A 71,812-nucleotide genomic window follows, 5' to 3' on the forward strand; every position below is an offset into this window, starting at 1 on the left:
ATTGAAGACAATGTTTATCATAGCTTTAACTCTTTAAGAAAATCTAAGCTGTAATCTGAGCTGTGGTTTCCTATTTCTGTTAACCTGTATATGTAATGTGTTGTAAAATTGTGCCTTTGGAAATATTAAAGATATTTTTGAATCTTTTTAGTACTTAGAGAAAAGGTGATGGGAAACCCAGGTTTATTCTATATACTACATGACTTTTGTAACATTGAATTACAATCAAGAATATCGTGATTAGATAATTATCCAGTCACAGATAATTTGAAGTGTCAACACGAATTTGATTTTTTTTTCTTCCTGGGATATTTTAAATTCATATGAACAACATTAAACACAACCCATATAAAATAATTTGCAAGGCTTGCCAAAAGAGATATTTGCAAATTTGAATGTTTTCATTTTGTTTTAAATCTATAGAACCTTTAAATCATTGGTATAGAATCCTCATCAATTGGATTAGTTTGTTCTGAGAGTGTAGATGCAAACATAATACATATACAACGCTCACTATTCATAATATTTTTAATAAATAAAAAGTATTTACAGAATAATGGCATATACGTAAAATTATCGTACTACATCTGTATTTCAAGGCACATAGCGGAATGGCTTATTTTTCACAATATAAAGCTATAATCATATATTACATTAACTAATACTACTTCCTATTTGGTACATTAAACCTTTTAACTGTTGGAACATACTCATCGAATGATGAAGAGCTGGTTCCGACGATTTTCAGTCGTTTTCTGTTGCATTTCACTATAAAAATACCATTTTAGATTAAAATGGGTCACTTTGCACTGGCGGGTTTGGTGTTGGGGCTGCAACCCTTGCCTCTATAAAGGCGACCGCACACCTTACGACTGGTCTAAGTCCCGATTTCAGAAAAAAATGTAGTAGAATTTCATGCTACCATTGAGACTTGGAATATCTTACTGTGTAATGTTCTAAATCATCTTACGAATACCTATGTTCAAATATGTGACTATGCTATCATCCTTTTTAGAATAAAAGCAAATGTAATATCTAGTCGTAATGACGTCATAGCAGTCGTACGATTGGCTACGATTTGAAACTAATTTGACCTTTACTCCGAAATAAAGGCTTGCAATCTTTCAAAATGGTTATATTAGTATATTAGTATTATTTCAATTAATTTTAACCTCAAATAAAATTATATGTTCCATTCACATTTTCAGAAAATGAGCAAAATACGATTTGTTCCAAAATCGGATCACGAACAGTCGAAAGGTGTGCGGTGGCCTTAAGTCAAACAAGTGAAATATTTTATCCTTCATTTCCATTAAATTGTAAATTTTACTTTTTAACAATGTAATGAATTGCAAAATTATTCAATCACAAATTTGTCATATTTTAGCTTAGTCACTTCGCTCGCAAATTTTCGAAAATAATATACCGTATCCAAGACTCACATTTTCCAAATGTTGCATTTACCACTTTAAATGGTTCGATCCAACACTTCAATTGTTGGATTCAGCTTAATGCAATGTCAGATATAACACTTTGAAAAGATTGCTACTCCTCCAATCTTTCTATTGCTGATCTAACATTTCACTTTTTAGTGTGAAGCGTTTCATCAACATTTGTTGTCTATCAATGATTTCGACTGACCGAGAGGCACTGCTACTGCTATATCTGTCGGATAAAACAACACACGAGTCTTTTTGTGATACACCCCCTAATGCTCGTTGCATAAAAAGTTATAATCAAACGCAACTTAATATTCAACCAATCAGAATCCGTCATGTTACGACCTAAACTGACTATATATTTTTTTTGTTGCGTTTAAACTAAACCCATTCATCTTCCGTTGTTTTTAGTGTATACCAAGCATGCTTGATTCCTACTAACTCTTAAAAAAAAACACGGTTTGTCAACATGCAATGACTAATGGCAAGACTATAACAGAACTAAGATTTAATTTTCTTCACCACAAAACCGTATACTGAAATCTAACTAAGACCACTGATAGAAAGTTGCGAATGATCAGACTGTCTTTATTGTGATTAAGCATGTTAAAGGGATGGTCTGGGCTGAAAATATTTATATCTTAATACATAAAGTAGAATTCACTGAGCAACATGCTGAAAATTTCATCAAAATCGGATAACAAATAATAAAGTTACTGAAGTTTAAAATTTAGCAATATTTTGTGAAAACAGTCGTCATGAATATTCATTAGGTGGGCTGATGATGTCACTTCTCCACTTTCCGTTTTCTTATGTTATTACATAAAAATCATGTATCTTTATAAATTATTTCATATTTGTGTGAATAATATGTCTCCCTTATAATGAAATAAGTTGCAGCAATAAATATCTAATGCACTAAATCAGTTGTCAATCCAATTTTTCTAGTTCTTGGAGGAAAAAAATTGAATAAACCTAATTTCATATAATAAAATACAAAGAACAAGTGGAGATGTGACATCATCAGCACAACTAATGAATATTCACGACGACTGTTTTCACAAAATATTGCTAAACTTCAAAATTCAATAACTTTGTTATTTATTATCCGATTTTGATGAAATTTTCGGCATTATGCTCAGTGAATTCTACTCTATTTATTAAGCTAGAAATACTTTCGGCCCGGACCATCCCTTTAAGAGGAAGAGATCGGGGATTCTTAAATCAAAGGACTCCAACGTGTTGAAAAATTCACTGCAACCATAAAAGGGTATCTAACTTCTTCTTTTCTTCCACTTCTGCATCTTCTCCTCCTTTTTCTTTTAAGTTTTCTGCTTCTTTTGATTCTGGGTTTTTTTTTTTTTGGGGGGGGGGGGGGGGGTGGGGGAGGAGTCCTCAAGGGGGATTCATTTCTACCCCAGTAGAGCGTTTCATCAACATTTGTTACCTGGCAACTTTTCCTGACTTTGATTGGCTGAGAAACTATGTTCATATGGAAAATGTCGGAAACTACCATACTCTGTCTGAGAGAAACACCAAGACGGGTAATTCTATGTCCCAAACCATCATTGAATACCTCATTAATTTGAAAAAAAAAAGAATGAATCATCATCAAGATCAGGGGCCCGTTGTAGGAAGAGTTGAGCTCAATTGCAACTCAAAAAATCTTGCGCAACTTAATTTTCAGTCAATGAAGCACCCTTATTCAGGACTTGAGCTTGATATTTTGACTTGCGTTTAAACGAAACTCTTTTTCTGCAATGTGCCCCTGGGGTTCAGAAACACTCTTTGGAAGTTTGGAGGAAAAAAAATAGTACTGCAATTTATTCGAAGCATCCGCTGGAAAAATGATTGAGTTGAGGTGTGCACAGGGTTTAACTACTTCTACACTTCAATGTCAAGTCTTCATTACCTAAGAGTATACAACTAAATTCTCAATAACTAAAGGTTGTTTTCCACCAATAGGGTTGACAGCTATGTAATACATCTGACTCTCTGGCTCGTAAGGAACCTTAAAATGTAATGACACCGATAGAGCTTCTAAATCGGAATCCTCCTCTTCACATTTTAATAATTTCACTTCACAAAATATTGGATAATCTTCTCCCCTATCGACGATCTTAAACTCGTAGCAGTCGTTTCGTGGTAAATGTCCACTTGTTCGTAAATCATACAACGAGGCGTGTTGCATGTTGATTTCGGATAACTCTATGAAACCGTCTGGTCTGACGACTAGCTGAACGCCTTGGACTTTATCCGGTGCTGGCGGGTTGACGCCGGATGACCGGATAATGACCCGAGCCGCTTCTCCTTTAACCACTTTTTGTGAGTCTCTGCTTAAGAATTGGAATTTTCCTTCAACAACGACAGTTTTTCCTTTAGCTTGTAATTCTGCTTGGTATGGTATCTTAGAAACTATCCAACTCGCTTCTCCTTCTAAAACTGCTTGCTCAGCTCCAAGAAATACCAATGAAACATCATCCATTAAAACCGGTTGCCACAAATTCCGATTCCAGAGCATGGTTTCCGGATCAATTGGTGCCGGTTGTTGACCGTTTACACTTTTTATACTCTCCATGAAATTTTCTGGTAAATTATAGTGTACCCGTTTCGGATCCATGTTCTTTCTGAAGTGAACCAGATCCGGCAGAGGCATGATGTCGTAAACATCGGTCCAAACAGTAAGCGAGAACCGCGAAGTCAGACTGAGAAGAAACCGAAGTTGCCGTATAGATTTGCGTGCATAAATCGCCCGGACAGCAAATGAAACCGGCTGTTTGGCTCCCGCGCATGTCTTTGCCATTTCTATCACGTTATACCAAGAATACCGGATCTGAGGTGCATCCGGACTCCAGGTAGTCGCCCATCCGAGCAAGAGCGTTGAACTGGGAAAGTTACTCTGTACCAAACCAATAAACTGATTCGGATCAACCGGCACCTCGGCTAAATTCGGACCCGGTAATACATCTGCATGCAACCAAACCGGCGCATGAAGCTGGCTCTTCATGCCATTCAACTGAGGTAGGGCTATCCGAGCGGTTTCTATATCCGGAAAATTCAATTGGATGCCTTTATTCGAATATCTGGATAAGAAATAAAGATAGCGTTGCAGAGGTACGCTATCCTCGTTGAGTTTTGTAGGAATTGGAGCAATAAGGACCGATCCGTTGTTTTTCTTTTTGGTGTCACTCCATTTAACTCGAACATCTGCTTCAACCATCATTAACATGTAATCTACAAAGAAAAGAAATTGCGAAGTAGTAAGACACAGAGAAAGAGACGGACAGTAACAAGTTAATTTGTAAATACATTCATAAATATGATTTTGGCATCCACATCGCCTTTCCATAGTGGGTCTAATATGATCCCCCATATGGAATTAAAAAAATAGTCTTGCTCTCAAAGTGCTTATAGTATAAAAAGAGGGCATCCAGCATATATAACTTTTTTATCATAATAAATATCATAATACTTCATCATAATAAATATCTTCTTCGCCAACGTCACTATGTTAATCAACATCTTAGGGCCCAATCTTACCCTCATTCCAGTGGTAATTATCATCATCATTATCATCATACATTAGGATGAAGCAAGGGAAACTGTTATTGTTAACATCAAATGTTATTGTAGTAGTAGTAGTAGGAGTAGGAGTAGTAGGTAGTAGTAGTAGTAGTAGTAGTAGTAGTAGTAGTAGTAGTAGTAGTAGTAGTAGTAGTAGGTAGTAGAAGTAGTAGTAGTAGTAGTAGTAGTAGTAGTAGTAGTAGTAGTAGTAGTAGTAGTAGTAGTAGTAGTAGTAGTAGTAGTAGTAGTAGTAGTAGTAGCAGTAGCATAGTAGTAGTAGTAGTATAGTAGTAGTAGTAGTAGTAGTAGAAGTGGTAGTAGTAGTAGTAGAAGTAGTAGTAGTAGTAGTAGTAGTAGTAGTAGTAGTAGTAGTAGTAGTAGTGGTGGTGGTGGTGGTGGTGGTGGTGGTGGTGGTATCAAACATTTTCAAGTACCTTGCATGGCTAGAAATAATAGACTTCTGCTGTTAACAGCACTCGACCATGTAATCTCCATACCATCGACATACATGGTCAGGAAATAGCCTAGGAGTGTGTCCCCCGTATGGAGTTTCGGCGTATCCTCCATCGTCTCAACAGATGGCGGCAGTCTGGATTTATCTAAAAGAGAAATTGAATTTAAGAAACAATTATGAGTGAAGAAACTGTCCGCTCCAGACCCCAAGATAATGGGATTTTAAAGTGGATTAGATTAAAATTGGGAAGTTGCCTTGGGTGAAGCATGTAAGGCTATACATCGAAAGGAACGAAAATACATATTCTGGCCAGTGTTCTGTAGTCTACTTTGATAACTTAAAATGATTAAAGCCTTATCTCACTACATCGTCTCTACAACGACAGTCACGGGGACACAGGACTTGCAATAGTCTGCGACTAGTTTGTGACTTCAGATTTGGCCAGTTGCGGAGACGTCTCCGCGATGTCGCTGAGAATTCTCAATCAGTTTGCTGAAACGTCGCACAAACGTCTTTGTGGTAAAAAAAAATAGGGAAAGCCAAAAATATCATCATCTTGTTGTCATTGCAATTTTCTTAAAATGTGTCTTTGCTCTATCCCCATGATTTAATAGTGAAGAAAACTGTTTTAGTTAATTATTCCAAAACATTTATAAATTAATATAGCACCAAAATGTGCTGATAAGTTGAACCTCTAATTTAGTTGAGTGTTACACTTGGCTATCCGTAATTAAACCATACCTTTATACCAAGTACCAGAATTTTTAACTCCTTTATCATGGTAATACTTCCACTTCTAAATGGCAGCAATGGTCAATTTCAATTGGAGCTTCAGAGTAAACATATTGACATGATTGGGTTAATTGTGGTCAACCCTGCCCTTTAAATACCGCAGGTCAAGTTTACCCTCATACCGAGGCTAATATCCTACACAATTACATACTCTAATGAGAAGCTCATTAAAATTATTTTATAGTCAGTGCGACTCGTTTGTCAATCAAAGGGGGAAGTCAAGTAAAATTGCGTTTTAATAAAAGTAGCATAGATAATTGAGAAACAGCATACGGATAATAATAGCAATACACAGTTCTTGTATAGCGCATATGAATAATGTCTCTATGCGCTGCAGCTTCCAAAGGACTTGGATATTATTACCCCAGCTGTAGTTTGGCAGCCGTAAGACTACAGCGCACACGCATTTCAAGGAATAAATTCCTGCCAGGTACCCATTCACCTCACCTGGGTTGAGTGCAGCACAATGTGGATAAATTTCTTGCCGAAGGAAATAACGCCATGGCGGGATTCGAACCCACGACCTTCTGTTTCAAAGTCAGAAGACTAATCCACTGGATGACGGCTACATTGTGTAACGTAAGATAACAAACAATGACTTATGAACTTTGAAGGTTTGCTTTTACGACGCCATTAACGACATTTTATTCATTTATTTATTCACTTAATTATTTATTTATTTATTTATCTAGTTATTTATTTATATATTTATTCATTCATTCATCATTTACTATTTATTTATTCATTCATTCATCCATTCATTCAATTAATTATTTATTTATTTATTCATTTATTTATCCATTTAGTCATATTCATTAATTTATATTTTTATTCATTTATTTATTTATCATTTATTTATCTATTTATTCATTTTTATTTTTTTAATTTGTTTGTTTTATTTTATACTGCAGGCCGGGTTGGCCTATTCAGTTTAAAAACTTCTTTACAAAGGCTTCCTGCAGTTAAACAAAAAAATCAACATAAAAAGGGCATGCATTTAAACGGTGTTAGTAATATCAACCCTTTCTAAGAAAAAAAAAATCTTGATCAATTAATGTCGCTGCATGAGATATATCTCCAAGTATAATGGCAAAAAATATATATTAATACATCACAAACCATTGACTGAGAAACCTAATGTTGATGGACGTTATAATGAATTTTATTTATTTCAAAACCATATTGTCTTGCCAAAGAGCGCAGTATACCAAGACGAGAATCGAACCCCGAAGCTTGTGATCTTTAGAGCTTACCTCGAAATTCTTTGTCGAACTCATCCTCCGGGGGATTGAAGAACATATCTGCAAAAAAAAAATCATACGGAAATAACGAAATCCAGCTCAAAAGGGTAACGCATTAGATTTTACATCATCATACATTCCATTAGAGCCAATGTCACTGCAAGACTTGTGAATAATGGTGCCAAAAGAAACCAAGACAAGTGTTTGGCGTCATCAACAGTGGTTAACATCTAATTAGACTTTATTCTGATTTTATTTCATTTCTTTCTTCCACATCTCTCTAGAAAAGCTAGGATGAGTGTATTTCACTCCCCAAAAGGAGTGACTATGTTAAGGATTAATCAATTTTGAGTGGATTTAGAGTGGACATGATGAAAAGGACGAACAATTCACACAAAATAATGTCACTTGTTAAAAAGTGAAATTAATCAACAACAACAAGAGAGAGAGAGAGAGATGAAGGGAGTCTCTCTTAATAATTAGCGATATTTTAATTCAGTTCCTCAAATAAGTGAATCATTTACTTGATTTTTCTTCGAGTATTGCAAATAATCAAACTTCAGTATACGCCTCCTAAAACCCCAAATCACTAAAAATTCGATATTTTTGGGGCATTAAATGAGTATCTAACACACTATAGGCCTCAAGTTTTGCTTGATCATATACATGTGAAGAGTGTATATCTTTTAAAGTTGACTCGTGTATGAGGCATAATTGGTTCGTTTGGTCGGGGCGGTACTGCGGCTGATGCTTGCCAAATACAATTAAGCAAAGACTCCCCCCCCAAAAAAAAAAAAAAAAAAAGACGAAAAATTTGATGAACCTGTGATATGGAACTATATTAATGTCTTATTTTTTCACCGGAAAACGGTCCCACCTTTTGAAACGCCCCCTCTGACAAATCAGGGGCGGATTTTCATTCTTCATTATTTTGGGGTATTCATTTTATGACATTTAGGAGGAGGTGGAAGTTTGCTATTTTTTCGGGAGGTGAAGTACCCTTCTTATGTGAGTGATGGCCTTTTTGTTGGGGGGGGGGGGCTTGTCCAAAATATCCGACAAAATTCGCTCCCCGCAAACTTCCATCCCTACATCCGCACCCGGGAACAATTTTAGTTATCAATCAGTTTTCTTTTTTAATAGTTTGTTTGTTTTATAAGATAATTCAAACATCAAACTAATATGTTTATAATGTTGACTTAACCTTTTAGTTTTGAGTGCCTGCGCAAACTCGCATTGGGTATTATGATGTATTACTATTAGTTCAGGTACAACATTCACAGCGCCATATGTGGGTATATGATGCATCATAATAAAGTATAATGATCATAATTGATATTCACTCAACCTAAGAACGTAGGCAAGCATTACATGATTCAGTGAAAAAACATGACTCTGTCATCTGTCATCAAGATTGGACCAAAGTTGGCCTGATATCTAACGACAATTATACTTCAGATTAAGGTACACTCTAAGTTTTATGGATTTGATCTAAATCCAGATTGACTGTGGAATTGGCAATTTTTGGGATTAAATAGAGTGAAAATACATATCTGTATATCTACTTTCAATTTCACTTATTGTAGGACCTGTTCACATCTATCTAATGAGGGTACAAAACAATATTTAAATACAATATATTCTGCTTTTCTGATTCAAATAATTTTGTTAGCATGGCTGGAATGGTACAGTTCCATCACTGGCATACAGATGGGAAGATGGGGCATGGGGACCAAGGATCTCTCAATTTTTACGACCAAGAAAAAGAAAGAGAGGAAAGGAAAGGAAAAGGAGTAAATATATAAAATTTTCATATGAATATTAAGTTAAAATCTATCATGAAATTAGAATTTTGTATGAAAAAGTTAAAGTAATTTTGCCCCATATTGTCTGGCCTCTCCAAATTTTGGCTCATGCTCTACTGTCTATATAATAAGAACGGTTAATTAATACTATACCCCTATGTTGGCTCTTGCCCTGCTAAAACACACGAAACGATGTTATAAAACACAAATAGAAAACAGAAAAAAAAATCAATGAAGAAATAATGCAACTACAACATGGATTCGAATCGACTGGAATGAAAAGAGGAGGAATAATCAATCAAAGCCATGGACGGAAATCCCAGGGGGACAGGGGGACGTGAGCCCCCTACTCAAAATAGTAGGGGGCACGATATCAAATGTCCCCCCCTTCTATATGTGGTCTTTTATGATGGTAAGAAATACATCATTCAAAATCGAAATAAAAACATGTATTCTAGGACGAGATGACCTTACTTTGGGGTGATAACCTTTTTTTTTGCTTGTAAAATTTTCCAGTCTCTTGTACCCCTACCTTATGGGAGAGATATCCGCCCCTGATCAAAGCATTAAAAAAAAATCATCGCGAAAAAATATCGGAAAATGATAAATTGACAGTGTCTTGACTACAGTGAATAAGCATGATGTGTAAAATTAGATGGATGGTGATCTTACAGTTAGTAGGAAATGTTCTCATATGTATATATATATACAGTGCGTATCAAAAAAAGTTGACACTTTGAAAAAGTCCTGGGAATTAAAAAAATACACAACACGTGGGTAATTTTTTCACATATAATCTTTGGTTTGCGTCTCATCTATCCAATGAAAGTAAAAGTTTTGTCAGAATGTTACACTTGAGTGAGCACTGTCCATTTCTGTAAAGCTCGCAGAAATCTGTTTGCGCAGAAATATTCGTTTTCATGCTGTGTCAAGTCGAAAGGACGAAATCAAACTGACACTACGAAAGATTTATCATACATTTCCCTTGCACTATTAGTCAATTGGAATAAAACGGATACATTCAAGCATTTTGTGACAATTTTGCCACCCAAATTGAAATTTCAACACTCAATAAGCACAACCTTTACCCTATTTGTGCCAGCTGGATCTGAGGACATAACTGAATCTGAACAAAAGTTTATATCAGCCATCTCCAGCATATTTTCACTAAGTTTATATCATTGAAAGTTGGTTTACATTTATTTTTTCATGTAATACTTGTTTCTCCACACTTTTCCCAAGCTTAGCAATGATTAACAAAATGAAAATCAAGCTTAAGCCATTCCATGTACAGCTTAGTGTAAAGCTAATATCGTCACTAAGGCCTCGGTGTGTGGGGGAGTGGGGTGGGGCAAAATGCACTCTTCGAAGTGTTTTGGGCAAGGAAACAAGTCAAACAATGTAGAAGATATCTTCAAATCAATTTTACTAGCTAAATTCAATGTGTTCTTCATGATTAAGGTGTACTTTTATTCGCATAACTATTTCAAATTTCTGCGCAAATCATTTTTCACTAACTTTTCAAAAGTAAGTGGTGCTCACTCAAGCGGAAATATTTTTCGATAGTTATATCGTCATTTGCTTTAATGGATCTGTACCAATGTTAAAATGTGGAACAATCTTCAGGATATTACAAATGTATAATTTTAAAGGATTTTTTCAAAGTGTAAACTTTTTTTTGATACGCACTGTATATCTTGCACTACAATAAGGTATGGACTTTCCTCGGAGGGGGACATGAACCCCATGCCCCCCCCCCCATGATCCGTGTTGTTTGTCGAGCATATAACCCCTTTTCATCTTAAATAAGCAACAATCAAAATGTTAATGTTTAAGTGTGTTAAGAACAATGAAAACAGAGCTGTTAGATTTATGTGAGATGAGACCAGCTCAAGTTATAATAAAGACATTGGTTAAATTTATGCAGAGGTCCTGTTTAAAAATAATCATAGACGCAATGTTCTATATTCGTATTGCTCCATTATGGTTTAAAGAAAACGCCCAGGAAGAAAAAGAAAATATGCAGAAAACTTCAAGATGTCTGTAACTGAAAAATCATTGAAGTCATTTGCTCGGAGTCCATATTATAATACATAATAATTCAAACTGTGATGTTTCTAGTCACTTGTATTTGACATTTTTTTAAGCACACAATATTGATTTTGAGTTGTATTTTTTCATGTTTACATAACCTTGGACCATTCTGCTCAGATTTTAGATCAAATAAATGTTAACCAATATCCTTAATATTTTCTTTAATTTTAAAATCCATACCTGCAATTCGCCCTGCGTCTCTCTCTGATCAGATTAGAATACAAGAAATTAACACGATTAAATAAATAGTATGATCATTATGATATTGCACATCATGTCCAATAAATTAACATATCAATCACACTTCAATTTTGATTCTCGTAATCACCTATCGATCTCGTATACACAGCAACCCTCTGCGCTCTAAAAAATATTGGGTAAAAATGATCTATGAGGGTAATTATGTGTACAAACAACATTGGACATCTCTTTTGGGCATTTTTATTTATCCAGTGTGATGAAAATTTCGGCCATTGTAAAGTAATTGCTGCTTATTTTTTTCAACCTTACTGGACAATTTGCTCTCGCATTGGGTAAAATATTGCCCCATATTGGTTGGACACATAATTACCCTCGCGCTGGATAAAATTTTACCAAATATTGTTTACAGTCTGCATAGTGTTGTAAGGTGTAGGGTCCTACATAGAGGATCGCCCAAGTCATTTTACTCCGGTGTCATTTTTTTTGGGGGGAGGTGTTTGTTTAACACCGGCAAGACAGATGGGTGTTATCATTATTGGTTGTTCCTTTAACACTGTTTGGTTTTATGTTAAATCTCTAGGGATTATACTTCAGGGTATTATTTGATAGGGACACCAACTGTCAACTAACACCAAAGAGTTAATATCGGAGTGAAACGACCCGTTTGGTCCTACACCGATCAACACCAAAGTACACTGTACAAAATATAGGGTAATATCTTAACCAGCATGCGGTAATTATGTGTCCAACCAAATTGGTGCAATATTTTATTCAATGTGGGAAGAATATTGTCCAGTAAGGTTAAAATAAACAAAAATAAGCAGCAATTACTTTAGAATGGGCAATCATACTGGATAAATAAAAATGCCCAAAAGAAATGCCCAATGTTGGTTGGACATACAATTACCCTCATGGAGCATTTTTACCCAATATTTTTAGAGTGTATTCGCTGTATACAGTTAAGAGCATGCAGCGCCATTTATATCTTTCGTGGTAATCACTATCTTTTCATTTATTTAATAATTTATGTCATCATGATATTCCAATTTCTATTTATTTCATCATTTCAATAATTCAAAAACACATAATTATATACCCACTGTAGAAGAGAAGTAAAGGGCTAGACTCGGGCGTCATTAAATCAGTATACGACACGTGCGGTATTATAATAGCTTTATTCTTTAACATGTCAGTAGAATTTTAATTATCGATAACTTGATAGCTGAAACTCAGCAGATGTTACCACTCATATTTGCTCGTTCTATCATCACCATGGAAATGGGATAAGACATGCGAGTATATTTGTTTTAGAGATAAATAATTAATCGTATTTTTAAACGACTCAGTCTAATCCGTTTTCGTTTGCCCATTACGAATGTAAATTAATAATAAATAAGCAATTTGTATTATTTGCGTGCTTGAAATACAGTATGTCCGCGGTTTGAGAAGAAAAAAATGTGATTTACTTTTTTGTCCCATCCCCTCCCCTCTCTCCCCTTCCCTCTCTCTCTCACACACACACTTACAAAGACTCACAAACCCCACCCTCGCACACCCACACACACTCCCCCTATCTCTCCCTCGGCTCCCTTACCCCCCCCCCCCGTCTCTCTAAAGCTCTCGGGCTCTCTCGCGCACACACACAGATTCACTAACCCCACCCTTGCACACGTACACACACTCCCCCTATCTCTCCCTCGGCTCCCTTAACCCCCCCCCCCCCCGTCTATCTAAAGCTCTCGGGCTCTCTCGCACACACAGACAGACTCACCAACCCCACCCTCGCACACGTACACACACGCCCCCCTTCTCTACCTCACCCCCACCCTTCTCTCTCCTCTCCTCTCTCTCCCCCTCTCTTCCCAAGTTCTCCCGTCTCCCTTCTCCAGCCGCACACGTCCCATTCCCTCGCCCTCTATGAGTGGCAATGACCTTTTAAAATGCCAGATGTTCTAAGGTGAAAGGTCAACTGCGTTTCGTGTTTTCGTTTCCTACCAACTGAAAAGAAAAGCAGCCTCCATCTCCACGATGATACAATATTGATGCTTTTTGTTTCATATTTGATTTCTCACTTTCACAAACTGTTGTACTGTTTACATGACCTGGAAAAATCATGACGGTAGAAATAAGAATCACGCCATGGATATCCAATATTTGATAGCTAGGAGAAACAGCACTCATTTATTTTAGTGATTTCATCAAAATCAGATGTAACATACGCCTATAAGTGAGTTGAAATCGATAGCAATAAATGATATTCAACCTCGACGCAGCAGTTATCCTACATAGACTGTGACAGTCTCGACTTCTCCCCTTTTCTTTTATTTAAATTGTCTTTTTTGAAATAACATTCTTGTTCATGACCATATTTATGCGAAGTGGATTATATTACTTACTATTGAATTATTCATATCATTCATGATCACCAACACCACAATCATCATTCATCAACAGCATTCACTCTAAAAATAAGGATTACCCAACATTGGGTAAAATGGGAACATGCATGTTGGTTGGGTAAAAAGATACGCAAGATTTTGTAAATTTTACGCAATGATGCGTTGAAATAGCCCAATATGGGGTAAAAAACGGCAAACATGCATGTTCCCTTGTTACCCAATTTTGGGTAAAATCTTACTCAGTGTTTTTAGAGTGTTGTCATCATCAACATCATCATTACCACCACCACCACCACAAACATCACTATCACCACCACTACCAACTATCATCGCCATCTGTATCTTCATCCACCAAAAAAAAACATTATTTCATTTCATTTCGTTTATTTCCATTTTCAACAATTACAGTTTCTTTTGTACATGTTGACATATATAAATAACAAAACATATTTCTGCTAAAAGCGGAGCTTGTAGAGTGCAGCCTCCTAATAAATATTCTTGCAGTTGTTTAGCATATAAAAATTAAAATAACAACTTGAGCATGAACCAGTTAAATTAAAAGGAAATAGGGGAAATTAAAATAGAAAAGGAAATAAGAAAAAGAGAGATTAAAGGTCTCCAGAATCCAGCCCCAGACGGACCTCGCCGATCAACAGGGAAATGAAAGAGATGTAAAAGTGTACGTGACATGATAAACATGTTTGATTTTTAAAAAAAATACAAGAGGTTGAGTGATGATTATTAACATATAGTCTTTACGAAGTTGTACTTTTGATCTTTCTGCATGCATTGAACATATTAATAATGTACATTAATATTATATCCCATGAGGTAATTCGTTTGTCTGTTCATGCGATTTAATTATCATATTATGAAATCATGTACCAAATGTATTATCGTAGCTCGGTTAGTCCATCAATGCAAAAGAAAAAAAATAAATGAAACTTTAGTTTGGTGTTAAAATAGGCCTAATGTATCTTTATGCATCTCTGTGAGCAGAGTGAAAACTTAATACTTTGAGTTTGAAGTGGAAGTGAAATATAGGCTTATAAGATGTGCACACTTATATTTATGGAAAGTATCTGCTTATTATGCAGTCCTTAAATTCAGTAACTCCATCGATAGAAGACCAGAAACAAACACAAAACTGTAAATCGGGTATACCAGCCGTAATTTACTTTATGAATATACACTATTCAATATGCCATTCACATGGACTTTATCTTGAGACAATACAAACATCAACAACAATGTAATTATATTGCAGTTCTGTTCAACTGTTATGAAATCATATCACCATCGCAATCATGTCCGCTTTGAAATATTTGCTTATATATGTGCCTATATTATGTCGAATTAAAAATATGCCCATTATCCTCAACACCAATATCGGATATACCTCAACTGCTCATTTTAAAATTTCGAAAGAGATACTTTGTTTTGAAGATGATTTCAAGAATAAGATATAGGCCTAACATTGTAATGTAAAACCAGGAAACTAAACTAGTTCCTCTGTAAACTGTATTCCGCATAAGGTCGCCTGACTATCATTCAGTCAATAAAAGTCTATTTGATCTCGAGATATAACTTACAGCACATAGTAAACAGCCACTTGTAACTATAGTATACATCAGTTGTATATGTATAATCCGTGTATATTGTGTTTGGTGATCATTATGCTATTATGTACGTATAAAGACAGTACTCCGGCAGTAGCCGTCGGGGTAATATAGTATGCATTCTAAATCTAAATTATTATCATTGAAAAATAAATCCACATTCTTTTAGCATAAATTTGTAATCATTATAATAATTACAATTATCCCTGTAAAATATAGCTTTAAGGTGGATCATACGCCATATATAGGCCTATTAAAAAGGTTCAAGCTAATGAGCAGCACGTACATGGAAAAGCATAGATAGGTCTATTCTGCGGCTGGTCTAATTAATAATCAAAGTAACAAAATTTTATTTCTCATCTTGAAGGTTAAGATAAGTTGCTTAAAAGTTGGGTCATGTCATGGTCGTATAAGAACGTATTATATTTGTTTGTTTTCATCATTATCCTTAGAATTAGGCCTATTATGATATCATCATCATCATACATGGTCATCCTGCTCCTCATCACCATCATCACCACCATCACCATCATTATCATCATCATCACCACCATCACCATCATCATCATCATCATCATCACTATCATCATGCATTATCATCATCACTATCATCATCATCATCACCATCATCATCACCACCATCATCATCATCATCCACATCATCATCATCACTATCATCATGCATTATCATCATCACTATCATCATCATCATAATCATCATCAACCTCACCATCATCATCACTATCATCATCACCATCATCATCATCAACTGCTTCATCATCATCACTACCATCATCACCATCACCACCACCATCATGACCATTACTACCATCAATATACAGATGTACCCTCACAGATCATAGAGAAAAATAAAGTTTAACTCCCAACTCCCTGATTCCAGGCGCTCCCTACAATACATGCAAAGAAAAATATATCAACATGATCAATACACTTACGGAAGCCTGGCATGTCTGCATAATTCCGTCTTGTTGAGTTGATAGCTTTTTTCCTGATATTCAAAACGAAATATATCGTGGTCAGGGTCAGGGCTGAAACCATGACCAGCCTCCAATGAGTATTTAGAACCCTCTTAACCCGCAGCATCTTCCGGCGTAGGAACCTCATCTGTGACTGCCGGCCAGGACGCGGGCAACTACCGCTGCTCCTACTCCATACAAGAACAGGCATGGTATTGGGCGAATTTGGCATTGGTCGATCTTCGCAGAATTTCTTCGATTCGATACAAGGGATGCTATAAAAGGGAGGCGGATTAGTATATACCACAGAAAGGATGAACACACACTTGTTGATTGTGAGGGAGTTCTTTTGAAGAGCCAGATCGATTTGGTATTGATTATTATTTCACAAAGTTAACGTCCCGACAAGCAAGTAGCTGTAGCAGGTAGCAGCCGCTGTTACTGCACGTCTATACCAGGGGGATAAAAATAACATGTATCGGAGATTTTGTTTAGCTGAGCATGGCTGCCAACTCTTAAACTGACTTGAATTTTGAATTGAATCATTAATTTTATTCGCATCCACAAGTGTGGAAATTTGTTCTTCACTGGATATTCAAACTTGCAATGCACAAAAGATTGAAATTTGAGCCTGGGTGACTGAAACTAGAACAGAAGGGGCGAATGTGCCAATGTGAGAACAAAAAATCGCAGGTTGATATTATATGATAGCTTCAAATGCTCCCCCCCCCCTTTATCTTGTATGGGAAAAAATCACAATTGTTGGTGAGTGCTTACGGTAATTCTTTTCCATACGCAATTCTTAATTTCGTGTTTGTTTGTTTGTTTTGGAAGGGAGAGGGGCACGTACGTCTACCTCTCTGTGCCCACCTTCTTACACACACACATATACACGCACACACATTTCATGATATCTACAAATGTATCTTTATTGAATTTTACACATTCTGTTGTTATAAGACAGACATAAAAAGAATCAAGTTGTTTGGTTGTTGTTTTTTCCGAGGGACTTGGTTTTGTATAACGGATAGACGCCCTCTCTCGGGCAGACACTACCAGCATCGATTATGAGCCTGTGATATTAATAATTGCCATCTGCTGGTGTTTATATAATTTCATATTTACCTTGTACCGATATACCAACAAAAGTTTGTGGTTAAAATATTTGATAGACAAGAGAAAGGGTGAGAGAAAGAGGGGAGGGGGACGAGGGGGTGAGAATGATTAGAAGAGAAGGTGGATGTCTCCAAAATCTTGCCCTGGTGCGGCACGACGAAACTACTCATCAACAGTACAAGGTCTCAAAAAAACTTATATTAATATAACAGATGTTAGTGACCACCTATCCCACTTTCTCATGATTCAAAGGTTTGTAATCACCAATAATTCAATGTCATCTGGAATTGCCATGCAGCTAGTTTTGAAATTTTTTGTCAATCAAGAGAGTTGTCAAATTTGTAATAAAAAGACGAAGAAAATAGAATGAATAAGATAAAATTCAAACAATAAAAAGGTGAGTGAGTTCATTTTGTTTATTTATTTATCATTGACATCATTGACTGTCTCATTTGCATTCAAAGGGGAAGTTCACCCTGACATATAGTTTATTGCAGAAAATAGCAGATCAAATAATAAACAAATATTTCCAATGGTTTGAGAAAACAGAAAAATCCATCAAAGAATGACAAAGTTGTAAGAGTTATTCGATTTGTGGCATCATATTCGAGCAGCTTAAATCCGACATACCGTACGGTTGAAATGAATGAAATGAAATTTGCTCAGAAAGTTGAAAATTATTTTGTACCTTTAGTATAACAATAGACAAATGATTTCACATCCGGTCCTTTAAGACAAACTTTTCTTCAGGGTGAACTTCCGCTTTAATCATAAGTGAAATGTCGAGATGTCTTTAATTTCTTATTTGAAACTAACTTACTTTTTTCTCTGCATTATGCTTATTTTCGTTTTCTCTATATTGATTCCTGCAACAATTTGATATGGGATGGACCTGACCTTTACTATGGTTTGGAAAAAATAAACTCCGTTCTGAAGACAATCCCTCTCCCCCCCCCCTTCCATCTCCCTCACTCTTCATTTTCTCAACCCTGTGTTTTTTTTCAAGTTTTCATTTTGTGGTTACGTATACTAGTTTTTGACAGTCGCGCCTTTTACACACTTAAAATAAACCCCTCAAAAAAAGTTCCGCAACTCAAGTTTGAGTGCTAATAAATTTGCCATCATCATATGTAAAAGTTGTATCATTGGAAAGTATGATTATTCCTCTTTACGATCATGTGTCATTTGTAATGATAGTGTTATCATGAAATACACAGACGTGATAAATATGCAGCAATGTAAGAAATGAAATGTTGCAAAAATTCGTTGCCATGTCATGTTTGAGTTCTGCAACTCAAACTGCAAGTTTGAGTGCTAATAAGTTTCTTATTGTGCTATCATCATGTGTAAAAGTGATATCTTTAGAAAGCATGATTATTCTTCTTTACAATCATGTGTCATTTGTAATGCCAGTGTTATCATGAAATACACAGACATGATAATACGCAGCAATGTTAGACATGAAATGTTGCATACTGCGTCGTTTGCAATAGCGAATTTCCAATTGTTTCGAGGATGGACCGAGTGCATTCACTGTCACCTGCATGGTGGAAATTCTATAGAGATGGAGAATCTTGTTGGAAATCAATGCATTTTGCAACATTTCACTTCTGACTTTTCTCGATGTTCAGGGTGATTGCATATTCCATGATTACATAATCACAGCAAATGACATGTCATTGTAAAGACGAATAATTCAGCTTTCCAATGATACCAGTTTCATCTTTTATACTTCATTAACCAAAAAGATATCATCCCCAAAACCGAGTTGCAAAACTTTTTTTGAGGGGTTTATTTGGCAAAATACTGTCAACTATGTTGGGTATATTCTGGGCAATTATTATCCAATTGAGGAAATTTATTACCGAATTATTAGTGTTTATTTCCCAATTTGGGCAGATTTCAACCAATAGTTGTGAGGACAGTGTGTTGCCCAGGGTTGATTAAGAGTTGGACATTTTTTGCCCAACTTTTTTCATGAGTGCAAGCTTTTTTACCAACCTGCATAGGCGGCGGAAGCGGGGGGGGACGGGGGGGACGTGTCCCCCCCTAAATTTTAGGTGGGGGGGACGGTCCCCCCCTAAATTTTGTTTTGATAACCTTTTTTTTTTTTTTTTTTTTTTTTTTTTTTTTTTTTTTTTTTTTTTGCTTGTCAATTTTTTTTCCTGCGTCCCCCCCTAAATTCACGTGGACCCACTTGACACGTGTGTTGTCCCCCCCTAAAATTTAGGTTGATGACCTTTTTTTTTTTTTTTTTTTTTTTTTGCTTCTCAAAAATTTTTGGGGCGCTTGTCCTATTTTTTACATGTGTCCATCCCAAAATTTCAGGTGGACACCCCCTAAATTTATTGGCTTCCGCCGCCAATGCCAACCTGTCCATATAAATACCAGGCAACCTCCAGACGGCTACACTCTTTGTTGTCAGCTCCAAAAGCTCACCCGACCATATGCATCTAGCTTGTGTAGTTAAGCTCTTACGACCATATGCATCTGAATCCTGTAGTTAAGCTCTCTCGACCATAGGTATGGGTTTCTCTGTAGTTAAACTCCTACGACCATACCCTTGGAGTCTGTTAATTTCCTCCGTCGTCTGCTTATGACCAGCTACTACGTCTGTTCAGTACAGCAACCACGTCTGCTCCGTACTGCAACCACGTCTGAATTCCGTACTGCAACCACGTCTGTTCAGTACGCGACCACGTCTGAGTCCGTACTGCAACCACTGACATCTGTTCAGTACTGCAACCACGTCTGTTCAGTACCACGACCACGTCTGAGTCCGTACTGCAACCACTGACATCTGTTCAGTACTGCAACCAAGCACGTCTGATTCCGTACTGCAGCCACGTCTGTTCAGTACCGCAACCGGGAACATCTGTTCAGTACCTGAAACTACGTCTGGTTCTTCGATCATATGTATGGGTCCTTCTGCAGTCAGGCTCCCACGACCATACCCATTGGCTCTGCTCTACTTGTAGTTTTCCCCGTTGTCTGCTCCGGACCTCCGACCGTCTGCTTCCAGACCAGTAACCATCCGCTTCAGACCAACTCGTCTGCTCCGGACCATCAGCCGTCTGCTCCAGACTCCGAACCGTCCGCCTCCAGACCAACCAGACTACCAAAAGAGCAAGCCCTGGTATATTCTCTTGCTGGCATGCAAAAGACCCAACATACAAGGAAATCTAAACACAGTCGTCGCCAAGGATTCCAGGTTTCCCCGTGGAAAGACATGCGAACGATCATTTAAATCATTTCGATCGCATCCACCATGTCCACCAACTTTATTTATTGGATAGCGAATCCGAATCGATCTGCATACTTTACGTGCAATGCACCCCGTGGGCGCCGTATTTCAACGGATCATCGGCAAAGACTCACAAATATTCCAAATTACTGTACTTATGCATTAATTATACACTATCTGTTATAGTTAACCTCTGTTACAATCTTAGAACAGCTATAACTTTGGTCTCCAAAACCGGATATGCATGAATGGCATATCAAATTAAAGCATTTATTTAGATCAAACTAGTGATAACCATAATAATCAGTAAAACATCTCCAGGAAAATGTTATTCTACAAAAACGGTTCAAAACATGCATTACTTTCATGTTCCTATCTTCGTCATTATTAAAGTAGAAACATGCATGTAATATCGCCAGCTACGACAAAATCATTATAAATCAACCAAATATAATTTTCTAACACGAAATAAAACCCATTTCGTGACACAACTCCCTTATTTTTCAAAGCTCGGCCCCCGAGCGTCATTTAACAACACCAGACACTGTAGCACGTTAACAAAACGTATCCATCTGTATATCAAACTATGCATTGTGTCTTTTCTCCACAAACAAAAATGCATAAAGGAGTCAACTAATGTTCAGGTTCAATAAAACACAACAGCGTAAGTCCAAACAAAACTCTTCAAAGAATTTGGCATGAAGAATAATGTCCAACACGAGAGATACTGTTCAAGACGACTCCTTCTTCTTGAGTTCATCTGTCATTACTTCTAGCAGTTCTCCTTCCTTAGTGATGTAAAGCTCCGTGGTACGAACAAAGCTAGGTGACATCTGGCGGAATCTGAAATGTGTAGGTTGACTTGTTCAGGGTCACCTTCTCTTCTGATCTGCCGGTTCTCATTGCCTGAATTCTCTGGCGGGGGTTGACAGCCTGCTTCTCAGCATTCCTACCGATGCATTCTATCCAGTCACTGGTAGACGGCATCTCCGACACCACTTTCCTAGAAGCGTATCTTAAATCAAGCGGTGAAGGCGACCTTTCATCATAGTCCAGCTCCTCCTCTGGTTCAAGGGTAGAATTCCGACCATGCCGTGCAGACACTTCTGATCGGTCAGGTCAGGAGACTATGGACAATCTGGAACGGATGATTTAGGCATGTCCCTTTGTGGTATCCTGGACCTCTGTCTTGGTGATCGGGAACGGAAATGACGAGCCGAACTAGCATGTTCTGACCGACGTGGTGAGCGAGACTCAGAGTGACGTGGTGACCTCATAAGAGATCGACTCAGTCGAGGTCCCTTATCTTCCCGGTCCGGCGGCACAGGTTCTATTCGAACAAGACGGCATGTAGAATCTTCCTTCAGTTCTAAGGCATCCCAATATTCCAGTAGATGTCTAGAAGCCATGGAACACTTGCATGCTTCATCTTGATTAGACCTGTTGCCAAGTTTCCTGGCCGTGTAGATAGGACGTATGTCCTTGTCTTCTTCTTGCCAGTCAGCTATCTCCTGTGAGCTACGGTCAATGATGGTTTCAACCAGTTGCATCTGCTCCTGAATGTCGTCAATTTTAGGCAGCGGGTAGGCATCTTTAATCGTCTCTGCATTGGGTTGACGGTAGTCAACACACGATCTTTGGCTGCCATCTTTCTTTTTGACCAGTACGATGTTGGATGCCCATGGGTTGGTCACAGGCTCAATCAGGCCTTGAGCTAGTAGATTCTTTACTTGCTCGTCTATTTCTTTCCTCTGAGTCAGGTGATGTCTCCTCTGGGCTTGACGTATTGGTTTTGCAGTACCAGTATCTATGCCATGTTGGAAAAAACTGGTCTGTTTAAGATCCGAAGGTCCTGTAGAGAAAACATCTGTATTCTCAACCAGCAGTTCTTTTATCAATTCATGGCATTGGGCTGGCACTTCGTCAGTACTGCGAACAAAGAGGTCCTTCAAATGTTCTGGTATTTCTTTGTTAGTATTCGTCTCAGTTTGCTCGGCAAGGTTGCACATTTCCATGCTCACTTCTTCCAGCCCTGACAATGAAGCAATAACAGTGCCTGCCTTTATGATCCTTTGTTCCTTGGTTGGGTTGAAAACCCGAACATGAATTACATCTTCGTCTGCCTTCACAACAGATCTGGCGACGATGAGTCCTTTCTTGATTAGTTCTGTTGGTATTGCAGGTGGTTCTACTAATCCATCACCTAGTGACACTTCCCAGCCTGTAACTCTACCTGCTAATACCATCTCGTGTCCTGGAGGAATTGAATAATCTTCTCCCGCTACTATCCTCCTGCAGAATGATTCCCCGTTACTATCTAGGCATGGAATTATGCCATAGTTGGTCCTCAATTCCATCTTTTGGCAGTCTAACACAGCGTTGATTTTGACTAGGAAATCTAGCCCTAGAATGCCCTCATTCTTTCGACTAGCCACTGTAGCCATTGTAGTTACGACTATATCTCCAATCTGCACTTCCAACATTGACTTTCCTCTGATTCTCAATTGAGATCCATCTGCTTGTAGTACAACACTTGTCACTGGTAATAATTCTGGTCTTCTGATTTCCTCTATCTGGTCAAACACTTTCTCTCCAATGAGAGTGTTGGTAGCTCCAGTGTCGACCCGTTATTTTAATTCTTGTCCATTTACTTTGCCTTGAAGGTAAAGCCCTTTTCTCTTGGTATCTAGAGTCGCTCCGACTCTGGTTTGCTCCTCTTTTTCTTGTTCCTCTGTTCCTCTTTTCTCTTGTTCATCTAGAGTCGCTCTGACTCTGATTTGTTTATCTGTTTCTTGTTCTCTTGTTCCTTTCTTGTCTTGTCCATCTAGAGTCGTTCCGACTCTGATTTGTTCCTTTTTCTCTTTTATTTCGCTCATTTCCCTTTCGGGTGCTTGTAAAGCTTTTCTTCCTTTTATTTTCTTTGGATATGGGCAGTAGTTCTTCCAATGCCCCAATCCATTGCAGTTGAAACATCTTTGTTCCTCTTGTTGATCAATCTTTGATTTATTTGGTTCCTCTCTTTATCCTTTTGGCTCTACGCCCTTTGTTCTTGATTCCTGATATTCGGTCTTGATATTCGGTCTTGATATTTGTTTCCTTTGTCATATCTCTTTCATCTAAGGCGTCTACGACAGCCTTTACTATCTTGTCGATAGTAAGATTTCTTGGTTGCTTTTCCTCCACTGCTGCAACCTCGCACTCCTGCTCTTCCAGAGCTCGGCTGTACCTTGTAATCCGCTTTACTTCATTCCTCTGACCCTCCATTCTCAGAAAGGCCTCTGTGTTTAAAGCAGTTTCCACAGCATCATCCAATGTGCGAGGTTGAGCACGGAACAATCCCTCTCTTATTTCTGGTGTTACTATGGTATCTAAGAAATGCCCTCGGGCAAGCCGATCTTGCCCCTTTTCATCAAATTCGGGATATGCCAATCCACACAGCTCCCGTATTCTTTGTCCTAACTCCTGGAGACTTTCCTTTGGTTGGCGACGACGTTGCCTCACCTTCGCTAGGTATACCTCAGCTTTGCCTCCTAGGCCAAACCTGTTTCTGAGAGTGTATACCAACTCGTCGTATGTCAACACCACTCCAGGTTGTTGGGTCAACAACTTCACAGCAGGGCCCCTCAGACTTACAGCAAGAAACTGAACTGATTCCCTTTTTGTCCATCCGTTTACTCCAGCACAGGCCTCAAAGTGATGCAAATAATCTTCGACAGGTGTGCGTCCACCAAATCTGTCCGGTACCAGATGTGGTCGTCTGCCAATCATAGCATCAAAACTCCTACGACCATACCCATGGACTCTGTTAATTTCCTCCGTCGTCTGCTTATGACCAGCTACTACGTCTGTTCAGTACAGCAACCACGTCTGCTCCGTACTGCAACCACGTCTGAATTCCGTACTGCAACCACGTCTGTTCAGTACGCGACCACGTCTGATACCGTATACTGCGGCAACGTCTTTTCAGCACTGCAACCACGTCTGTTCAGTACCACGACCACGTCTGAGTCCGTACTGCAACCACTGACATCTGTTCAGTACTGCAACCACGTCTGTTCAGTCCCTGAAGGAAAAACCAGTAAGACCAGTAATTTGTTTTTACTGGTTTCCAGTATAATTTTACTGGTTTCCAGTATATTTTTACTGGGCCAGTTAATTTTTAACTGGACCAGTAAAAATCAACTGGAGACCAGTTCCAACAATTGCATTCCAGTTGAAGCAATTACTAATACCAGTTAAATTGTTTTTCATTAAACTGGTGTTACTGGTCCAATAAATGGTTTCCAGTAGATTTTTACTGGTTTCCAGTATATGTTTACTGGACCAGTTGATTTTCAACTGGACCAGTAAAAATGAACTGGAGACCAGTTCAAACAATTGCATTCTGTTTACTGGTCAAATAAATAATGACTTATCAAGTCATATCATTTAATCAAATTATGAAAAATGAATCTTGCAATTCAGAGAAAGTTATTATCGTTATCATGTTATCATCATTGCTAATATAAATATCACAATTATTGTTATTATGATCATCGTTGTAATAATTCTTATTACTGTTATTATTGTTATTGATATTGTAATTATTATTATTAATATCATAATTACCAATTATCATTAAAATAATTATTTCCTCTAATTATGATTAAGATAAAAGCAAGATGTATTCCTCTGATATAGTCAACTGGTCTAAAGTAATTCAATGTTTGAAATTAAACTGGTCAAGACCAGTAATACCAGTAATTCTGATGATGCTGATCACGTGGTTTACCTCATTTGCATATTTCCTGTTTTTTAAGAAAAATCAGGATTTATTATGGAATATCCTTGCAATAGCACTCATCGTTGTTTAAAAACCTTCAAAATAAGTGTGTGAACTAATTAACAATGAAAATGTGTAATTTCATACATCACATTCAAAATAACAAGAGAAAGATTAATTTACTAACCATCTTCCATCACATTTCACCGTGGCCATGGTATATAACAAACCAAATGCATGTAATGAACTGATCCAGTAAGACCAGTACAAGGACCAGTTCGACCAGTACGAGGACCAGTTCGACCAGTTAGAGGACCAGTTCGGCCAGTTAGAGGACCAGTTCGACCAGTACGAGGACCAGTTCGGCCAGTTAGAGGACCAGTGAGACCAGTGTGAAGACCAGTAACAACCACCAGAATCAAGACCAGTATAACATTCCAGTAGATCAAGACCAGTTTAATTTTTAACTGGACCAGTAAAATTTTAACTGGACCAGTATGACCAGTTAGACCAGTAAACCGTACTGTTCCAATTTCCAGAGTTACCAGTTAAAATTATACTGGTCTAACTGGTCCAGTGAAACTGGTTTTTCCTTCTGGGGTACCACGACCACGTCTGAGTCCGTACTGCAACCACTGACATCTGTTCAGTATTGCAACCACGTCTGTTCAGTACCACGACCACGTCTGAGTCCGTACTGCAACCACTGACATCTGTTCAGTATTGCAACCACGTCTGTTCAGTACCACGACCACGTCTGAGTCCGTACTGCAACCACTGACATCTGTTAAGTACTGCAACCAAGCACGTCTGATTCCGTACTGCAGCCACGTCTGTTCAGTACCGCAACCGGGAACATCTGTTCAGTACCGGAAATTACGTCTGGTTCTTCGATCATATGTATGGGTCCTTCTGCAGTCAGGCTCACACGACCATACCCATTGGCTCTGCTCTACTTGTAGTTTTCCCCGTTGTCTGCTCCGGACCTCCGACTGTCTGCTTCCAGACCAGCAACCATTCGCTTCAGACCAACCCGTCTGCTCCGGACTACCACCCGTCTGCTCCAGACTCCGAACCGTCCGCCTCCAGACCAACCAGACTACCAAAAGAGCAAGCCCTGGTATAGTCTCTTGCTGGCGTGCAAAAGACCCAACATGCAAGGAAATCTAACCACAGTCGTCGCCTAGGATTCTAGGTTTCCCCGTGGAAACATGCGAACGATCATTTAAATCATTTCGATCGCATCCACCAACTTTGTTTATTGGATAGCGAATCCGAATCGATCTGCATACTTTACGTGCAATGCACCCCGTGGGCGCCGTATTTCAACGGATCATCGGCAAAGACTCACAAATATTCCAAATTACTGTACTTATGCATTAATTATACACTATCTGTTATAGTTAACCTCTGTTACAATCTTAGAACAGCTATAACTTTGGTCTCCAAAACCGGATATGCATGAATGGCATATCAAATTAAAGCATTTATTTAGATCAAACTAGTGATAACCATAATAATCAGTAAAACATCTCCAGGAAAATGTTATTCTACAAAAACGGTTCAAAACATGCATTACTTTCATGTTCCTATCTTCGTCATTATTAAAGTAGAAACATGCATGTAATATCGCCAGCTACGACAAAATCATTATAAATCAACCAAATATAATTTTCTAACACGAAATAAAACCCATTTCGTGACACAACTCCCTTATTTTTCAAAGCTCGGCCCCCGAGCGTCATTTAACAACACCAGACACTGTAGCACGTTAACAAAACGTATCCATCTGTATATCAAACTATGCATTGTGTCTTTTCTCCACAAACAAAAATGCATAAAGGAGTCAACTAATGTTCAGGTTCAATAAAACACAACAGCGTAAGTCCAAACAAAACTCTTCAAAGAATTTGGCATGAAGAATAATGTCCAACACGAGAGATACTGTTCAAGACGACTCCTTCTTCTTGAGTTCATCTGTCATTACTTCTAGCAGTTCTCCTTCCTTAGTGATGTAAAGCTCCGTGGTAACATTGTTCTTGATGAAGTTCATGTTTGAAAATCAAGCCGGGTATGATGATCAGTGGTAGAGCGTCAGCCTCATGAACGGGAGGCCGTGGGTTCGATCTCCAAAAGATTCATGAAATAAATAAAATATAATAGGAATGGAACCTTCTGCCTTCTTGCTTGGCGCTCAGCATTCAGATTGGAGAAGGGTAGTAATAACATACATGGAAATGCAGGGCCCGCAGCAGTTCCCTAACCGAAATGGCTACCCTGAGTAAATAAAACGTAATTATTATTAAAATTAAAAGCACTGTTCACATATGTACAAAGTCTTTGTACCAATCGTAAATGAGTACATCAAGAAAAATAATTAATAGAAAGAAGAACACCATCGATCCTCAATAATAGGGATCAGTGGCGGACCTTGACCCGGAGGAGACAAAGCATATTGAAGGGGCACAGCATTGTTCACAAACAATACACTGCCCCTCCAATGCTTTGTCTCCTCGGGTCACGGTCGGCCACTGATAGGGGTTATCGAATGCTAGATTACACATAATCAGAGGAAATCAATGAGCATATAGATGTCAAAAAGAGCCGAGTTTTTATCTTCCCTTTGTAATAAAATGATCAAACCTCAATTCCTGATTAATGGTAGATCAAACTTTTATTTTCTCATGTTTTTTTTTTCTTTTTCGATACCGACTCCCGCGCGCCACTCCGCAAGGCTCTGTACGCCACCAAGAGAATCTCTGATCTAGACTCGGTTAAACCAAGAAGATTCTATGACTTAAGTTCCAACAGGCAACAAATTAATTCAAGCAGCTGTTCATTACTAAATAAGCACAAAAGAAAGAACGGCAATAAGGACCTTTTGATGTCCGCCTTCGAAGCCGCCAGTTTCTGTGAAGAAAGCATGCAGAGGGGTGAAATTTTACGAATATCTATTTGTATCAATTTTCCATCTATCATATTTATAAACAAACTGAAATTTGAATGCACGACAAAACATCAATAACCAAGCACTATTACGACGAGATATTTGCCCAGATTATATCAATTAACCTGTAATTAAGTGAAAAAGAAAGAATTTGACCTTTACTGAAACCAGATTTTAACACTTTTCCGATCGTTTGCGGCGAATGAAAATTTCAAATGTGGTCTGTAGAATATTGTTGTTCATTACTGTATATGCCAGATGAGTGCCCGCACATGCCCAGTCGAGCAAATTTGAGTCATATTTCAGTACATATTGCATAGTTTATTTTCGCATTCCTCCGAGTTATGTACTACACATATAACCAGACCAAGTTGCGGCGAAAAAGTAATTACACAAAAGCATATTTCCCTTTATGTATGACCTATAGCTGCGGAGTCATGCGGGAATCATTTTGTCTACACAGTTGCAAGAGATGTTGAGCAAAGTGCATGCCTGACATACTTTCTGCTGGCGGTTAACCTTGTTCAAAGAGATTTTATTTGCTGTTACTCCATCTCATTTGAAACCTCCTTGGTTCAACTTGACAGAACTAAATCTTACCTCGGAAGTAGGTGCTTTTGGCCGGGGGGGGGGGGTAAAAAACACTTCCCTACTTTGATTTGTCAGTGCAAAAATTCTATCCACTTGAAAAAGCCCCTCCCCTCCAGTGTGAGTCCAGTTTGAAATTACCACAATAAAAACAGCACAAAATATTCAGCTTCCCTTTTAAATTGATATACATCAGAGCGTCTGACTGTTGTGTTCAGTGGCCCATGTAGTTAATGAATGAGTGAACACGGATGAAAGGAATCACCTCATCATTATATTCATTCATGGGCGTAAACCTGTCCCCAAGTGTAGGGGGATCAGGGGCTGGAAACTTTGACAAGCAAAATAATAATTATCACCCAAAATATAAGGTCATTTATAAAACCCAACAAAATTGACAAGCCGAAAAAAAATTGTTTTCACCCAAAATGTAAGGTCATTTAGCCCAAAATACATTTATTATTTCGATTGTGAATGATGTATTTTCCTCTATCATAAATGACCAAAAGTAGTAGGAGGTGCATTTGATATTGCACCCCTCTACTATTTTTGGTAGGGGGACGCGTCCCCCTGCCCCCCCCCCCTGGGATTTCTGCCTATGCATTCATTAGAACGGAGGAGACTTCATCGTCCCTTATATAACTGTAACCGGAATGTGTTTTATTGCTGAGCATAGTGCGTGTGATTTCACAATCGTTCTAGTTTCCAAACACAAAAGGATTGGGCGAACGTTCCTGGACGAACACTAAAAGGATTACCAAGCTGTTTAACGTTTTGTGACCGATCCCAAAAGCCTTCAAGAGAGATTCGACAAGGAAATTTACCTCCTGTAATACACATTTCAAACAAAATCATTTATTATCAATTTATCATAAGATTGGTTTGGAGGAAATCGCAGCATTGGCCTTTTTTCAGGAAGAGTAGACCCGTTAGGACGCTGGAACAATTTCTTCGTCAGCGCCATCAGGCCAGGAAGCGAGTGATAAAAAATGAAGAAATTATTTGTGATTTTGATAATCGCTTTTAGCATTGTTCAATTCTACATTTACAGCAGCAAGTCATTCCTGAAGTTAGCGAGAGAACGTTTTATAAGATCGAATATTACCAGTTTATCTGATGAATATAGGCCTAATACTATGAGAACTTTCCAACCAGAACGGACGACACCCCAGACGACGGATTCGGTTCCTTTACATGGGTGGTTGAACGATGTGCATTGGAGGCCAGCCCCAAAGCTAGATATATATGACTATTACATCAGTCCTTTTGACAAATGCACGGTCGAGAATGGTAATATCACGTTACTGGTGTTAGTCAAATCAGCACCGGGCAATGGCCAGCGGAGGGAGGGGGCAAGGCAGTCGTACATACGAGGGGCGGCGGAGAAGAACGTATCAGCCAGGGTAGTCTTTGTCATTGGAGATTCTGAAGATCAAGGAGAAAGGGACAACATCCAAAAGGAATCTCAGACACACGGAGATATCGTGGGTATTGGATTCCATGACAACTATTACAACCTCACTATCAAACTCATCATGAGTTTCAAGTGGGCGATTAACTCTTGTAACAGTGCCTTTGTGTTGATAACTGATGACGACGTCGTTATTGATCTCGTCACTCTGGTCAACGACCTCAATGCTATACCCCAGTCGGAGCGCGCCAAGTTCGTTCTTGGGACGAAGGGAGTCGGTTTCAGTCCGCATCGAAACACCGTCAGCAAATGGTACATCCCTGAGGAATTCTATCCCAACAAGAATTATCCACCGTTTCCATTCGGACACGGATACGTTATGTCACACGAGGTTGTGGAAAAGCTTGTTCAAGTTTCCAGAGAAACACCGGCACTGATACCATTTGATGACGTTTACTGCGGTATCCTGCTTGACAAGTTGGGCATCACAATCCTCCACCAGCCGCATTGGTTCAAAGACCGCCACCCGGTAAAGCATGAGCAAGGTTATTTAAGAATTGAGATACCAGTGCCTCAAATGAAGACATCTTGGGAAACTTTTGAGGTGGATATAGAACATGTTAAAAGATGAGTTACTGGTGGGAACGTTACTGTGGTTTTGTTTTTTATGTTTTTACTTGTTGATGGCATCTAATTATCGTCGTCAGCAGCAGCCATCAATCCTCATCAATACATTTTTCTTGTATTTTACAGCTGTTACGAATCAGATCATCATTCATATCTATTAAAGCAATAATGTTTAATCATCATTCCTGATCATTAATTGTACCTTAAGGCTATTTGCATACAACAAGATTTGCATATAACTTGAAGATATGGATGTGAAGATAAGCGGAAATCTGAAAATAATGTCGACTTGTTTTACATCCGATATTTGATGAAATTTTCAGTGTTATGCTTATTTGATTTTTTTTTATACTTATGTATACGAAAAACAATATTTTTGTTATGGTGGACTTGCCTTGATAATGTGAATGGGCATAATCGATGCTTTAATTCGTAATAATTCCAATATTGGTATTGATTTTCGCTTGATTTGATTATAAATAATATCGACCCAGAATGGACATGTACAATAGAACAACTGAGGAGTCGTATTCTGTTGTTTGTACTCTTAAAGGTCAAATCCACCTCAGAAAAATGTTGATTTGAATCGATGGAGAAAAATCAGACAAGCACAATGCTGAAAATTTCATCAAAATCGGATGTGAAATAAGAAAGTTATGACATTTCAAAGTTTCGCTTGTATATGAACGAGCCAGATACATCTAAATGAGAGAGTCAATGATGTCACTCACTCACTTTTTCTTTTGTTCTTTATTGTTTGAATTATACAGTATTTCAATTTTTACGAATTTGACGATTAGGACCTTCTTGCCTGAAGCACAAAATGTTAAAATAATGGAATTCCACGTGTTCAGGGAGGAATGAAACTTCATTTCACATGACAATGACGAGAAAATAATATTTCATATTTCATATAATAAAATACAAAAGAAATAGTGAGTGATGTCATCAACTGTCTCATTTGGATGTAACTGGCTCGTTCATATAATTATTTAGCTGAAAATAAGCGAAACTTAAAAATGCCATAACTTTCTTATTTTACATCCGATTTTGATGAAATTTTCAGTGTTATGCTTGTTGAATTTTTCGCTTTTTATTCAAATGAAGTTTTTGTTGGGGTGGACTTGTCCTTTAAAGGTTTAACACTTTGACATAGCGGCAAAAAACTTACGAACGAATGTGGAAATGTACATGAATCTCGAGGAATTAGTAATACAATTAGTAATAAAAAGTCGATAGATTTGAACAATGATTTTTTTTTTTGACATTCTGCAATGTAAAATATTTATTTCACAAAATAAGGATAGAATAAATTGTCTTGCCTGAAATAAATAAAAAGAATGTGTACATAGATCTCGAGGAATGAGTAATGAAAAGTTTAGATTTGTACTGTAATTTACTTTTTAGAAAGAAAATTCGTTTATCGTGCCAGATTACTCGGAATCACTTTATTCACCCCCAAATTAAAAAAAAAATGTGTATTACTGCAAAGTTTGAGAAACTTGTTGCATCGGAAGAAGAAGTTCAATTTTTTTTGGGGGGTGGGGCAATTTTGCATTTGCGCTCTCATCTGATATGTATAAAAAAATAAACTGTGTAATTCACAATATTTAGATTATTTCATGAATTGATTTTTTTTCAATTCATACTTTAAATTGCACGAGTCAAAATTGAATCGTGGTGAGGAATATTTTGTGTCTGAGGCAGTGGCGTAACTATGGGGGGCACGTGCCCCCCCCCCCCCCCCCCATTGGCTGGCAAAAAAAAAAACGGGGAAAGGGAGAAAAAGAGGGAAAAGGGAGGAGAAACGTAGTGGGGAAAGAAGAGATTATTGTTCATTATAATTTTATATTATATTATGTTGTATGTTATATTACATAAGAAGCATTTTTTCATTACTTTATGAAACATTATTTGCTTCATTGTTCCTGGTTCTCGCATAGACTGTTTAACGAGATACATAATCATGTTGTACTAAAACCTCCTGTTTTCAAATCAATATACACAAATATATTTCCTCGCAATTCGAGTTATTATTGCTTTATGTAGTGACATATTCTTCTTTTTCATGATTACTTAGTGATTGCCCTATTTTAAGGTCTTAATATAAAAAATTTCCTGTCCGTTCTAACGTTCGCATTAGTGAATTGCTCTTCATGAACTCCTTAAATCAATTCTTAAAATGTCAATTTTTCTGATCTGAATATCAGAAATTTTCAGCTCGCGTTTCGCGCTCGCATCATTTGGCTAGTGAAATACGTAGGGTCTTAGTGAATTCCTACAAACAAGCCTTAGAATGCCCCTCTTCTGCTTGGATAACCTAAATTTTCAGCTCACGCTTCGCACTCGCAGTATTTGATTAGTGAGATGCGTATGATACTCATGATTACAATGATGACTTCAAAAAGTACTTCATGTGTTTAGATGTAATTGTAGCAAAATCGGCAAGCGCTTGGCACTGGCATTAGATGACTATGGTGAGATAGGTGTACTCTTAATGGATTCACAAAAAGCATAGTCCTTAAAATATCCATGTTTGGGGTCAATAAATAAAAAAATGTCAGCTCGCGCTTCGCACTCGCATCATTTGGTTAGTGAAATACATACAAACAAGCCTTAGAATGCCCCTCTTCAGGTCTGAATTTCCTAAATTTTCATCCCGCGCTTCGCGCTTGCAGTATTTGATTAGTAAAATGCGTATGATAATCATGATTACAATGACAACAAAAGGTGCTTCATGACTGTGTTTAGATGTAATTCTAACAAAATCAGCACAGGGTGGCACTAGCATTAGATGACTGTGGTGAGATATTTATACTCTTAATGGATTTTGAAATATAGTCCTTAAAATTTCTCTATTTTAGGTTCAATATATAAAAAAAATTAGCTCGCGCTTCGCGCTCGCATTGTTTGTTTAGCGACACAGTTACATATCATGATTACAAAAAAATTGCTTATAATGTACCTTTTTAGCTCTGAATATCAAAAATGTTCAGCTCGCGCTTCGCGCTCGCATCATTTAATCAGAGAGATACATATCCTGCATGTCCTTAAAATATCTCTATTAGGTCAGATTACCTGACAACTGAGCATGACTCGAAATTTTTGCTGGTGCCCCCCCCCCCCCCCATGCCGTGACCCACGGTACGCCACTGGTCTGAGGCATGTTTACCCGCCATTGGTGAAGGATGAATAAAGAGTTATTTGTGTCCGATGCATTTTTCTTATTCTCTTCACATTTGCCACAATTTTTAGACAATTATCCTCGGCAATAATTCACGTTGCTCAGTTGTAAGATCTTCCAGCAGGCCCTGAATAACGTAATATGTGTTATTAAATGAACTGAATTGAATTGATTTTTGACAACTTTTTACAGCAGGATAAGAATAATTTTCAATTGAGAATAAGTTGGCAACTGGTGCTCCATAAAAGCATGACCTAAGTTAATCGAGGTTTGACCTAAATTAAACCATGGCCACATGATATCACCCATGGTTTAATCTTCTAATTATGGGAAGCGAAAATGTCAAGATTTTGTGAACATTTAATTTTTGTTATGTTCATTTAAACTCTTTCGTCAGGCGAAAGTGGTGAAGAAATCAAATTCACTTACCATTTCCAGAGAGTGATGAATGACTGAGTAACAGATGAGCTAATATATTGAACCTGTACTGTTAAGCCCAGTGCACCCTATGCGATTCGTTGCGATCCGTAATTGTAATAATATCTCTTATGAACATTCCAACCAATAAAATCTTAACGATCAGAGTTCAGAATAGTGGTAGGACGACTTAAATCGAAATTCGGTCCAATTCGAGCCTCCATGTAGGAATAAAAAACAAATTTGATTAAAAATCGTAGGCATTATGACGTCATCATCTGCTGCAACTTGAAGCCGATCTCCGACTGCTGACCATGGATTGCCAGGTTTTTGTGTTGCCACAGAGCAAAATCATTTTATTTTTTTCTTACATTATGCCGAACTTCAAACAAATAATTTTACTTTTTAGAAATTTCTTTTTTAATGCAAAATGCGATTTATTACATATAAAAAAAGTCGTATCGGATCGCAATAGTGTGCGATGGGCTTTAAAGAATCATAATCACAATTGGCTATCCATGCATGCTTAAACCACAAGTTTAGACCAGAGTTTAAATCAAACCCGAGTTCAGAATACGGGCCATTATGTTTACATGGTTTAGGTCAAGAGAATACGTACATGTACAAGGATAATAATGAGAAAGGAGAAGTAGGGGGAGGTGAGAGAAGGAGAGAGAGAGAGAGGGAAAGAGAGAGAGAGGGAGGGAATGAGAGGGAGGGAGAGAGAGAGATCATTTAGGGAGAAAGAGGAAGCAAAGACTGATGAGAAAGAAAAAGTGTGGGAGAGAGTAGGAAGAAGGCAGATGCAAGGAAGAAGGAATAAAAGGAGGAAAGAAGGGAATGAGAAGAGAAAGAGAGAGAGGGGGGGGGGGGGAGACGAGTGTGGAAGAAAAGTCAGCCCAGTTATACTGGAATAGCATTTTTGCCTCTGCCTTTTTTTTACCTCTGCCAATTTTGCCTCTGCATTTTTTGCCTCTGTCATGTTTTCCTCTGCCATTGGTACCTCTCTCAATATACTTCTGCTCTTTTGACCTCCGTCATTTTTACCTTTGCCATTTTTACCTCTGCCATTTTTACCGTTTCCATTATTATCTGGCACCAGCCTTTAAATTTTTAATTCACGTCGTGCAATACACGAGCGATGGATAAAAAACTCACAACATTAAACGGTCGTGTGGTCTGATGGTTAGAGCATTGGACTTATAATCGCAAGGTCGTGGGTTCGAATCCCAACTCTGCCATTATCTCCACTTTAACCCAAAGACCCGATAGTAGTACAGTGCGTCCCACAAAAAAACGAAACCGAGATTTTTACAGATGATTTATCATGCCTTAATCTCAAATACAATAGACAAATTACCTATCATTGTAAGCATAGGGTCTCCTCTTTCATTTGAAATAACTTAGATTATTCCTCATTCATGCATGAGTGAGCACAAACAATTTGAAAAAAGGAAACCAAAAGTCTTTTGGCGGGAGGTATCTGAGTTTCAAAAAAAGAAAATCAAATTTTTAAAAGATTCAAAATCTGCTCCTTAATTTGATACCAAATATTTTAGAAAACGGTCAAGAAATATCTGTTTGTTTGAAATAAGGCTTGAATTCCAATAATTTCATAAAGTGTAGAGGTTTTACAGGATAGCTTTTAGCCTTACTCGACTCTCCGTTTTGTTGGCGATCAGCCATGCAGAAAGTCTTTGTTAACTGCTATTGATTCGGTGGGAAACCGGTGAAAACACGTGTTTCATGAAATTATGGAAATACAAGCAATTTTTCGAATAAACATAACTTTGTTATTTCTTGACCATTTTCTGCGGTTTAGCTATCAAACTAATGAGCAGATATTGAAATTTTTAGGCATGTGATTTTCTGTTTGAAATTTTGATACCCCCGCCAAATGACTCTTTGCAATCCTTTATTCATATTGTTTTTACTCACTCATGCATGGATAAAAATTATAGTGGACACTAAGCTTTACAATGATGGGTCATTTGTCTATTGTATTTGTGTAATCATCGCTGAGCCTCGCTTTCGGTTTTTTTGTGGGACGCACTGTATAATTATGTCGTCTATAAGGTCTGCAAATATGATATGACTGACTAACCTAAAATGTTTCCTATATAGGTAATTTATTATACCAGCTTGGCGTTTACTAGAAAAAACTGTTCTGCCGAGTTCCTACGAGAATTACCATACACGTCAATTTGGAAAATTAATTTGCTCTATATACAGTAGATAGCTCAGTTACAATGCTATACTGTGACCATCCAATTTATTACATTGATACAATCATTAGCAATGTTGAAAAGTTGATGTAAGAATGTTGAATAGGCCTATATAAGCAGCACGGGCGGGGATCCATGGGGACGGGGCACCCTTTAAATTGTGTACAGCAGCCTATCGACCCCTTTCCCCTAGAGGACCACAAACCTCATGAAATTGCATTATAAGTAGGTTCTGATTATCAAGGGCGCCGGAAGCGGGGGGCAGGGGGGGGGCACTTCCCCCCACATAAAATTTTGGGTGGCAAAACGAGATTTCTCCCCCCCCCCAATGTTCCCCCCTGAAAGTAGAAAAATGATAAATTATTTAAGGACAAAAGTAAACGAAGGCACTTTTCTGCCTGAAAATTGTCATTTCCATTGTCAAAAATAAAAAGAAATTGCCCCTGACGGGGCAAATACATTATCATAGTATATAGGCCTCGCGTCTTTTGACGAACAGTTCCTCTGTGAAACATACCTTTGATAAGTCCCTTTTCCATCTTATTACAATGTGAAAACGTTTAACCTTTAATGAATACATTCCAGACTAAAAGCGAATGGCCAATTGATAGTGGTCCACCAATTATAAGGTTTATAACTCTCTGATGCTGGCTGTGTCGTCTAACAAACGCGCGGTCGCCCAGAAACGTTCATCACTAACGCGCGTGAACACTAGTTACTCGAGCAACATATGGAATCAATGTAACTGGGCGTTGTGGCGTGCGCCTGCAATCCAAGCTGTGGGGAAGTTACAAATTGATGCAGAGGTTCGAGCCCTGATCACGTCTTTCGGATGGTGACGTTAAAGGTCGGTCCCAGACGTAAATAATCATACCTGATTGATACACGTCTGACAAAACTCAAATACACACACACGGTGATTGATTGATTGATTGACTGATTGATGGGTGGTGATTTTTTTACCTGATTGCTAAGAAAGCATGAATGCTTGTAAGCAAGAAACCAGAGGACTGACGGCTTAAGGTCCTCTCCGAAGGACCTGGTACTGAGGATTAATGCCTTACCAAAGGGCACTAGCGCACCAAGTGGGAATCGAACCGGGTCACCGGAATACGAATCCCCCGCTCTACCGACCGAGCTATCGCGCCTCCATATGTCATAGCGGTCAAGCCCAGAAACTTGTTTCAAATATTTTATTAATACAGTGATAACAAGTCAGTGCCCTAAAGAAAATATCAAGGTCATTTCAACTCAATATAGACATGTTATCAGAAAATTACACACAGAATAATCATGTGTAGAGGATTATAATTTATAATTTGTGAAAATGGTGAATCCCACTCGAAAGCAACTTTGAGATAATGTTTAGACATGAAAAAAATAAAATCATCTGTGAAAGTGTCTTCTTGACCGGACTCATATTATCCGAGATATGAATAAAAATGTAAATAAAGAATATAAAAGAAAAAAATAAGCGTTACAGTACTGCTCTACTATAAAAAATATCTTAAGATATTTTCACAGCCCCGTATTTTCCTCTATTCCTTTTCATTGGCATGATTGGAAGGCGTTTTGTCTGATACTATTTCAGCTCATATGATATAGCACTTATATGTATTTTAGATTCCAAAACTTCTTCCCATTACCTGTTACTAATCAAATCGAGATGGCAGCTATGTTCTCTGCTTCATCCCAGCTTGGACGTTTGCAAAAATAAAAAAAAAAAACAATCCGGGAGTGGGTGGGGCTGCAAGACCTAAATTTTCGAAGAAACTTAAGAGCGAGGGGGTTTGTGATGGGGGAGCTTTTGCATTTTCTAGAATAAAATTGAAGGATTTCGTTCACACTTTTGGTGAATTTTGTGAATTTTGCCCTCTCGATCGGCGGCCCCCGGCTGCGTACGGTCATGTTTGTCATAAGTCTTTAAAAGGCCTTTATTACACTGGTTTGAAACAATTTTGTTTGCAATAAGGCTCGTCATTTGCTGGAACTGGGACCCTGATCATGAAGAAACACCATTCTGGGCCAGAAGGGAGGAAACGGAAGGAGCAAAAAACTCGAAGACTTTTATTCTCAAGAAATTTATTTTTGGATGCTCTTAGAAATGCAAATTTTATACTCCATTTTTACACAAAGTCCTTACCGTGGGGGGGGGGGGTCCCACAGCCTCTCCCGCTCGATCGCTTCGGTATCAAAAAAAATATTGTGCCCCCTTGGGGATTTTGCCCCCCCCCCAAAAAAAAATGAAAGTTTTCCCGGCGCGCCTGATTGTTTTGATCTACAGCTAAGGAAAAAGATTAAATTTTGAAAAAACAATAACACAAACAATAACACAAAAACAAGCCTAAAACTTAAAAAAAGAAATTAATTGGAAGACCTTGTATAAATAGAAAGACCTTGTAGAAACCTATTTTCAATATTGATTAGGACATTTCTATAGAATATAAATTATCTGTGAATAGAAAGCCCAGCCAATTTTGTTGCGCGGGCCTTATAGAATATAATCATAGTCAGTTTTAAGCCTATAGGTGACATTTACGCGAATTCTATTTCAATTTCCTTCATCGTGAAACGCAGTTTAAACGAGTGGGTTAAAAAATTCTATGAGTTGACCTGACCATGAGTACAGCTCTAACTGAACAACCTCATTGATCTAAATGATTGTGGTTGAACATTTAAGTCATTTATCTTACTAAATAGTACGTTCATCGATCTTGATCATTGTTGAACATTATCTATCATGGAATGACGTAAGCGGTTGATAAAAATGCCATTTCAACAATGGAAATCTGCAAAAGCGGCTTTCAGAGGCAAAATTCGATCATGGTATAAAGAAGTCAATTAAAGGAGAAAACCATTGGAACAAGATAGCTTGTGTGAAAACAGAAAAATCAAAGAAACAGATCAACAAAAGTTTGAGAAAAATCGGACAAATAATGAGAAAGTTATGAGCATTTGAACATGTTGAATATTGTGATCACTGTTGCTATGGAGATAGCAAATTGGCAATGCGACAAAGATGTGTGATGTCACTGATGAACAACTCTCCCCATTACTTTAGTATATATTTCACTTGAATTGCCTCTTTTATCACATCTATCCATAGATCATGTGTTCTTTCTACATGAGGGCATGTAATACATATTTTTTAAGAATACATAATGGATAAAGAGTTTGTATCATCGTAAGACAAAGCAAAAAGAGACATTTTGAGAGTGTTTTATAGTCCACCAATTAAGGGAAAATTGTTCATCAGTGACATCACACATCCTTGTCGCATTGCCAATGGGAGGATCTCCATAGCATTAGTGATTGCAATTTTCAAATGCTCAACTTTCTCATTATTTGTCGGATTTTTCTCAAACTTTCTTTATTCTTATTCTTTGATTTTTCTGTTTCTACACAAGCCTATTTGTTCCAAAGGTTTCATTCCCCTTTAACTGTTTGAGGCGATAAATGAATTGGGAACGGAAATGGTTCAGTGGTGTTGGCGGTGGTGGTGGTGGATGCGGGGGGGGGGAGGGGGTAAAGATGATGCGATGCCGGCGAGAGAATGTAATAATGTGTTTCCAATTACAATGATAACCACATACAAACGCAAGTGGCAGAGGTATGTTTCATTGGAAAATTATACCTGTTATTAATTATAAGGGATCAACATTTGAAAGCATGATCATTTTGTTTTCTGCGGGTCCCAATTTACTTTCAGCACTCAAAATCGCTATATCGAGGTTGTTTAATGGTTGTCTACCATGTGAGCTTGCAAAATTTTTTTGCTACCTATTTTACTGAACGTTTTTAGAGTGAGGGTGGATATACTTTTTCATTTTGAGCACAAGTTGGAGAAGATAATGAGGGAATAGTATTGCTTTCTTCAGTGCATGCTGATACATTGGCGTACAAACGTGTTCACACCAGTCATTTTACTATGGTTATAATACAGTTATTTTGTGTGTCTAATAAGTTTAGTTAAGGCGACCGCACACCTTACGACTGGTCTGCGACCCGATTTCAGAATAAAATGTAGTAGAATTTGATGCTAATATTGAGACTTGGAAGATCTTACTGTGTAATGTTCTAAATCATCGTACGAATACCTATGATCAAATTTGTGACTATATGCTATCATACTTCTTAGAATAGAAACGAATTTAATATCTACGGTAGTCATAACGTCATAGCAGTCGTACGATTGGCTACGATTTGAAACTAATTTGGCGTTTACTCCAGGGCTTGCAATCTTTCAAAATGGTTATAATATTATTATTTCAATTAATTTTAACCTCAAATAAAATGATATGTTCCATTAACATCTTCAGAAAATGAGCTAAATGCGATTTGTTCCAAAATCGGATCGCGAACAATGGTAAGGTGTGCGGTGGGCTTTAGATATTACAACACGTTTCGTAATTACATTTACACACTTTTACACTGCTTAACTCCTCGAAGGTCCTCTACAAACTTAAAATGTTGGGCAACATATAATGTCCATATATATATATACATACATACATACATATATATATATATATATATATATATATATATATATATATATATATATATATATATATATATATATATATATATATATATATATATATATATATATATATATACTCTAAAAAATGAAGTGCTAATTTAGCTCTTAAAGAGCGTGTATAGTGACTGCACTTCGGAGTGCTGATTTGTCTAGTTCAAATTTGAATCCATATGGGGCCCAGATATTTTGCTATCTGGAAAGTTTATCTCATGGGTCCCATATATTTTTTGCTTAAACACATCCCAATCAGAATGGCGATGCAATGTCCATGTTAATCCCATATGGGTCCCATATTTGTTGGAACATATTCTAACCACTATGGCAAGCCCATGTCAATCCCATATGGGTCCCATATTTGCTTGAACATATACTACCCAGAATTTCAAGCCCACGTTAATCCCATATGGGTCCCATACTTGTTGAAACATATTCTAACCACTATGGCAAGTCCATTTTAATCCCGTATGGGTCCCATATTTGCTTCAACATATCCTACCCAGGATGGCATGCCAATGTTAATCCCATATGGGTCCCATATTTGCTTGAACATATATCCTACCAAGAATTTCAAGCCCACGTTAATCCTGGGTCCCATATTTGTTGGAACATATTCTAACCACTTTGGCAAGCCCATGTTAATCCCACATGGGCCTCATATTTGTTTGAACATATCCTACCCAGAATTTCATGCCCATGTTAATCCCATATGGGTCCAATGTTTTTTGGAACTTAGTCTAACCACAATGGCAAGCCCATGTTAATCCCATATGGGTCCCATATTATTTTGATTGAACATATCCTACCCAGAATTTCAAGCCCACGTTAATCCCATATGGGTCCCATATTTGCTTGAACAAATCCTACCCAGGATGGCATGCCCATGTTATCCCACATGGGTCCCATATTTGCTTGAACATATCATACCCAGAATTTCATGCCCCGTTAATCCCATATGGGTCCCATATTGGCAAGCCCATGATAATCTCATATGGGTCCCATATTTGCTTGAACAAATCCTACCCAGAATTTCAAGCCCATGTTAATCCCATATGGTTCCCATATTTGTTGGAACATATTCTAACCACTTTGGCAAGCCCATGTTATCTCATATGGGTCCCATATTTGCTTGAACATATACTACCCAGGATGGCATGCCCATATGTTAATCCCATTTGAGTCCCATATTTGCTTGAACATATCCTACCCAGAATTTCAAGCCCATGCATGTTAATCCCATATGGTTCCCATATTTTATTGGACATATCCTACCCGGAATGGCAGGACCATGCATCCCATGTGGTTCCCATATGGGTTCTTACTATGAATGGTATGCCCATGCTAATCCCATATGGGTCCCATATGGGAAGGCTAGCAAAAACCCCATGTGTCAAGATATATGGTCCCCATATCATATAGGACACATATGGGAAAACCCACATCCAGCGTCCCACATTTTTCCCATATGGGCCCATGGGCTAATTACTATACCTGGGCCGGGCGAGTCCCCCCCCCCCGCAACGCCTAGCTCTGCTGGTAGGTCAATGTAAGTGGGGCCGTATCACCTCTTTGGGCCGTATTTCGGGATTTAATCCTAAAAATGAGGCCACTCAGCTGTTTTGTTACTTTTATTAAGCTACGTGAGACAATTAATTGGGCGGGAATGATTAACAAAAATACCGGTGTGAAAGAGAAGACTACAGCAGCAAGGCACCAAGCACGAGTATTTGATTAGTGTCAGTAGTAGATCATTTAATGATCTTGGATTTCTCGAGTTTTATGGTTATTAAACCATATCAAATTTGTGCTGGTCATTAAGAGGAAACTACAGTGTTTGGGCAATGGACTTTGGACCCCTTTTACAGGAAAAACCGCCTGTATTGTATTAACGAAAACGTTAATAACTTTAACGTTAGTGCATGAATATACTTCGCGCTAGTGCATGTATGAAGGGAGCTGGGCCGGGAGTTTCGACGAAATCACTTGCTGCAGAACAACCATCGAGTTACGGTACGGCTCAGGCTGTCACACTTGGCATTGGTAAGATTCAGAAGTCTCTCAGTGAGTGCCGGTAGAGAAATACAATAGGCAGTAACACTAGTAAAGTTACCCCTTAACTGTTTTGTTTTCACTGGAATGAAAAATGTATGTGTTGATCACTTGATGAACTACTAATGATGACTAGTCTAGAGGCGAGCCTACTCTATTGAAATAATTCCCCAGGGCCCAAGGCCAGATCATTGGATCTACGCACTTGTTCACTGCTACCACCCTGCCTGTGGGGAATCTAGAGGTAGGACTATGGTATGCCACTCATTCAATGAACAAGGTTATGATATAACCTTGTTCTCAGTTACATCCCCATGACATGTGTTCAAAATAATGATGGCAATGTTTGGCTTAATTTCTCTTTTTATATGGGACAAATGCTTGATTTTCTTACACTGTCAGTTTTCATAACAGCTATTCATTATATAACTTCGCACTTATGTATGATGGGGGACCTAAAGCTACGCACTTTGTTTTCAAACAATAAAAACTGTCCCAATTTTAATATTTCAACAAATTATATTTCACTAATTTGTGGCAAACATTCTAAAGATCATTAGCCAAGTAGAAAATATCACAAAACTCACTAATACGAAAATCCCGTCGTGTTTTTCGAACACCTCTTGATTTCGCCGCCCGATGTAGAAGGGGTCCTGAAGCTACGCACTCGATTTATCATGCAAAAAAATAGCATTTCTAGCTGTGCCTCAATTTCTAAAATATATTCAAATTATTAGAGGATAAAATTAAACTTCCAAACTTCCTAACAGTTGTTGGTTTTCTCTGCATTTAGAGATTTACTGCAGCCTCTGTAGAAAAAAATTAATAGGAATTGTTCATCACTCTGCAGTCACAGTTCCACACACAGAGTGCGCATTTGCCATTGAAAACTGCATGCGCGATGAGTGGTGCGTAGCTTTAGGACCCGCGCAGCTTTAGGACCCCCTATAGATTTAATTCTTTAAATATTTTTTTCTTAATGAAAATACTCTGTTTTAAATTATAATTTGCATAATTTATGTAAATTAGGTAATAATAAACAAGGATATCCCAATTAATTTATGACAATTTTCTTCCCCGTCTTACCCTTAGTCTTTATTTCCAATTTTAGGGCAGTTCTGGTGAAATATATATTCTGAATTACCTGTTTATACTATATCGACATAATATGCAAATTTATGCAAATTACTTGCTTATTTGCATAGATACAGCGTGTCTCTTTGGATGAATCTTTTTCTTTTGACTCAAGGAACATATGTGCCAAGTGGGACATTTGTACTAAAAAATGCAACGTTCAACCTCTTAACAAGTCTACTGTGGGGAATCTACAGGTAGGACTATGGTATGCCAATGCTGTACAGCACACACTTTGAAAAATCATTAAAATATCACTTGTGTGACCAAAATTACTAATTTCCATACAGTTGCAATTCTATTTTCATTAGTAACTAGGGAATATTTTTTGTATTCACCAGTGTGCTCAAAAACTTGAATTTTGGGCATATATTTGTGTACGCCCTCTATTGGTGGAAAGTAATATGGCAAGAAAATTTTCATTTTTTGATCTCTATTTTTAATTAAGAAAAAAAATCATTTAAAGAATCAAATTTGAATAAGAGCCAAGTTGTATGAATAATAGATGTAATGGAAACTGTCAGTGTAAAAAAATCAAGCATTTGCCCCAAAGAAAAAGAGAAAATAAGCCAAACATTGCCACCCTTATTTTGCCACACATGGAGATATAACTGAGAACAAGGTTATATTATAACCTTGTTCATTTAATGAGTGGATCTACGGTCAAATTAGACCAAAAGCTTCGGTCTCTGTTATGTTGGTTGTTCAGCTGAACTCTGATGGCTTCACTCACCAAATACAGAGACCGAAGTTCTAGCACAATCTGTACAGGGGACTCCATGGACTTTATGTACTTAAGATCAGATAAAACGGGGAAGTGAATAATTTGCGCGACAGCCGAGGTAAATCACTGTTTTTGTTCCTTTAAACTTAATTTTTCTCCGTTTTTTGGCAATTAATGCCAAGAGGGAATATTAATTTGCAATTTGGTCGCGTTAATTTTCAAATTTTTTATTCATTAAAGACAAAAATTGAAGAGCCCCGACGGGGGGATTTTGCATTGCAAGTCCCCTAATATGGTGGCTGCACGACAGCGAGCCGTCTGTGTACGAGGAAATTTTTTTTTCAATGTTAAAAAACTCCTCGAAACAGACGGCTGCCAGCTGTCTACAGTCAAATTTACTCATTCAAGGTTATTGTCAAATCAGTGGAAATGGTTTGTTCAGCAACTGGACGTTGATTTGCATGCATCTTGGTTCAAATAGATGCCTACCTTGTCTGTGCAGCTGTGTAGGATTCATGAGTGCTTATAATATGAAGAGGGTGGCTTTGCATACATTGTTTGGCTATTTAATATATTAATCTTGGTTGATTTTTTTTCAAAACCATGCTATATGAAACTTGAAATTCAATAATTAAAATTAGGAAATATTTATTAAAGAGATCATACAACTAACAGTTCAAAATTTGCTGGTGCTCTATATGCCTACTAGCTACTATTGCTGCATGCCTCTACATTTTGCTTCCTATACTTTATCAGATAACTTGTTTGTTTATATTGTAATACCCCTTTCACAACCCATCATCCAATTATCCACCTAAGAGTAATGCGGATAATTCAATAAAAGTTGCATTTACAAACTCCGAAAATAATCGGCACTATTTTTTTATGAGCGCCCGACCTGAAAAAGGCGGATAATTGTCATGGCAATTGCACACACCCCCCCCCCCCCCCCCCCCCCCCGATGCGGTTGCGTTGGAAAGGGTGACCATTGTGACAGCACCATGACAATTATCCGCATTACTTTTGAAATGCGTTCATAAAGTCAAAATCTGGTCCCGATTCTGATATTATGCGGATAATTGCAGCATCGAAATAATGCATATAACTCTGGTCCCGCTTCGATTTTTACAACCAAATTATGCAGATATTATCCGCATAATTGGGTTTGTGAAAGGGGTACAAGTCATGATTTCTAAGTTCTGTGTTCACCGGCCTTCTTCTGTTAGGCCTAGCCCTAGAACATTTTTATTTTTTAGGAGATCTTTAATATTAGGCCTACATGTAGAACAGGAGTTGCGTACGAGACTGGAAAAGAGCGATATCAGGATTTTTGAGTGTTACAACTGGGCCCCGTTTTAGCGTTACAATTGATCTGATCAGTCTCAAGTATATGGAAATCCATCATTTGTCATAATTTTTCTTTTGGAAATATGCTCAATGTCCTTTGAAAACAAAGAGAAGTGTACTGAAGCGTCAAGAAAACAGTTAATGTATGAATATACATGTATGTCATATCTAGAAAATATTTTGAACGAACATGTATTTCAGATGTTCACTGGTTTTCCATAGTTGTGATTGATCAGATCCATCGCAACACTTTGTAAGATGGGGCCCCGGTGGCAGTAGTGGAATCAATGCACCTGTTGCTTGAATATATCAGTCTTGGTCTCTCAGAACTTGTGAATGAGCGTGGTAAATACTAAAAGCAGAAGAGTTGCTGAACACTTCATCTGAAAGGACCTCTTCAGCCTGAGTGAATGTCTGTGTGTCTTGAGACTCTGAAATATGTATGCTGGAACCTACCAAAATATGATTAAAAATAAATGTACACTGACTTTTATAAGTTTTTGCTTGTTTTGGAACAGAGTATTTTGTGAGCATGCCAATGTCAATGCTTTAGAAGTTAAACAAAGTTAGAACTTGCTGCTACAGTAAGATATTTCTTTGAACTTGATGGAAAGTTTCTCTAAAAAGAGAAAATAGTGAGAGGGAGGGACAGTTGACCTTGAAATATGCTTATCAAATAATTTTTTTTCTCTTCTCCCTTTTGATTTTTTAGCCTTGATTCTTCAGATAAATACATTGATTGCCATGGCAACCCTCAAAAGTGACTATGCCGATATCAACATCCCTGAGGACGTTTCAGTATTGGATTTCATTTATGAAAAGTTTGATCAATATGGAGACTCAGTTGCAGTGGTTTGTTACTTTGTGTTATTTTAAAGGGAAATTACATCCTGATGACATTTTCGTTTGGATATAACAACAACTTAAAAAAATAAGTTGTTATATCAAAACGAAATGTCATCAGAATGTAATTTCCCTTTAAAAAAATTAAAGTCGAATGGTCAGGTTTTTATAGGTATTATTTCAAAGAATCAGATTTATAAAAATGAATACTTAGGAGATTGAGGGTTCTCCTAAGAATAATTCTCCCTATACTTTCAAAAGAAACACTTGGTATATTTTTGTATCCTATAAAAATGTAGATTGATTCAGTTCACTTTTCAGCTTGAAGGCACAGAAAATGCCAAGAAGATAAGAAGCTTTCATTTCTTCATGAACAACCTTTATTTTGCCAGAGGATATGATGTGCAAATATTACACACAATATTTCCTTGGCTGTGCTTCTTCAATAATAGCCCTTCATTAACAAGAACGTTTTTTTTTTTTTAACATGCATAGTATTTCGTTTCTATGTATACAGGCTGATGCTGCCACAGGACGGTCCTACACCTTTACTCAGGTGAAAGACTATTCAAGACGGATTGCTAGCGCCCTCACAAGACAAGGAATGAAGAAGGGTGATGTCATCGGCATCATCAGCCCCAACGTTCCAGAGTATGTCCTGATGCATTGTGGGATAGCTGAGATGGGTGGCGTTATGAGTGGTGTCAATCCCCTATACACTGAAGGTAAAATTTTGTTTTAAAATCTGAAGGGGGAGGGTTGGGTGGCCTAGCATTTGTTTGCAATAGCATAGGCAAATACCATGGTGGGCAGTGGTTAAAACTTTATAATGAAATAGCCCCTTGTACAATACAGTTAAGGGCAGAAAGTTTACCTTTATGCCTTAGAATCTATAGCCCTTCAGAGAAGTTAAAAAAAAAATGAATAAGAAGGGAGACAATCCTCCTCAAAGACCCCTTTCCTTGGCTTCCATCCTTTTCATTCATGCCCCCCCCCAAAAAAAAAAAAAATAAATCAATAAAAATTTAAAAAAATGATGAATGAATATATAAAAATAGATAAATACATAAGCAAAAATATTAGAAAATCATCAAATGTCTTTGAATACTCTTATTTAATATGACTTATGTGATGATGAATGTTAATGTAAAAGAATTACATTCAGATTTATAAACTTAGAAACTTACAAACTGAAACTTAGATTGAAATAATAAACTTATGAATTTAGATTTAAATAATGCACTTATAAACTTATATAATGAAATTAGAAATGTAGATTATAAACTTAGATTGAAACAATAAAGCCCATGTTATCATCAATTATTGCAAATGCCTGGAAGTAGAAACTATAAATGTACACATTTTGGTCATGAATTGACTTGGATGATGTCAGACATAGGATTGAATTTCTTATTTTCATGCAGATGAGATTTATTATCAGTTGGAAATGGTGGAGGCTAAGCTGATTGTAACAGTCCCTCCATTTGCTGAGAAATGTCTGAACACCATGAAAAAACTTCCTGGAATTCAGGTATGTATTGTCCTTGCATGTATCTTTGTAACTGGTCAATGTGGGCTACTGATTATGATCAATGGACCATAATCCATATTATACAGATATTGACTGATGGGGTGTGTAATATAAACATTCTTTGGACCGCCGGATTTATATTTTCCCGAGGGGTTATATTTTCCTGAAGCGCGCAGCGCTGAGGGAAAATATTAATCTCTAAGGCGTTCCAAAGAATTTTTTTTACACATCCCATCAGTCAATATCTGTTATATTAGATAGCCTTTAATGATGTAGATAAAAATGGCCTAACGATGCGTGCAGCCTGTTGTTTACGATAGTCACAGTGATTGATGGAACTGGTATAGATCTAGATGTAACTTTAGTCTAATACTACTCTAATGCAGTGAATGGCCCTTTTCTAATCAAATCAAGTTTGTTTTAGGCCTAGCCCTAGATCTAAGTTAGATTCCAGTTCAGATACTTTAGTCTCACATATTTTATTTCCGTTTAGTTGGTAACATCTAATCCACAAGAGGGCGCCATACACGTAGAAAAATATATTCACGGACCGGTTGGTCAATATATTCATCGAAGGTGGACCGGCTGGGAAAATACACGGATTTCGATCATATCACGTGACGCGCAATTGACCAATCGCGCTTGGCTATCTGTCTTGGCTATCTAATATTACGTTTTATTTTTTAGTATTTATTTCAAAAGCATGATTGTTGCCAGGAACCACAAAACTTTTAAAAGGCTCCAGTATAGTATTTTTTTTAGATTGATTCAGAAAGAAGATATTGTTTGCTGTGTGCTATTCCTCCCATTGTTACCAAAACATATGGTGGCGCTCATTTGCACATGCCTCTTCCGTCTTATGGAATGCACTTCCTAATTATATGAGAAATATTCATGATTTACATAAGTTTAAGACTTCCCTAAAAAAAGTAACTGTTTGACTTGTAATGAATTCAGTGCCTAACACTCTTTACTGTCTAATTTCTTTCCTTAATTTCTTCCAAGTGCATAGGGACATGCGTTGTTATGTGTTATATGGTATAAAAGAACTGAATATTATTATTATTGTTTGCTGTGAAAGACTCATCACAGTTGAATGATCCTGATTGAATTTCATAAAGAAAATTAAAAATTAAAAATGTAACAGTGAGGGATTCAACTTTGACAGTCTATTCAGTCGGATGTGGATTAAACTAGAGCAATTTAGGCATTTATTTCTTCCCTACTGGAACTTAACGACCTTTGCACAAAGTCTATGGGAAGTTCAGAATTTAGTCGTGTATACATGTAGGTTAATTTAGTACATTTTGACCATAAGCGTGTATTCATAATGACCTTGCACAAAATGCATCCTTTTCCATGAAGTCTGCGTCAAAATTGCTTCAAATTAGGCTATTTATTTGTCTGTAAGTTGCACTTTCATATTAACCAGCTTTTTGTGCTTCCATTTCATCGTAAATTATCATTCATCAGAAAGCATCTTCAAAAGACTCCTGAAAGCTGTTTCAAGAAAATTCCTCAGACATATCATTTTACTTGTGTAAATGAGTTTTTACAGACATGTATCATTCATACAAATTTGTATCAGCGTTTGGGACCAACCTTTAACGTCACTACCTGAAAGAAGTGACTGGGGATTGAACCTCAAACCTCTGCATCAATTTGTAATTTCTTCATGTGGCTTGGATGCATGTTGAAACATGTTCAGTGCCCAGTCAATTATTAACAATCAGTTATGGTATTGATGTTTTTAAATTCATTGCTCAGTTGACTTTTATAGAACATCTGTATTCTAAATTGACAAATATGCAGGGTGTTACATAAGCACTTGCCCGGGGCTAATTAAAATTAAAGTAAAAGTTAGAGTCGGGAAAGTGTTTTGAAGTAAGGACCAAAACTACTTGCCCAATTAGGCAAGCAAAATTCACACAGTATAAAGCAAAATTCTCACAGTAGATGACTAAAATAGGGTTGATATGATATGACCCTAATTTTGGTAATGGCAGGCAAGAAAAAATCACTTTGGAAGTAGAAGAAATGCAATAATAAGGTAGATCAGTTCATGTCAAAGGATAGAAAAAGGTCATTGGTTTATAAAACGGCAAAACTTTCTTTTGAAGAGGTAGAACTTTTTTCAAGGATTTTTGGGGGGCAAGTGAAATAGATTTTTGGGCAAGTATATTCCAACTATTTAAAAATTCACTTGCCCAATGAGGGAAGTGCTTCTAAAAAGTTATGTAGCACCCTGAATTATGTATTGTTTGATTACCCTTTTCATTGAATCATCGATCAGGATGTTTATGTCTTTGGAGAAGCAGAAGGTTGCAAGTCTTTCAAGTCTTTACTTGGAGACGACGGTTCTGCTTGCCCTAATGTGAAAGTCTCTCCAGAAGATACCTATGCCTTGCTTTTCTCCAGTGGAACTACTGGCCTGCCGAAGGGGGTCATTCTCACCAATAAAACTGTTCTCTCCAATCTTTGCCAAATAGAAGCGTGAGTGTTGTATTGATAATACCTTGGTCACATTTGCTCTATGGCGGCCGTACGGCGAGTCAAAAACAGCCGTTTTATTAATTTTGATTCAAACCACCTATATGCAGTTGGACAAAATGTTAAAACCGCTGTTTTCAACTCGCCATACGGCTGCCGTAGAACAAATGTGACCATGGTATAAGAGCCCCATAAAACATAGCTGTAACAGACTTTACTGTATAGTGATCAAATGACTGATTTTGTTTTTACTGGGTAAAGTGATTTTATTGTTACTTAAAGGTCAAGTCCACCCCAGAAAATTTTTGAATTGAATCAATAGAGAAAAATCATACAAACATAACGCTGCAAATTTCATCAAAATCGGATGAAAAATAAGAAAGTTATGGCATTTTTAAGTTTCGCTTATTTTTCACAAAACAGTTAAATGCACAACTCAGTGACATGCAAATGAGAGAGATTTGAGATGGATTTTTCTCTTCTTATTCAAATCAACTTTTTTGGGGTGGACTTGTCCTTTAATTATGAAACATGAAACTTGTATCGCATGAAAGCTTTATTCTTCGCCTTTACCACATTGATGTGCATTGTAAGAGTAGAGTAAGCAGCTGCCCTGAACACAGACAAAGTGGACAGTGAAATGCTGCCAAATGCACAATTTTCTAACCAAAGTCTCAGTTTCTTTTGAGTATACAATGTGATTTAATATTGCCCAGGCAGGTGATTTAGTGTTTGTTTGAAGTGAAAGCTTTTGTGAATCTAAATAATGTTGACAGCTACGTAACCATTATCGTAAATATTCTAAATTCCTCTCTTTCAATGACCTGGTTCAATAGTATTCCAATGAACCCATGCATGATACAAATGAGAGCACACACCACCATGTCTTAACTTTGTTGCCAACAAAGTTAACTCATGAATGTTAACTTTGCATATCGACATCATTTAAAGTCAGTCCATCCTCGAATTCACTACTGCAAGCAACAAATTTTGTAACATTTCAATTTCAGCATTGCTGCAAATTTATGAGGATTGCATTGGTATATGAAATGATGTCATACCCCATCGGTTGAGTCCTTCTGACAGAGACTGATGGTAATGCAAGCAGCCTGAAATGCCTGCCACTTTTTTACTTGTCCCCTGTGATATAATTTTTGTTCAACTGCACCGTCCATCGCAAGCACTTAGACATGCAAATCGCCTGTATTAATCTTCAAGTGTGAAGGACACAGGACAACCCTGATGAAGAAGAAGAATTGCACATCATTGAAAAGAGGAATAATAATGCTTAGTTTCTAATGATAGCACATTTACACATGATGATCGAAATAAAATATATTTGTTGCCTCTCAAACTTGAGTTGTGGAACCTTTTTTGAGGGGTTTATTTTCTAAAGACTTGATATCATTTATCTATTTATTTCTATATGTCGCCCTCTAACAGCTATCCTGAGCTATTGGATACTAATCATGAGGACACAGTGCTTGATCTACTACCATATTTCCATAGCTATGGCCTGGTTGTTATTATGCTCCATGGTCTTAGAGCCGGGGCTAGACAGGTTGCCATTTCAAGATTTGATCCAGAAGTTTTCCTCAAAACCATCCAAGATTATAAGGTATTGTGTATACATATTTTCCAGGATAAACAGTACACAAATAGCAAATAGGCATGAGTGTGATAGTGCGAGATTTCACATGAGGTGAAAGAAAAATGCCCTATTCAATGAGGCGTTAGCCGAGTTGAATAGAGTGTTTCTTTCACCGAATGCGAAATCTCGCACCATTGCACAAATAAGAATATTCACTATTTGTGTTGTACAACGCATCGGAATTCCCTCCACTAATCAATGAAAAGGGAGCAAAATAATTGAGAGCGAAAACAAAATCCCAGGAGAGCGTATGTCCTTACTAAAGCATTGCAGAATTTAGCCAGATACACGTATTGCACCTTCATTTTTCTGAGCGCAATGAATTAAATCGTATTGTGACGTCACCTAAAGTGGCGCAACGGTACATTTTTGAAGGTACGTCTTGTGTGCAATGGTACGAATGTTTGACATTCAGCCTGACATTTGCTCGTTTACAACAAGCTAAGTAGGCGTTGTACAATTTACTATATTGACTGTTCATGAGGTCAGTAGCAAAAATAATTGCCCCAAAATGGTCTTGGTCTATATGCCTTCAAATTCTTCTGATACTTAAGGTCAGGTTAGATTGTGGGCCAATAATCTCAATTCTATTGATTTCAATGATTTTGACTATGCCTGCATATAAGGGCAATCAGTATTTGTTTTATATACCAATTATGTTTGAACAGAGGAATAGTAAAAACTCTTGCCCTTTTCAAATCATGGCGAATGGGTATATGAGCTCGGTTAGCATTTCCACAGCTAAAACAAAGACTTTCATGAAACCAATATCCAACATTTCAAAAACTCACTAGCATTTCCTATTGCACCTTCAATTTGAAAAGACCCCATAAACTTCCGACAATGATTCTATAAGCCAGGAAAACATACCTGTATAAGAGTGCTTTATGACAAACGTCAAATTATTGTTCAAACATGCATTATATGTCATTTGTTTTTGTTGTTCTGCTCTGAAGTGCCTTGATCATCTAGTCAAGATGGAAAGTACGCTATACAAGTCTTGAGTATTATAATTACTTGCTCATGTGTTGTGTCAAGCTAGTATTAAAGCAAATAATCTTGTCTGCAGACTCAGCTATGCCATGCTAATGCTACTTGACCTTTGACCTCACAGGTTAGTCTTCTCTACCTTGTCCCTCCTATCATTCTCTTCTTGGCCAAACATCCGATGGTGGACAAATATGACCTTTCAGCAGTCAGGCAGATCACCTCTGGGGCCGCACCCCTCGGAGGCGAGATGGTTGCAAGTGTGGAAACAAGACTAGGAATCAAGATTATCAGACAAGGTCATATGATTTTTTTTGTTAAAACAGGAGTATGACATGGATCATTTGTTTTTTTATTTTCACATAATTGCTCTTTGTCAGTGAGATGGAAAATTTCAGTAGTTTAAGGTAGTTGCCAGTGAAAATTTATGACTAAAAGGGATGGTCCAGGCTGAAAATATATCTTAATACATAGAGTAGAATTCACTGACAAAATGCCAAAAATTTCATCAAAATCGGATCACAAATAATAAAGTTATTGAAGTTTAAAGTTTAGCAATATTTTGCGAAAACAGGCGTCATGAATATTCATTGGGTGGGCTGATAATGTCACATCCCCACTTTCCGTTTTCTTATGTTATTACATAAAATCTTATTTTGTTATTATTTTATACTTGTGTGAATAATAGGTCTCCCTTATAGTGAAATAAGTTTCAGCAATAAATATCTAATGCACTAAATCAGTTGTCAATCCAATTTTTCTAGGTATTTGAGGAAAAGATTTGAATAAACCTAATTTCATATAATAAAAAACAAAAGAACAAGTGGGGATGTGACATCAGCCCATCTAATGAATATTCATGACAACTGTTTTCACAAAATATTGCTAAACTTTAAAATTCTATAACTTTGTTATTTGTTATACGATTTTGATGAAATTTTCGGCATTTTGCTCAGTGAATTCTACTTTATTTATTAAGCTATAAATACTTTCAGCCCGGACCAGCCCTTTAAAATACTCTTTATGTCTTTTGGTAATTTTAGGTTTGATGTCTAAAAGAAGATGTTGAGGCTTCACAAAAAGTGAGCTGCCCTTCTTATGAACTCTCTTTTTTTTAAAGTAATGTAAAGAAGAGAGAAGAGGAGACAACGAGAAAGATAAATAAAAGAAAGAGAACAAAAATAATGTAGGAAAGCGATGAACTTTTTGGGTTAATATAATAAACCCCCACTTTTGTTTTTAAACATGATTTGAAATATCTTCTTCCATCTTTCTTTTCCGTGGGATCGAAGTGAATTGGATTTTTGATGAATCCTGGTCGAGAGACGTACTAAACCTGGGATTACTTTATTCTACTTCCTGCATTATAATTTGAATAACCCTTTATTTTGGATTGTGTACTTTCATGTGTAGGTTTTGGAATGACTGAAACTGGGCCTGTTTTGACCATCACTCCAACGTGTACAGACAATCCAGCTAGCGTTGGAAAGCTGTTGCCCAATACTGTTGCAAAGGTAATACAAATCACTCTCTTAGCCTTTTCAGACGTCAGTTATATTCCTTTACCCAAGAAAAAGATGGGGCTAAGGAAGGGGGAGGGGTAGTGTCTAAGGCCCACTTAAATAGATATTGACTGTTTGCAGCCGAGAGAACATGTATCTAGTTTATGATTTCGTGAGTGAGTGAAACAAGAGATAGGAGTGTAATCTGTCTCCTTGTTTTGATTGGTCATGTTGATTGTGATTCCTTTAGGTTGTTGATACTGCATCAGGAATATTACTAGGTGAGGGTTAGGGTAGTGGACTTTGTTTTCAAGGACCTCATAATCGTTGTGTTTGATACCTTCAGGTTGTTGATACTAAATCAGGAGCATTACTTGGCGAGGGTCAGGATGGTGAACTATGTTTTCAAGGTCCTCAGGTCATGCCAGGCTACTTCAAGAATCCAGAAGCAACGGCAAAGACCCTTGATGCAGACGGATTCATCCATACCGGTAGGTTGGTGCTTCTCTTTCCTTCATCATGGGTCTATTGAATTTGACTCGTCTTTCAATCAGAGGGTTGTGAAATCAATTCCTTGGTGTTGAAAAAGGTCACAAGGCTGCATTGTGATTTAAAAAACGTGACCGTTTAATTACAAGGTTAATATAATAATGATAATATTCCACATTTATATAGCGCTTAATACATCGGAACAACGTCTCTAAGCGCTTTACAGACATATTATTACCCCGGTCATGGGATTCTTGCATGCCCGCATAAAATGAATGCACCTTCTCCACTCCCTGGGGAGCATTCCAACAAGAGTTCCAAGACTTCATTGCTACGCATTCTTCATATAGATTTTCACATCTTACCGGGTACCCATTTAACACCTGGGTGGAGAGTGGCAAAATGTGGATTAACGCCTTGCCAAAGGACGCTAGGCCATGGTGGGATTTGAACACACGACCCTCTGATTACAAGGTTAGAGTCAGAACTGCTATACCAGGACTTTTTACATTTAGATTTTCCTCTTTTTTTTTCTATTCCCTTCCAAACTCTTTGTCATGTTCCTTCTGCTCATTCCTCAGAAATATCTTTACCAATGTTGTTTTTTTGCACCATACCATGTGCAGTCTTTCTGTACTGCTATTGTTTCTAACATATCCTCATTCATTTTGTAAGTACACATTTCAAAAGATGTTGTATGAGTCACCACGTTTGCACGTTAAGAACCCACTGCACTATTCGTATAAGAGTAGAGGGAAACCCTGGTGTAGTGGTCCACCTGCACCCCCCCCCCCCCTAACAATCGGTTATATTGGGAAGATAGATCTGCGGGTCACAGTCATTCACTTTGCTTTTCACCTCCCATGCACAGGTGAAGCCAAACAAATAATAATGTATGTTCCATATCCTTTCTTACTTCATACCAATGGATATGATCTTTGGATGTTTTATCTTCAGGTGATGTAGGCCACTTTGATAAAGATGGCCTATTCTACATCGTGGACCGACTCAAAGAATTGATCAAGTATAAAGGATATCAGGTAAGCATTCTTCACTGTCCAACTAAGATTCCTCTTTGTATTTCTCCCTATCCCTGTCTTACAATCAATCCATTTATCCTTCCATTCATCTCATCATCTACCCTTTGCTCATCCATGCATTTATTCATATTTCTACCATTTATTAATTTGTCTCCTGTATCCATCCATTTGATATCAGTCAGTAGTATTATCCTCCAATGTACTCCTTCTGTCTATTCAATCTGTTCATAATTTTCCTGTCATGAATAACTCAATTCTGTCTATTAATTATTTGGCCATTATTATTCATCTGTCCATCTATCTATCCATGAATCAATCCATTCTGTATAATTTGTTCAAACACATGTAGTTTGCTTCTGTTGATTCATCCATCTATTCTTTTGTCTATCCATTACAATGTCCTTTCATGAGATACTCATCCAGTTTATACTTTCACTATCATTTCAATAAGGAATGCTTCTATCTATCCATCCATGTATCACCCAAATTTTCTGCTCTTTTGCTCCTCACCTATTACTCTCATTCTCCTTTCATCCATCCTCTTCTCCTTGTTGCTCCTGTTGAGCAAGAGGCTTTGCTCCTCACCTATCACTTTATCATTCTCCTTCCATCCATCCTCCTCTCCTTGTTGCTCCTGTTGAACAAGAGGCTTTCCTCCTCTTCCATCACTCTATCATTCTCCTTCCATCCATCCTCTTCTCCTTGTTGCTCCTGTTGAGCAAGAGGCTTTCCTCCTCTTCCATCACTCTATCATTCTCCTTCCATCCATCCTCCTCTCCTTGTTGCTCCTGTTGAGCAAGAGGCTTTCCTCCTCTTCCATCACTCTATCATTCTCCTTTCATCCATCCTCTTCTCCTTGTTGCTCCTGTTAAACTAGAGGCTTTCCTCCTCTTCCATCACTCTATCATTCTCCTTCCATCCATCCTCTTCTCCTTGTTGCTCCTGTTGAGCAAGAGGCTTTCCTCCTCTTCCATCACTCTATCATTCTCCTTCCATCCATCCTCCTCTCCTTGTTGCTCCTGTTGAGCAAGAGGCTTTCCTCCTCTTCCATCACTCTATCATTCTCCTTTCATCCATCCTCTTCTCCTTGTTGCTCCTGTTGAACTAGAGGCTTTCCTCCTCTTCCATCACTCTATCATTCTTCCATCCATCCTCTTCTCCTTGTTGCTCCTGTTGAGCAAGAGGCTTTCCTCCTCTTCCATCACTCTATCATTCTCCTTCCATCCATCCTCTTCTCCTTGTTGCTCCTGTTGAGCAAGAGGCTTTCCTCCTCTTCCATCACTCTATCATTCTCCTTCCATCCATCCTCCTCTCCTTGTTGCTCCTGTTGAGCTAGAGGCTTTCCTCCTCACCCATCACTCTATCATTCTCCTTCCATCCATCCTCTTCTCCTTGTTGCTCCTGTTGAGCAAGAGGCTTTCCTCCTCTTCCATCACTCTATCATTCTCCTTCCATCCATCCTCTTCTCCTTGTTGCTCCTGTTGAGCAAGAGGCTTTCCTCTTCTTCCATCACTATCATTCTCCTTGTTGCTCCTGCCAAGCTAGAGGCTTTCCTCACCAATTCCTCTACCATTCTCCTTTCCATCCTCCTCACTTTGTTGCTCCTGTTGAGCTTCTCATTCATCCCTCCATCATTCTCGTGCTATTCATCTTCCTCTTCAGTTTGTTCCTGCCGAGTTAGAGGCTCTCTTTATCACCCATCCTTCTACAATCATGATAGAAATAATGAAGATTTGAAGAGCACACACACACTGTACCAATTGAGTCAGCTCAACGATTCTCTTGTACATTCTCCCTCTATTCATCTTCTTCTCTAGGTTGCTCCTGCTGAGCTAGAGGCTCTCCTTCTCACCCATCCCTCCATCATGGATGCTGCTGTGATTGGAATACCTCATGAGGAGGCAGGAGAACTTCCCAAAGCCTTCGTCGTCAAAAAGAAGGAAGAACTAACAGCGGATGAGGTAGCAGAATTTGTAGCAGGTAGATATTCCTTTAAAATATTTATTCCTTCAGTTGAAATGTGTTACTTGGAGCGGTATATGGGCAAAGAACTTGTTTCTTTGGACAATATTTCAGTAATTTTCAGTGACACATGTTATAAGCTATTGAATTCCTTACATCTTGTTGGGCAAGATGCTTTGTGAAAACCAAATATGCAATTGAAATATTAAAAGGAACAATTATCATAATGGGGTACTCAAAAAAGATTTGGATGGGAGTGTGCCTCACTAAAAAAAAAATGTAATGTAGTGATTAGAATGCTGAAGAACATGAAATTGGCATTTTAGAAAGAAAAAATGGCATCTCAATACAAAACTTGTTTGCAAATAATATATTATTAATGATATTGTCTGAATATTTATTTACCTTCAAATTATTTGACCAACAGGAAATGCGGCTCCATATAAGAAGTTACGAGGTGGAGTAGAGTTTGTGAAATCCATCCCTAAATCAGCCTCTGGGAAAATCTTAAGAAGAGTCTTACGAGAAAAGAAGACTGAAAACCAACAATCCTAAGGTATTCCTAACATAGCAAATAATATTGGAGCTGCCAAGTCTCCCCCATTGTCAAAGTGGATTTCTTCTCGTAAAACTAGGAGCAGCCACAAACTCATTCATATTTTACACTCATATTTTCTGCACAGTAAATCATTCTCTATACTTAGTACTTGCGTAGGACACAATACAATTGATCTTATCATATTGTTTATATGAAATCGTATTACTACTCAGAAAGAAAAGCATTGTAGCAAACTAATGTGTTTTCTCACTTGCCTAATTTTATGAAAACAGGGTACAAAGTATAAGTTTGTAGTACTGTTTTTTTTTTCATATATAATATTTCTAAATTACATTTAAGTGTTGAAAGTAAAGTTATATATTTATACATATGGATACTGGTATGAATTTTAATATCTTGTGATGTTCTTAGTCTTTATGTTGTGATTTGATCTTGTTTTATTAATTGTATTAAAACCACCGATATATCATAAAGGGTCATATGGTGTGACCTAATTGAAAATGAACATATAATCACTTAGATAAAATTTGTATGTCATTTATTTTATATTGAGTCCCCATATGTTCACTCAAATTATCATGGACCAACTATTTTGCTGAAATTAAATTCCATTGGAGGCTTTTGAAACTTTCTTTATATTTACATTTATATGCATTGTAAGTGCCATTTGTACTCTGATGTAAATTCATTTGAAGAGGCTTTTTTGTAAGGGAATTTTAAAGATGGCAAACTGTCTCGTAAATTAAAATATTCAATTTATATAAAAATTGAATTGATTGAATTAGTTAGTCTCTCGTGCCAAATAACATCTATGATTTCTGGTTTAAACTAATACCTTAAATTTCAGGGTAAATTTTTTTTTTTAATGGGCTGTTTTACCCCAATACTAGGGCGTTTAATTAATTTTGGGAAGCTATTTCTTTTATTTCAAGGGCTACTTTTAGTGCAACAAAAGCACTTGTCATTATTCTATTGTATGTAGAAAATTGATTTTCTGAACTTTCTTCAAATATTTTTTTGTGGCAGATCTTTGGCAACTCTATAAAAAAATGTACGTTGTATGTTAACTACTATGTAACAATTTGTTTTCCTACATGATAATCATGAAATATGTGATCTGCATTTATCATTATTTTATAATTGCAATAAGTTTTAGAACAATCTGATACCTTTCTGAAATATTTAGAAGTTTTATCAATATTTGCTGAATGAGGGTTTTGATATGTCTAGGGCTTGATTCAGATCATTCCTAAAATAATTCTGACTTCACATCTGAAGAAATAATGATTTTTTCTGGAAATTTTCAAACTTTGATTCATTTAATGAAATCATATTTTTAAATGTAATTGAATTAGCCCTGACTTCAGCCCGATCAATACCTTGCCTTCAGTCATGTTATGCCATGTAAAGCACAAAGTTTTTTAATAAAATGGGATATTTTGGTAAATCTTTAATGCATTATTTGTTTTATTAGATCGACTTCATGTGCGTTATATGTCTGATCATAATTTACTTGTACAAGCAACCCCATTTGATCAAATATCTATTTGTCTTTGAAAGGCCCGTTAGCGCTAACAAAGTGTTGACAGTAGGCCCAGTCCCATCTTTCTAAATGTGATGTCAAACGTTGATCCATCACAATCTGTATAGTATTATCCATTAACAAATCGGCTCTTAACAACATGGGTAGAATTACCGCAAAGAAGGCAGTGAAAGCTGTTGTTAGGGGATTAGAGTTAGGCAAAATCTATAATTTGTGCGTAGTCTTGGTAGTGATCTAGATTTAACTACGATTTAGTTATGATTATTTACACATCCTACAAGTTTAAAATCTTGTCTAGGAAAGGGTAAAGGAATGTAATTCATTATCATATATGCCTACACAATTGGATTATCATTACATTTTAAACATGAAATGACAGCAGGTAGTATTACTAATTTAATAAAAAAACATATTGATTAAGTTTAAAAGATATTCAAAAAAATGCCTATCATGATATTACGATAGAGATTCTGTACAAAAAATGCAATCCCACTTTTCATCAGTTTCGTTTGTTTGCAAATGCTCTTCACAGACTTCACTCATCATGCTCATGATAGAGTATTTGCCAATGATGGTTATCATGCGATAAATTTCATCAGCTATTTTTCTTCTTTCTAATGTAGGGTCTATTCATAAAAAATGTCTTCCCACATCTAAATACATGATATATCGAGATCCTTTTCAAAGAAAAAATCTTTGAAAAGGATCATATATCTTGGCACTAATCAACATCCCCCGCTATATACCTATTCCTAAAGGGGTACTCCAGGCTGAAGAAAATATTACGATTCGAACAGTAAAGTGAGACAAACAAAACACTGACTAATTGATAAAAATTGGAAATGAGTAGAAAGAAAATATGGTTTCTTAAAATTTTCCATTAGGCCCTATTTCGGTGAAATTTATATTCATGTCTCCAGGAATATGCAATGAGGGTCTGTTGTATGATACAAAATTAGGTTTATTTAAATTTTGTCCGTGGACACAGAATATTGCTTCAAAGATCATCATTTTTTTACTCGGGTGACATACATACATTTGAGACAATTACGAGTTCATTTCAAATTTTCAATAAAAATCAGAAAAAGGGGAAAGAGCTAGAGGATTTGGCATTATCGTTCCATTCATGGCCACATGCTGCTCAGTAATATCAGTTGCAAAAAAGTGTTTAATTTTGAATATTCAAGAATTTTGTTATTTTTTTATCAGATTTTGATGAATTTTCAGCAATTTGTTGATCTAAATTCTCAATTTCTTTATATATTGGTGGGCCCAGAATACCCCTTTAATTAAGTCGAGGTATATTATAAAGTACTTGGTATAAGAAAGGGAGACAAGTTTTAAAAAGAGAAATTATTCACTAACATCATCACTATAGGTGCCCTTGGCACTGTTAGTGATTGGTATTAACATAAGCGCCACTGTTAGCTTCTGCTAAGCCTTTTATTGTTAGATTATTAGGAATTCGACTAAGCTTCTGTGAGTTTATCGATACTGGTAGGCCTACTTTTAGTGGTCTGTTAGTGAAAACAATTCGTCTAGCGGTGGTGTCACGTGGGAAGTGACTTTATTTATCTACTGCTGCTTTACACCAAATAAGGAATATGTGAAAACTGAGGATTACAGTTATGAAAGATTTAATCAAACCTTTTCAATATTTCTTTTGATTTCTTTGACAATGATTGTACAAGAAAATATACATAGATGTGGATTATGGATAACAAAATATAACTTAACTTAAAATCGTTAATGTGAGCCCCCATCACCTATCTGGTCTGACACGCCCCACTTGGCCCTGGTGGTCGGTCCAGTTCCTGGCCTCCGCAGGTTGCGATGTCTCCACCCCTCGATGAGTAGCCCCCAGATAAGAGAGATGTGGCTTCAACGAATTAGTGGACGAGATCGAGCCCCCAATGATGACATGAATTTTGACCAATCATGTCGGTGGAGAACCGGCGGCAGCTGGGGTCGTTATCTCGTCACCGACGTAGTCCCTCAGTTTTAACTTTGACTGCCTACACGAACATCTGTAATCTATTCTGGCTTAGGTGGTTCTCCCTGAATTACTGAAATTAACCTAATATACCCTACCGTTACTAGGTCTGACTGTAAAATTTATAGTCTATAAAGTAATTCAAAGGATTTCAATACCAGATGAGTGCATAAAGCAACACATTCTTATTAATAAAAGACACTTCCTGTGTATCTGTACAACTACATTCATCAATGCTAGAGCACTGTATTGGCTATTTATGACGCCTGTATTAAAATGCTTCTAATAAAAAATATTTCTAACACCTGTATAAAATATGACATAAACCTGGTACACTTGTGCTCTTAACCCTATCTAGGCCGGGGTATTTTGGGAGTTCCTATGGCCGGGGGGGGGCCTCCCAGGCCCCCCCCCCCTAAGATCTCGGCCGTCGACCGCGCGATCACGCCGAAAATTGGCACGCGGGTTGCCTGGGACATAATCTACAAGATTGTATAGTAATTTATTTCATGTGAATCGCTATTAAGTGATTATGCTAATTTATGCGTAATTAGTATGCGAAATCATACTTTTTCCTCTAACTCCCTAAATAAAGCTCCAAATGTACTAATTTTTGGTATAGAAACTCTTTGTGGTGTCCTTAGCAAGTGTACATGAAAAAAATTGTGACATCAAATCATTTTCTTATGTATTATATTGTTTTTTGCAATTTCTTATGTATTTCTTTGTTTTTTTGACCTTTTGTTTTTCATTGTTTTTTCAATGAAATTTGTTGGGGACTCTTCTGTGATCATAAAAAGCATAAAATGAATACATTTAGACTAGCAAAACTAAAAATAATCATACATTTATGAATTTTGGTTGAAAGCACAATTTGCATTGACTTTGTACACGAAATCACGTTTTTGAGCCATTTTTGGTCTGACATGCACTTACTCAATGTTACGTAATTTCGGAACCACGTACCCGGGTGACGCAAAATTGGTCTCAAAAGTTGCGCAAGACTTGAAAGTAAAAAGTCAGCGAGCGGCGCGGTCAAAAATTTTCGCACGGCAAAAATATCGCGCGATTCGTTGAGGGGGGGCCTCCGAGGCCCCCCCCGGCCTAGATAGGGTTAAGAGGGGGGTATCAAGCGTTTCCAATGCTTGCTTTTAAAACATTCAAAACATATGTACATATACAATTGTCTATAGGCCCACCATAACCTGGACCAAGTAAAAATGTTTAACACATGTTTAAACTTTAACAGGTTTTAACAGTCCTGACAGGTGGTCGCCCGTGAAAGGTGTGACTGGCCCTAATGTTAGCGTTCTGGTACGCTAACAACGCTTCTGTGCGCTCGCCACTGGACATTAGTAGTTATTTGTTTGGAAAACACTACACTCAACTCTCACACCAATGTATCAGTCCTCTCTCTTTTCACCTTCTCCTATTAACTCTGGTGATGTATTGTATGTACAGTACCACATGCAATTGGGCATTTAAATGCAAGTTTTATTCAGACTAAAACCTTTGTGAAACACCCCCCTGATCATCACACCGATCCAAGCCTTATCACCATGTTACAAACCTTATGATAAACGGTTACACCATTGAAACACCCTCTGTCAATCCTTGAGTATGTTTAAAGTGATTGGTTAACATTGGTTTGACTTTCAAAAATCTGAGCTAGAAGGTCACACTTGTCACCTGTGTCTGTGATATGTTACAAAAATGAAGCCCAGAAAAAATTGCATTCGAAAATAATTTAGTACTTCAAAAATTGAAATATAAAGTGACCGGAAACACCATCTTAATTTCATCCCATACACTTATGTGTACTATTTAGGCATCTATAAGACAACTATTTACAAAATCGGTGTTTGCCTTGTAGTGTTAGCTTTTCATTCTCAATAATGGTTGTTTTCAGGGTTTATTAGTTCTAATACATGCACTTGTACACATGTTTCATCTTGGTTTGAGAATTTTTTAAATTGGCTGCTCACAAAGTTAAACAATACCTTTAACCTAGTTTGATGGTTGATAACTTCCAATTTGTCCTTACAAATTCAGGTATTGCTGACTATACACACAAGAGAGATGGTATACAGTGGTGCTCAGAAGTAATTGTGAACCCCACCAGAAAAATTAAGATATTTTATTATTATTATTTTATTCTGCATGATCAAACATATAAACAAAATATACAAACAATACAATGAGGAGTGTTACATGGATGCTTGGAAAAGAAAAAGATTAACTTAATAACTATAACCCAAAGGTCTTCCTTTCCAATCCATGAGAGTTTACAGAAAGAGCATCCACGTAATACAAAATAGTAAAATACAGCTATATAGTTGTTGAAGATTACAACACATTAGAATCAAACATAGAATCAAGACTCAAGAAAAGGGGGAAAAAAAGAAAGTTACCCTGGGTACAAGTACAGGGCTCACAGCAACAATAAAAAAGGATGTAACGCGAGTCCGTACCCAGATTGACACAATCTGGATGGAGAGGGCCCTGCGCAATCAAATGATTCGCGTGTGGTTTTTCTTTTTGATCTAGCATTTTAAGTGTTCAAGTTGGCCATGCTTATTACATTCAATTAAGTTTGTTTCTTTGGGCTCATCAAAAATCAAAGTGTTGTCAACAATCGGCATGAAGGAGTGCATTTTGTGGTGGGGCTCACAGACCGTTGAGCACAACTGTACCTCTCATTTCATAAGAAGCAAATTTGTCAATTTTTGACAAGTTAAGTCATCCCTATAAAAACTGAACATCATCCAAAGTCCATGATCAATGATAAGTCTGTCATAGGCAGTCTATGAATACAATCCGTTATATTTCTTGAAGACCAAAACTCCAGAAGGATGAAGGTTTGCCGTTGGCGTCTCTGTCCCTCTTGACAAATGATGTAAAAGATGAGACACAATTACCAATGAAGAAATCTGATTGGCCAAGAATAATGAGGTCAATCTGGGGTATGTCAGGATCAAGATGATGAACTTTGACCTGTGAAAAAGGATAAAGACTGAAATAATTATTTCAATCTCTAAATTTGTGTAAATTATATGCCGCATTTATTCTGTGTGTTTTTTATATCATTTTTATTTTGACGTGCATTTTCTCAGTAAAATCGAAGGGATGAGATTAAAAAGGTATTTTAAAAAGGCAAATGGATAATTCAGGAAACCGTACTTTTAGGGATGGATCTGGGACTCGTTTCATAAATAACAAATTTACAATAACAGTTAAAGGCTACTGAAATCATTCGATTTGATTGGCTGATAGTAAACGTGTTATAGAAATTTTGAATTTGCTACTTAAACAAATCTGTATGAAACGGGACCCTGCTTTCTAATTATTCAATATTATATGTAAGGGTAATCTGGATGGCACCAATTTTGCAAGTGGGGGTTGTAAGATGGCTCAAAGTTGAGCTTTATACAATAATGAAATGTATAGTTACACACTGCAACCCTCTGTTTTGCATACTAGTACTTCTTTCCTGTTCTTCTCAATTCTTATTATCATAGGGGTGCAAGTCCCCCACCCCCACACACACCATAGAAACGCCTTATATCTTTCTACATACACCAACCTCATCTCCAAAGAGTTTTTGTAGTTCCTTCTGATAGGATAGTTTATCAGTAGCGATGAAGACATGCCTCGTCTTGAACTTCTCCACGGCCGCTCTGGTTTCTTCAAGTATCAGCTCTTTGGTAGGATAACACATTGCCATGGTAACCGGGTCCTTTGTGATGTCACGGCACTGGGATGATGCCATTCCGATACCCATCCCTTCTACTTTCTTGCATCCTATCTCCTGAAGGGAGGCAACAATTCATTCCATGGGTACATTTCATGGGCAAGTATTCAGTGATTTTAAATGACTGTTTGTTATAAGCTACCAAAGTCCTTGCATCTGATTGGCTCATAATACACTTGTCACTGAAGATCACTGGCTGTTATGTTCATGAAACCCTCCCATGGTCAAAGCTTTGGGGTTTGGGTTTAATTCACACAATCTTAAACTAGAACGAGAGACTTTTTTTATAATTCATTCATTTGCATGTTTTCAATAGGTTGGATTATAGTACTACTACTACTACTACTACTACTAGGCCCTACTACTAATATAACTACTACTATTACTACTACTACTACTACTACTACTACTACTATACTACTGCTACTTCTACTACTACTACTACTACCACTATACTACTACTACTATACTACTACTACTACAACTATTCTATTCTACCACTACTACCACTACTACTACTACTACTATACTTCTACTACTACTAATACCACTACTACTACTACTACTACTACTATTACTACTACTACTACTACTACTACTACTACTACTTCTACCACTACTACTACCACTACTACTACTACTACTACTACTACTACTACTACTACCACTACTACTACTACTACTACTACTACTACTACTACTACTACTACTACTACTACTACTACTACTACTACTACTACAACTACTACTCCTCCTACTACTACTACTACTACTACTACTACTACTACTACTACTACTACTACTACTACTACTACTACTATGCTACCACTACTACAAATATTGACTACTACTTGTAGTAGTGCTACTACTACTTGAAATAGTAGTAGTAGTACGATAATACTATAATATTGCTACTAATATTCTTATTCATTTCTAATATTCTAATAACTCCATACCGGGTCTACTGTTACTACTTCCATTATAATGATTCTAAAAAATGCTACTTCTTCAACTTTTGCCATTTCATAATTTATGAAGTTTTTATTAACTCACCCAATCTTGGCCTGTTCTAAGATGAATACCTATAAATGGTTCACCATGGAAAAGGTGATCCATGTGATGTAGTGCCATGCCAAATATTGTTAAGTTCCACTTGAAATATCTCTGTATGATACGATTGCCTGCTAACATAGGGAAGGGAGCCAGTGGCCATGTCATCATCACAACTGGGTGATCGTCTGATGGTAAACTGAAAAGAAATTTGTCATCAGTCAGTAAAGAAATTTGTCATCAGTCAGTAAAGAAATTTGTCATCAGTCAGTAAAAGAAGCAGTAGTATAGGTAATAAAAGTAGCAGTGGCAGTAGAAGTAGTAGTAGTATAGTAGTAGTGGTGGTAGTAGTAGTCGTATTTGAAGTATAGTAGTAGTAGTAGTAGTAGTAGTAGTAGTAGTAGTAGTAGTAGTAGTAGTAGTAGTAGTAGTAGTAGTAGTAGTAGTAGTAGTAGTAGTAGTAGTAGTGTTGTAGTAGTAGTAGTAGTAGTAATAGTAGTAGTAGCAGTATAGTAGTAGTAGTAGTAGTAGTAGTAGTAGTAGTAGTAGTAGTAGTGTCGTAGTAGTAGTAGCAGTATAGTAGTAGTAGTAGTAGTAGTAGTAGTAGTAGTAGTAGTAGTAGTAGTAGTAGTAGTAGTAGTGTCGTAGTAGTAGTAGCAGTATAGTAGTAGTAGTAGTAGTAGTAGTAGTAGTAGTAGTAGTAGTAGTAGTAGTAGTAGTAGTAGTAGTAGTAGTAGTAGTAGTAGAAGTATAGTAGAAGTAGTGTAGTAGTAGTAGTAGTAGTAGTAGTAGTAGTAGTAGTAGTAGTAGTAGTAGTAGTAGTAGTAGTAGTAGTAGTAGTAGTAGTAGCAGTATAGTAGTAGTAGTAGTAGTAGTAGTAGTAGTAGTAGTAGCAGTATAGTAGTAGTAGTAGATCCAACACAGCTACCACCCTCCCCCCCCCCCCCTGTCTCTGTCTGCCCATTTCTGTCTGTCTCCCCCCCCCCCTCCCTCTCTCACTCTCGTTTTCTTTATGTGTCTCTCTAAAATTCATATTTGACTACTTACTTTCTTACACCCCAATTCCTGACAGCGCCCATGTTGTTTTCATCTGTGATATCGGCATGATCCTTATTACAATGCAGTGCATATTCATCTACAAAAGTGATGTTATAGACATTCCACAATCCGACAGATATGTGTTCTGAAAGATAAGTAATCAAAAGTTTCCTTAACAAGCTTCTTTTTATTCCTTATATAGCATAAAAAAAAATTTCACCACAATTTTGCTCGTGAAATTTATCCTATATTTTACATACCTTTGTCCAGGAATCTGCATTGGTTTCGTCATTTCAGAATAATTAACTACCGATAATAATAATTGAAGAATGTTTTTTTTTTTCATTGTGTATTCGAATTCTCCAATAGTCCTGCAGGGGCTGCGGAACGGTTTTCAAAGTGGGGGGGGGGGTTGAACATGCAAAAAATCACAATCATAATATGGTAATTTTTACGTTTTTGGAAAAAGTGGGGGCTGAAGCCCCCCAAACCCCCCACCCCGGTTTCCGCGGCCCCTGTCATGGAATTCAATTCAAGATTTGTTGATGTCATCGATAGAGATGAGGGGCATTAAAAATATGGATTGTGGGTATACATCTAAGTACATAAAAAAATTTGCGACACATGAATTCTTAAAAATTACAAGAAATCTATGTTGTTCAATTTCAATGCCATATCATATTTGTTTACGTAAAACAATACCATTCTTCAACTTAATTCATGATGACCCATTTGTTGAATTATAGTAAGGTAAGCCAATATGGCGGCCGCGCAAAGGAGGCAAAGGCATCACTAAAGAAACTGAAAAAGCCGGCAACGAAAAGAGAGAGAAGAAAAAGGGACACCAAATAAGACCATACCCCCCCCAAAAAAAAAACGGGGGAGTATTGGAAATAAAGAACCGGGTCTTAAAAAATTATAAAAATATAATTATACTACCAATTTCCTATTGAGAAATAGATATTGTCACAATTACGTCGATTTATTCCCCTCCCCCATGCCCCTTATAGAGCCCGTGATTATACCAACCACTGGTTATCAATCCGCAAGTTTTCATTCCAGGGAAACTGCAGCAGTAACCGACCCTTCTATTTTCCGGCCAGTAGATTGGCGCCAGTTCTGACATGAACCTTTCCATTGTGATGATACGAGGATAGAAATCCCGAATGTGTTCCACTTGGAACCAGTTACTGAACGGGACAGGCCCCTAGAATAAATAATCAATATAATTCAATTCTTAAATGAAATTTGTTTCATTTATTTTAAAATTGCAAATTGTTATAAATTATTACAGCAATTGACATTGTAGCGCTCTTAAATTTTTCGGGGTCCAAATGTTCATGGAAGGAGCTGTAAACCTTTGATATTGTATAATAACAACTATTCAGCGAATAACAATAATGATGATAGTGATAAAAATTATTATTATCATAATAGCAATAATCATAATGATTATAATAATGATGACAATGATAAGGAGAAGAAGAAAAGCAGGAAAAATTAGGAACCTTACATGTTTAGTGAGGAAAGGTGGCAGTATTATCGTTCTATCCATAGCTTTGCCGTATACCAGTGATCCAATATACTGTTCAACCTGATTACCAAACCTTCCTGAAATGAGATCGAATAATTAAAATATAAATCTGAAGTCACCACATCCATGACGTAGAGAGGATTGCTTCAAATATACCATTATTTGGGGGGTCAAAAACAAGATGCAATCAGATTTTAACCTATAAGTTGTTTAAAGCAGTAGTTGCACAAATGAACAGGCCAATTGCAGTATAAAATGAATTAAAGAAAATAAATGAACAATAACAAAGGAATGATGAATAAGGTATAATTTTCAACCAATTTTGGGGTCGGTTAAAGAATTTGGATTCCTCTAAAAATAATCTGTATGTTCGGAAAAGCCATTGGTGGGACACCTCATGCATGGTTATCTGTATCGCTCTCTGATGTTTGGTAAATATAGGCTTGTGCATCATTTGTTTTTTTTATTGTGGTTACATCAGCATTTGAATATAAACCCCTCAAAAAAAGTTTTGCAACTCAATTTGGGGGATGATATCTTTTTAATTAATGAAGTATTAAAGATGAAACTGGTATCATTGCAAAGCTGAATTATTCCTCTTTACAATGACATGCCATTTGCTGTGATTATGTAATCATGGAATATGCAATTACCCTGAACATTGAGAAAAGTCAGAAGTGAAATGTTGCAAAATGCATTGATTTCTAACAAGAGTCTCCATTTCTATAGAATTTCTACCATGCAGGTGACAGTGAATGCACTCGGTCCATCCTCGAAACAATTGGAAACGACGCATTTTGCAACATTTCATTTCTAACATTGCTGCGTATTATCATGCCTGTGTATTTCATGATAACACTAGCATTACAAATGACACATGATTGTAAAGAAGAATAATCATGCTTTCTACAGATATCACTTTTACACATGATGATTGCACTTTAAGAAA

At 37.3% G+C, this 71,812-nt stretch overlaps 4 protein-coding genes across 6 annotated transcripts in view; 2 read left to right on the forward strand and 2 right to left on the reverse strand.

The window, feature by feature from the left end:
- Window positions 1–2,813: 2,813 nt before the first annotated feature.
- On the reverse strand, window positions 2,814–17,047 carry LOC121431168. 2 transcript variants are annotated; one of them, XM_041628675.1, is made up of 5 exons: window positions 16,565–17,047; window positions 11,570–11,593; window positions 7,503–7,550; window positions 5,438–5,602; window positions 2,814–4,673 (listed from the first exon to the last, which is right to left on the reverse strand). In XM_041628675.1, exons 1-5 carry the CDS (start codon window positions 16,815–16,817, stop codon window positions 3,352–3,354), a joined length of 1,812 nt encoding a protein of 603 aa, XP_041484609.1. In that variant the 5' UTR covers window positions 16,818–17,047; the 3' UTR covers window positions 2,814–3,351. The 2 variants fall into 2 exon arrangements, with proteins under 2 accessions (XP_041484609.1, XP_041484610.1); XM_041628676.1 differs by lacking the exon at window positions 11,570–11,593.
- Window positions 17,048–29,893: 12,846 nt separating this feature from the next.
- LOC121431063 (beta-1,3-galactosyltransferase 5-like) lies at window positions 29,894–31,844 on the forward strand. The gene has a single exon (XM_041628533.1). The coding sequence runs from the start codon at window positions 30,232–30,234 to the stop codon at window positions 31,282–31,284; it is 1,053 nt and encodes a 350-aa protein (XP_041484467.1). The 5' UTR covers window positions 29,894–30,231; the 3' UTR covers window positions 31,285–31,844.
- An 11,492-nt stretch (window positions 31,845–43,336) lies between these two features.
- LOC121430930 (4-coumarate--CoA ligase-like) lies at window positions 43,337–60,130 on the forward strand. The gene is made up of 12 exons (XM_041628362.1): window positions 43,337–43,686; window positions 47,613–47,752; window positions 48,261–48,468; window positions 49,168–49,274; window positions 51,568–51,767; window positions 53,208–53,382; window positions 54,530–54,701; window positions 55,816–55,916; window positions 56,251–56,395; window positions 57,351–57,433; window positions 59,251–59,413; window positions 59,823–60,130. The coding sequence occupies exons 1-12, from the start codon at window positions 43,566–43,568 to the stop codon at window positions 59,948–59,950; spliced, it is 1,743 nt and encodes a 580-aa protein (XP_041484296.1). The 5' UTR covers window positions 43,337–43,565; the 3' UTR covers window positions 59,951–60,130.
- Window positions 60,131–65,433: 5,303 nt separating this feature from the next.
- LOC121431455 (GDP-fucose protein O-fucosyltransferase 1-like) overlaps window positions 65,434–71,812 on the reverse strand; it is a 7,691-nt gene continuing 1,312 nt past the window's right edge. For both annotated transcript variants that reach the window (XM_041629033.1, XM_041629032.1), the window contains exons 3-8: window positions 70,843–70,940; window positions 70,359–70,536; window positions 69,339–69,474; window positions 68,295–68,490; window positions 67,074–67,298; window positions 65,434–66,484 (exon numbers count right to left, since the gene is read on the reverse strand). In XM_041629033.1, coding sequence (XP_041484967.1) covers window positions 66,311–66,484; window positions 67,074–67,298; window positions 68,295–68,490; window positions 69,339–69,474; window positions 70,359–70,536; window positions 70,843–70,940 — 1,007 coding nt within the window. In that variant the 3' untranslated portion in view covers window positions 65,434–66,310. The remainder of the gene's footprint in view (window positions 66,485–67,073; window positions 67,299–68,294; window positions 68,491–69,338; window positions 69,475–70,358; window positions 70,537–70,842; window positions 70,941–71,812) is intronic.

This window comes from Lytechinus variegatus, chromosome 17 (genome assembly GCF_018143015.1).
Source record: "Lytechinus variegatus isolate NC3 chromosome 17, Lvar_3.0, whole genome shotgun sequence".
NCBI classification, from domain to species: Eukaryota; Metazoa; Echinodermata; class Echinoidea; order Temnopleuroida; family Toxopneustidae; genus Lytechinus; species Lytechinus variegatus.

Coding starts and splice junctions, on each gene's coding strand:
- LOC121431168 (XM_041628675.1), bottom strand. CDS start 16,817: ATGCCAAATTCGCCCAATACCATGCCTGTTCTTGTATGGAGTAGGAGC. Junction 7,551..11,569: donor AGACGCAGGGCGAATTGCAG/GTATGGATTTTA, acceptor TTTTTTTTGCAG/ATATGTTCTTCAATCCCCCG. Junction 5,603..7,502: donor GTTCGACAAAGAATTTCGAG/GTAAGCTCTAAA, acceptor TTTCTCTTTTAG/ATAAATCCAGACTGCCGCCA.
- LOC121431063 (XM_041628533.1), top strand. CDS start 30,232: ATGAAGAAATTATTTGTGATTTTGATAATCGCTTTTAGCATTGTTCAA.
- LOC121430930 (XM_041628362.1), top strand. CDS start 43,566: ATGAATATACTTCGCGCTAGTGCATGTATGAAGGGAGCTGGGCCGGGA. Junction 48,469..49,167: donor CAATCCCCTATACACTGAAG/GTAAAATTTTGT, acceptor ATTTTCATGCAG/ATGAGATTTATTATCAGTTG. Junction 51,768..53,207: donor AATCTTTGCCAAATAGAAGC/GTGAGTGTTGTA, acceptor GCCCTCTAACAG/CTATCCTGAGCTATTGGATA.